Source organism: Gossypium hirsutum, chromosome D01 (assembly GCF_007990345.1).
Source record: "Gossypium hirsutum isolate 1008001.06 chromosome D01, Gossypium_hirsutum_v2.1, whole genome shotgun sequence".
NCBI classification, from domain to species: domain Eukaryota; kingdom Viridiplantae; phylum Streptophyta; class Magnoliopsida; order Malvales; family Malvaceae; genus Gossypium; species Gossypium hirsutum.
Genome location: NC_053437.1, coordinates 5398667 through 5468777, shown reverse-complemented (window position 1 = coordinate 5468777; position 70111 = coordinate 5398667). Strand labels below are relative to the sequence as shown.

General features: G+C 34.4%; 10 protein-coding genes across 14 annotated transcripts in view; 2 read left to right on the top strand and 8 right to left on the bottom strand.

Annotated features, from left to right (window-relative positions):
* Positions 1-814, bottom strand: part of LOC107955791 (cytochrome b561 and DOMON domain-containing protein At5g47530) — a 1290-nt gene extending 476 nt beyond the window's left edge. Inside the window, exon 1 of the mRNA XM_016891590.2 lies at positions 1-814. This exon is cut by the window's left edge and continues 476 nt beyond it. Within this exon, the coding sequence (XP_016747079.1) occupies positions 1-814 (814 nt within the window).
* Positions 815-1387: 573 nt separating this feature from the next.
* Positions 1388-4588, bottom strand: LOC107952853 (APO protein 1, chloroplastic). Its single transcript, XM_041086853.1, has 5 exons — positions 4400-4588; positions 3433-3488; positions 3186-3259; positions 2468-2835; positions 1388-2356 (listed from the first exon to the last, which is right to left on the bottom strand). Exons 2-5 carry the CDS (start codon positions 3482-3484, stop codon positions 1516-1518), a joined length of 1335 nt encoding a protein of 444 aa, XP_040942787.1. The 5' UTR covers positions 3485-3488; positions 4400-4588; the 3' UTR covers positions 1388-1515.
* A 5620-nt stretch (positions 4589-10208) lies between these two features.
* Positions 10209-14239, bottom strand: LOC107952851 (uncharacterized). Of its 2 annotated transcripts, none has more exons than XM_016888049.2 (7): positions 13048-14239; positions 12213-12452; positions 11932-12021; positions 11408-11557; positions 11168-11292; positions 10828-10957; positions 10209-10652 (listed from the first exon to the last, which is right to left on the bottom strand). In XM_016888049.2, exons 1-7 carry the CDS (start codon positions 13597-13599, stop codon positions 10527-10529), a joined length of 1413 nt encoding a protein of 470 aa, XP_016743538.1. In that variant the 5' UTR covers positions 13600-14239; the 3' UTR covers positions 10209-10526. The 2 variants fall into 2 exon arrangements, with proteins under 2 accessions (XP_016743538.1, XP_016743539.1); XM_016888050.2 differs by having other exon boundaries at positions 12213-12449; positions 13048-14225.
* Positions 14240-20731: 6492 nt separating this feature from the next.
* On the top strand, positions 20732-24427 carry LOC107934683 (probable 2,3-bisphosphoglycerate-independent phosphoglycerate mutase). Of its 4 annotated transcripts, none has more exons than XM_016867162.2 (6): positions 20732-20945; positions 21451-21849; positions 22371-22516; positions 22719-22995; positions 23152-23424; positions 23786-24427. In XM_016867162.2, exons 2-6 carry the CDS (start codon positions 21541-21543, stop codon positions 24266-24268), a joined length of 1488 nt encoding a protein of 495 aa, XP_016722651.1. In that variant the 5' UTR covers positions 20732-20945; positions 21451-21540; the 3' UTR covers positions 24269-24427. The 4 variants fall into 4 exon arrangements, with proteins under 4 accessions (XP_016722651.1, XP_040942785.1, XP_016722654.1 ...); XM_041086851.1 differs by having other exon boundaries at positions 20740-20945; positions 21457-21849; XM_016867165.2 differs by having other exon boundaries at positions 20740-20945; positions 21425-21849.
* Positions 24428-26531: 2104 nt separating this feature from the next.
* LOC107934664 (cytosolic sulfotransferase 12) lies at positions 26532-27485 on the top strand. Its single transcript, XM_016867145.1, has one exon. It carries the CDS (start codon positions 26532-26534, stop codon positions 27483-27485), a length of 954 nt encoding a protein of 317 aa, XP_016722634.1.
* Positions 27486-27654: 169 nt separating this feature from the next.
* On the bottom strand, positions 27655-28845 carry LOC107934665 (receptor-like protein 18). The gene is made up of 3 exons (XM_016867146.1): positions 28067-28845; positions 27768-27917; positions 27655-27673 (listed from the first exon to the last, which is right to left on the bottom strand). Exons 1-3 carry the CDS (start codon positions 28843-28845, stop codon positions 27655-27657), a joined length of 948 nt encoding a protein of 315 aa, XP_016722635.1.
* A 42-nt stretch (positions 28846-28887) lies between these two features.
* On the bottom strand, positions 28888-32705 carry LOC107934666 (receptor-like protein 6). The gene is made up of 5 exons (XM_041086307.1): positions 32693-32705; positions 30366-30998; positions 30091-30260; positions 29934-29974; positions 28888-29533 (listed from the first exon to the last, which is right to left on the bottom strand). The coding sequence occupies exons 1-5, from the start codon at positions 32703-32705 to the stop codon at positions 28888-28890; spliced, it is 1503 nt and encodes a 500-aa protein (XP_040942241.1).
* Positions 32706-41112: 8407 nt separating this feature from the next.
* LOC107934662 (receptor-like protein 6) lies at positions 41113-42681 on the bottom strand. Its single transcript, XM_016867142.2, has 2 exons — positions 41677-42681; positions 41113-41595 (listed from the first exon to the last, which is right to left on the bottom strand). The coding sequence occupies exons 1-2, from the start codon at positions 42679-42681 to the stop codon at positions 41113-41115; spliced, it is 1488 nt and encodes a 495-aa protein (XP_016722631.1).
* Positions 42682-47547: 4866 nt separating this feature from the next.
* Positions 47548-48479, bottom strand: LOC107934663 (receptor-like protein 9DC1). The gene is made up of 2 exons (XM_016867144.1): positions 47757-48479; positions 47548-47673 (listed from the first exon to the last, which is right to left on the bottom strand). The coding sequence occupies exons 1-2, from the start codon at positions 48477-48479 to the stop codon at positions 47548-47550; spliced, it is 849 nt and encodes a 282-aa protein (XP_016722633.1).
* A 15711-nt stretch (positions 48480-64190) lies between these two features.
* Positions 64191-67313, bottom strand: LOC107934661 (receptor-like protein 19). The gene has a single exon (XM_016867141.2). It carries the CDS (start codon positions 67311-67313, stop codon positions 64191-64193), a length of 3123 nt encoding a protein of 1040 aa, XP_016722630.1.
* Between the last annotated feature and the right edge of the window lie 2798 nt (positions 67314-70111).

Sequence of the window (70111 nt, the reverse complement as noted above, 5' to 3'; positions counted from 1 at the left end):
CTCCTCCAATTCTAGCTCCAAGTGCCCCAAGCCAAAGCAAAACACCAATGATCCCACCAGCCAAACCTATCAAAAAAGCCGAGCATTGAGAAAAAACATGAGCACGAAACCAAGCAGTGCCTGGCCATTGCTTCCCATGCCTTGCTATTGAAGCTCCAACAGGCATTAGAAAACCCCATCCTAATGTGCATAAAATTCCATGAACTACCTTCCATTGGTTTCTTGAACTTGTTTTGTCTACAACAAGCTTGCCTGCGAGAAAATCCAAGGTCCCCATTGAACCCATATTGGGACCAGACAAAGGGTGCATCCTAGGGACATTTCCAACTAAGGGTCCTTCTTGCCAAAGGTGGTTCACGGTTGTAGTGTTTGCAGGCAATGCCAAAGTTGCAAACATGATCATCTCGTTACCTTCAAGAATCGAGGAAACTCCATTAACGGGGAAACTAAGGTCACCCTTTTGAAGCTGAGTTGCGTAGCTTGTTATAGGTGAAGTATAAGTTACCATGGTTCCATCATCTTTTTGAAAGGCAACCAAAGCTTGTGAACCCACCATACCTTTCGAGTGAGGATTAATAGCCCATGACATCCATCTTGTTTTTTGATCAACACTGTTTTGCCTCAAGGCAACATCGACGGTTTGAGTCAATGAATGGAAGTTCCAATGAAGTGAGCAATTCAAGGAGGGTAAGTCGATGCACGAGGCAAAGGTTTTGCCTCCACGAAATCGGTGGTTGTCGCAAGGTTCAGCGGCGGCGAAGGTGCACAAGAAAAAGAGCAGAAGGAAGGCAAAGGAGAAGGATTTAGAAGCCATTGGAGATAATGTAAGAATTGAGACGAAGGGTTCGTTTATATAAGCTTTTATAGTCGGTGTAGTAATTCTCTTCTTTTTGAGAAAAGAATTAATTTATTTAAAATAATTATATTGATTATGTAATAATAATTTAAACTCTTCAATTATTTTTACTTTAAATAGGATCAAATTGAATATCGAATCTCTTTTTGGTGAATTACAATTACAGGGCAAAACCCAAACAACAAATGCAACTAGGACAAAACCCAAACAACAAACACAACTAATGTAACTCGAACCCGAACTACACCTATGGCAGTGAATATCTTTGACCATCAAGCCATCACATAGGTTCATCGAATCATTCTTTGAGTTTAATTAGGTTCCTTAAACCATTAAAATTTGCCTCTATCAATTACAACACTGACAATCTGGTGTTGAAAATGGAGTAATTCAATAACCCAAATGGGCAAATCCTTTGAATTGCAAATTTTTGGGGACCAGAGCACAAATTTTACCATTTTATTAGCTTTACAAATTTTAGGGGAGTTAAAAGACAATTTTACTAAACCAAGGAGACCAAGATCCTGCCTCTAAAAATGAAGTAATGAATATGGCTTCTTCATCTTTGGTTAGGTACATTGGAATAAGAATATGAACAAATTATACAAAGTTAAAAAAGATACAAAGCACCAAAAATGGATTATCAATAAACCTGAAGATCATGCAACTAAGCTGGCCTCCTCACTTTCAGGGACTATAATGTCAAGCCTCATCATAGGTTTATATCTGCGAGGTACTTGAGCTCCAGCTTGCATGCAAAGTTCAACCACAGCAGGAGCCTTGCCATAATATCTCTTCAATGCACTTCTCATGGGAGGTCCCTTTGGGTCTTGAACATGCCACACATAATTTGGTGGGAAAACTTCACTGACCGTGGCATCCTGCCAACCATGCTTCCCGTCCCTCCACTGGTGCTTAAATTCTCCGCAAAGTTTAGCATTGTGACCCCATGGCCCTACATGGACTTCCGAGCAATATCCACATGCCTTCACCGTGTACTTCTTCATCAACTTCGTAACACCTGTCTGAACTGTCTCATGTGCATTCATTGTTTCCTGTGCAATGATGGGTACATCTTCGGGTGAGGGAGGTGGAAATCGCTCGCAAGCTCCACATGTGTCAAGATCTATAATTGAGGAAGAGGATGGATCCACTGCACGCCATGGCTTAGGCTCCTCAACGTATCCGCCACGATCGATTATTTTCTTTCCGATCATTCTGATGGGATTGGTTCTTCGTCGTGAAGGGTACTCTGGGATGTCCACACCGGCTTGGATGCATAGCTCTACAACAGCAGGAATCCTGTCATAGTCAAACCGTGTTTCATGCTTGATGCGCCGGCCAAAAGGATCATAAAGGTGATATGATTCTATGGGGATAAGAATGTCATTGATGGAACCTTTCACCCATGAATGTAAACCACGGCGCTTTGAGCTCCTTGGACCTTTGCAATCCTGAATATTATGACCACTATGAGCCACATGAACTTCAGAGCAGTCACTGCGTAGAACTAAAATAAATGAATATTTGAAGATACCAACACCATTCAAAACATGCAGAGCTCAAAACAAGACAATAGAAACATCGGAACTAAAACTATAATACAAGTACCTGCAACCGTAAACAGGAATGACATGCAAAAGCTGTGCAAGACCTTCAATCAAAAGTTTCCATGCATCTAACACCTCATATGCGACAGGAATAAGTTCAGGAACAAGTAATCCGTTTTTAGGAGGCTGAAGTGGCTTCTCTACACCCCTCTCAGCAAGTTTCTTATCCTTCCTTGCAGCTTTCTGGATCTCTTTGAAAGGAATAGGATAAGGTTTCTTCTTTTTCTTAGGCAGTACTGGTGGAAGATCCATATTTTGGGGATATTCCCCTGGCTTCTTGCTGGCAGGGTACTGTTTAGGCCTCTGACAGGCATATGGAAAAGTTCCTGAAACAAGTGCTCTACCTTTCTGAACTGATTTGCTCCCAAACTGCATATAGAAGGGAACAAATATTGCTCTAGAATATTGCCATCAGTGAGAAAAGAAATTGAAGCATTCTCGAGAATTCTTGCCTATCATCTATGGTTAAGTATCATCAACAAAATGTTATGTCTCATGTAACATAACCACAAGATAGGGAAGCATGTCATAAACATGTAAATGTAGAGCATCTATTTGACGTATGGACTAATTTGTAAGCCACTAACTTGATTGTTTACGGAATTTGAAAGTATTCATACTAAATAAAGGAATCCACAAACAGAGGAAATCACTTTCAAGATCACATATAGAGGAAATCAAATAAGAAAGAAATAGGAATTGACAGAAAGAATGTTCACCTTCAAATAAAAAGGACACGGACTCAGAGATGATAATTGAGACCTCTGAAATTCCACGATTTCTAAACATGCACCTGCCAAGTGGAGGTCATACAAGTACATAAACTTTTCTTATATTTCCTTTCAGATATGTTTTGTGGCGTTTAATTTGCATTACATTGGTGTAATTCAGTATTAATTGTGAAGTTAAGTTTGTTCTTTCATATTGGAGTCAGAAGGAAACAAAAGGGGAAGATAAGTGACTCACTCCTCTGAGATGGATTCCATAATGATGACGCTGTTGATAGTGTCTGGAGCATTGGTCTGAGGAAAAAAGGCAAACCAAAGAAATGGGGGAAAATGTCAATGAATGGGAAAATCATGAATATTTTCTGCATGGAGAAAATCAAAGATGCAAAAAGAAAAACGCCTAAAATCAATAATTTATCAATGTTATTATGAAAATCATTTCAGAACCCATTCTCTCTTTGAGAAATAAAAACAGGGCTAGCCAATGTAATGGGAATGGATAGCTTTTGCACCATTCAGCTCCATCAAAATTTAACCCTTCAATTAACAGGAAGCCAGTGGAAAAGAAAACAATCATTGACCTTGTCAATTTATTTATGATTTTACCCTCAAAAATCTTTTCTTTTCTTCCATTTTCCATCTCTTGGACTGAAAAGAAAAAAAATCCTTCTTTTCCTTCTCTTTCCCCTCCACTCCATTATCATCCCTCCAAACATTATTTATTTACTCTACTTACCTATCCCTAACAATTGCAGTAACCAATGCAGTGATTTTACAATCAATACAAATCATCATGTTAGCTAACACCATATCTCCCATTTTTCTCCCTTAAAGAGGTAAAAATGGAAACTTTGTCAATCCAATGGTTAAATTTCATAATCACTTTCCTACTTTGTTGGTTAATCAATTGGACTAACAAATTTTCAATCTTTATTACCCTTTCACATCCTCCCAACAAAGCAGAACCTTCTCTGAAAGTATCTTACTAAACTACCACTCTAAGAAAGAAAATCAAAGTGGAAAATTCTCTGAAAGTATTAAAGCAAACCCAATTCAATAGAAATAAAAATAAATAAGTGGTTCTATAAAAAAAAGCCAGATAGATAATAAACAAAAATATGAACCCCATGATTAAACAAGAATAAAAGAAAACCCAAAGCCGAGAAAGTTAGCTGAAAAGAAAGATTAGTAACAGAAAAGCTTACCTAGAACTTTGAAGCTGCTACTGTCTATCAGTAAGGTAGCCTTACAAAATATCACCTCAAAAAAGAAGGGAAAAAAAATCAGCTCAATTTTCTGGGTTTAAGGCTTCCTGCAAAAACCCCCACTACAAATTTCCAATTTTCGAGCAACGGTAGGACGGGCGGGCTTTGAAATTGGGCTTTGAAGAGCAAAACTTGACCTTTTCCAGTTGGTAGAGCATCTTTTCGTTTGGGTTAAAAAAGGATTAATATAACTTTCACTCCCTGACCTTAGCAATTAGATTCACTTTCGTACTTGTACCTTTTTTTTTCACTTTGCCACCTGAATTTGGCAACTAAGTATATTTTGGTCCCTAAACTTGGATTCCATCAAGATTTCTGATGATGTAACACTATGAGATTGTACCCTGTCATCACATAAAATTATTTTAAAACAAAATGCCACCTTATGAAACTTTTTCATTTTTCAAGTTTAGAGTTGAAATGGACTTAGTTGCCAAGTTCACTGCTTTGGCTTTAACAGTTTTGTTAGTTTAATTCAACATTGTGAACAATTTTCTCAATGATTTTCTTTACAGCATGTAATGGAAACATCAAAGACATGAAAGCAAAGTAAGAAAACCATATAGGGAATGTGAAAAAGGTGACTAAAAGATTAAGTTGAAACCCCACCAATTTGATCATAGAACTGGAGGAAAAGTAAGAAAATTCATGAGGAATTCAGTATAGCCCCCTATAGATATATTGACATGTTCATGTTTCCATGAATCCTTACAATGGAAACTAAATTCCTCTAGTGAAGAATTAAGGCCATTGATTTTCCTTGATTTTGCATCTTTCAACACCATATCCATGCCATCTACCAACAATTTGATGAAACAACATTTTAACACATCAGATATAGTTTGTGAGTTTGGATTGTTTCTGATATCAAATTCATGTTGTTGATCACCATTGACAACATGATCCCTTTCTTGAATTCTCAGTTCTTCCATGTCTAAAAAAAGGGTTTCACCAAGGGACTTGGGGGGAAGGGGGACTATGAATCAACTGTATTATGAATTTTATGAGGGAATGATGATGCTGACTAGGTTACAACTGATATTTCCTTGGGATGCCAAAAGCTTCGATCTTATTGGACATTTATGATTGCTTCACCAGAAATTAATGTTGTAGGTGAAAAGGGTGGGGATAAAACTGTAGTATGACACATTTCAAAGCTTTTTTTCATGCAATATTTGTAAAATATACTCAGCTGTCAAGCTTGACCAAGGGCTTGGAGATGGTGAATCAGTCGTGTATGCATATTGCAAGTTAGCTATTAATATTAGGGCAAATTACAGTACAGATCACCCAACTATGGTTTCCTTTTTCTTTTTTGGTCACCCAATTATGAAAAATTACAAAATGATCATCTAACTATTCAATTGTCTTTTATGGCCAACAGTTGGCTAATGTAGAAATGGAAGCACCCAAAAATCCAGATAATTGAGCAATTAAAAAAAATAATTGAATAATTAACTGTTTTATAACTTTTCATACTTGAGTGATCAAAAAAGAAAAAAAAGATCATACTTGGGTGACTACCAATGTAGTTTACCCTTAATTTTATAGCTGCGATGGATGATTTGGCCTGGCTATGTTCTGGCAAACTTACCAAGCATTCAAGGCTCTCTCTACCCAGCATTGCTCTGCTACAGTGGATTCTTACATCGTTTTACTGAAGTTAAGGTCATCGATTATATCATTTTATTTTGATATGTATTAATGTCGTTGTAGATTGATGAACAATTTTTGTTCGGAACAATGTTAAGAAGTGGATACAAGAAACAAACAAGTGGGGAAAAAAATCTTGCATCTAGAAAGAAGGGATGGTACCAGCCAATACGAAACAAGACAAATCTATACATGCTGATATGTACGTAGGAATCATACAAAAATTGAAACGAGACTAATAATATCGTACCAATTGTCTTCAAAATTGGTAAATTGATTGATACTGGTGGTCCTAATATGGGACAAAGAAAAGGAATTATTGGCATAGGTCAATTTTTATAAAACCAGACCTAACCAGACCAAATTGTGAGCCGCAATCTTTCCTATTTTTTAATAACCAGACCTAAATCACGGGGGAAGGGTTGAGAGTATGAGCGGAAGGGAATATAGACTCTTTATTAACAAAATGAAAAGGTTACAAAAGAGAAGACTATTCTAAAAGAAAGTTTATGCGGAATTTACAATATGCTATACAATTGAGCTTTCCTCCCTATTTATAGAGGAATTCTAAAAATTCTATACAATTGTATTTTGAATCCCGAACAGTGTTTCTGATAAGGATTCAATTTCCAAATGGATGTGGCTGCTTCCACGTCTCATTGGTCTTCTTGTATCTTTAATTGCATGGACCTGGTTGTTTCCACGTTGCATGCTTCAATTAATGGCTGCTTCCATCACTTGCTTGTGTCATGGTAGCTTCCATCATTGCTTACATCATCATTGGTTTGATGATAGCTTCCACGTTGCAAAACTTGTTTGTCTGCACTTGGATTTTCTTCTTTTGTCTTCATCATGGATTTGATGATGACATTCACGTTGCCAATCTTTATTGTTGGTATGTGGATTTCCTTCCTTTTAGGTTGCTATCTTTGTTGACTTCAACCTTCTTGCATATTATTGAGATTCATTTCTTCTATTTCATCTAAATGTAAAGAATCTGATGAGAGTCTTTGTGGTGAGTTCCACATCTCCTATGTATATTTGATTTTTTCTGTGATGTGAGATGGAAAATCTTCTATCTCCATTTCAACAATCTTTTTTAACAGCTTCATAGATTCTTCATTTCTTTCCTCCTGGATGTTTCCATTTGGAAATGCCAATATTCTTTTTCCATACGTCCATAGTTTGTAGACTTCATCATGGAGAAGATAATAGGCTTGTGATAATAATTCTAATCCTGTTTGGACTTGATAATTTTCAAATTTATTATAACATTCATTAATTGTTTTTGACAAATGTTCTTTATCTTCATTAACAGCAGATAATTGGGGTGTTCTAATCATCTTTTTAATAATCCAAATTTGATATGGCTGATAAAATTTTTCTTGTTCAGCTATACCAATTAGACTACTAATATTAATATGAAAATAGTAATAAAAATCATCATTGTTTAATGATGTTTTGTAAAACAGACTTTACAATAGCTGGAAAATCTTTTAAAAGGTGAAAGGATAGATTTTGCACAACTATTTCTTTAGTAAAACTCCATTCAATATTGGTTATATCAAATGGTTCATGATCAAATCTGTATTTTAAAGTAGGAAATTCATTATCTAAATAATCGTTAAAAACATATGCCTGTAGAAAATATTCTGAAAAAGCTTTTTGAAATTGAATTTGTTGTCTGCAAATTACTTCATTTATTTTTGTGAATATTTCTACCGGAAATAATTTCCTAGCTTTATTATACATGCATATTCTAAATACTTTATTCATAATAGAATTGTTTTTTCCCTTATGAATAAAATATTGAATAATATCAAGAAGATTGTTTATCTCCTTTATATCCATGAATTCTAACTGGATTTTAATAGATTTTAATAGGAAATCTTCAGCTTCATTTTCTTTAGTTGTTTTTTCAACTAAGAATAATGAAAATTTGGTAAGAGCTCTTTGAAAATTGGCTCTTTAATTTGAAATATGGGTTTTCCATATCTCATTTATAAAATCAAAATTTTCTGGTAATAAACCAGGATTATAAAAATCTTTAAATTTTGAAAGATCTTTTAATTCTTGAATTTGTTGGTGATTCAACAAATTCTCAGCTCTCTTAATGACTTCAGCATAACTTGTTTGTGATACTGAATTCGGATTTTGGGACCATTGTAATTGACTTACCGTGTTTGGAGTCAATGAAAACGTATTTCCCATTGGTTGGTCTACCATCGGGTAATTTAAAACATTTGATCCAAGTGGTTGGTTTACCATTGGATAGGACACATAATATCATTGGTTAGGATAAAATGGTATTTGTGCAGGTACAAATCCTTTTTTGGAGTTTGATTCTGCTTTCCCTTTGTTGGGCTGTTTGTGAACAGTTGTCCATTCACCGACTATTTCTTTTAGAGGCTGTTTACCTCTATCCGTGAGGCCTGCTCAAAAAATCAGCAAATATTAGTAATAAACTACTAATTAATTTTAATAGGTGTAAATTTTTTATTACACACAATTTTATTATTTTCTTCAATTGGAATTTCTATAAAATCATCTTTTACTGATAACCAAATAGAATTTTTATCTATAGTAAAAGGTAAATATTTACATATAAAATTATTTCCTAATAATATATCTCCTTTCATGTTAGGAAAACATACAATTTTAGGAATCACAAATCTAACATTGTTTATGTAGATTGGTAAATTTTTAACTTTATAATGTATAATAGTTTTACTACCGTCTATTCCTATTATTTTTATAGGTTTTTTCATTAATTCCCATTTTTTACAGGAATTGCATTTCTTCTGCAACTACAAATTGTAGCTCCAATATCAATAAAAGCATTTAAAGAATTTTTTTTTATATTTTCTAAATTGAAACGTGATTTTGATATTTATTCCAACTTTTGACTTTTTATCAATTGTTGAAGTTTGAATTTCTTCCATTCTAGTTTTTCTAGAATTATTACTAGGATCAGTAGGAAATATAGGAATTTAAACAGTTTTAATTCCTATTGGTGTACTGTTTGTACTAATATTATCCTCTTCATCTTCTGGTTGAGAACTAGAGGGTAAAACTAAATTTTCATTTGTATGGGTTATACAGTTATTTTTAAAATACAATTTATTGCCTGATGACATATATTCTATAGTACTAACTGGTTTAGAAGTACTAGAACTATTAATTTTTTTCATCATCCAATCTCTTGGAATTGACAGATCTCTTAAATCTAATAATTTTGGCTGAATTTCAGTAGTGAACCTGTTTGGTTCAAAGAGTTCAATAATTTTATTATTAATCTCTTTTATTTCTACTTCAGCAGTATTTGTATATTCATTAATGGAAGTCCAGCTGATTGCTAGATCTTCTGCCAAATCATTAATATCAGAATTTTTTGTCTGAATTCTAAGGCAAAAACACTCTTCTATTAGAGAATCTGTAATAGAAATAAAGTAATTTGGTTTAACTTTAAATCCTATTACGTCTGTATGTAAATTAGACTGAATACCTCCAATAAGTGCTTTTATTGGATTTTCAAATATTTTATCTAAAAGGACAGCTATAATAGGAATATCATGACCTCTTCTAAATAAAGCTCTAATAGTAATCATGATTATACCTAAATGAATATATCTAACTTGAGGATATTTCTTTTTGATCCTTTTGATTTTTTCTTTAGTAAAAAGAGGGATTTCTATTAATCCTCCTCTTGTATCTTTAGCGACTGTGTTACTGCTAATTTTTTCTATATGTCTCTGAGTCCATATTTTAAACTTAGAGATCTTATATATTTCTTCTTTAGAAATATGATTTTTATTAATCTTTTCTATCATTTCATCAGAAAAGTCTTTTTCTTCTCCGATTAAATTTTCTAATTTAATATCCTGTTTTTCAGGATTCGAAATTTCTTCTAATTGATTATTAGAACTACTTCCTATATTAAACATAAATATATATTACTGAAAATATCCATGTTTCCCTTTAAAACCGGCAGTCTTTTATCACCACCGATGTCCGACACATATTAAGATATGAATATAACAGTTTAAACTTTCTAGGACCCTAAAGTGAGCATACACATATTATACACATGACCATGTCCGAAACCCGAGTCCAAGTAACATAAATACATAGACCCAAGAATTTGTTTAAGCATAGGAGAAATTATTACAAAGACTTGTTTTAACTGAAACATAAGCCAAAATTGTTGACCTGACATGTAAAAAAAAATCAGGAAAAAGAAGTAAGATAAAAAGATTAGAAACAAAAGGAAGAAAAGAAGAGCATGAATCTCCAAAGCTGGATCAGAGATTAATGTAGTTAACACAAGTAGCATTTGGGTATTCACACGTGGTATTGTTTATTTATCTGCAATTGTATCTATACAATTTAACAGCAGGTGTTGGATGCCAAAAAATCAGAACTCGATAACGTTGTTTATCTGAACAGAAAAAGATGGGCGGCCAACACTGGAAAGAGGCGTGTCTACTCTTACTACTATCCCTGACTTCCCGACATTTCCGTTCCACTTAGAGCGCCCAAACTGCATGATTGGTAGACAGGAAACAAGTATAAGACACCTCCAAAAACTTCAATAAGGATGAAGGTTCAAATCTCAAGAAAAGCTTAAGGATTCCCAGTTTTCATATTTTTACAAATCTGACAAACTTGGCATATGAAATGACCTTTGAAGAAGATGTTGCAATAGGATAACTTACTGATATTGATGCAAATGCGGAAGGATGTGCCACCACAGCACAACCACAAATCAGATTGAGATCCTCCTTCACTGTGTGAATAACTTCCGTCCGCAACCCCGGATTACTTCCACCAAATGTTGGAAACAAGCTGATCACAAATGTAGAAACTAACTAGTGAATACCATGCAGGATGCAAATGAAAAACACAAACTTAAAAGGGCATTCATGTCAATATAAACGGATTCAAAGGCAGTGTATGAAACATAAAAACATTCCTTAACATGACTTAGTGCAGGAAGAGGCTTTCATTTACAATCTCTAAACCTGTGCATATCAAGGCAAATTAGTAGAAGCTTACCTAAATTGAACGGACGGCCTCATCATGAGCCCTGATTGCTTCCAAGCCAGCTCTTGTGAAAGACCCAGCGTAAATGATTTGTCAGGCCATTGCACCATTGGGGTGACACGTGTTCCCCACTTATTCTGACAAAGTATCAAAACAATAAATTCAGCACTCGAAAAAGGCAGCAAAAAGGGAATAATAAATCCTAAAGCCGGAGTTGCTGCCTCTTAGACTAGTAAACGCTCAGGAACTGACCTTGCAAGAGAAGCTATATCTCATTTCTCCAGGATATTGGCCCTGTGCCTGAAGAAGTCCCCCACAAATAGGTAAGAAAGCACTTGTCGTCAGCCCTTCACCAGATACATATGTAAACTGTCCATTTGGAAATTGCAAATCTACAAATGACTGCATAAAAGAAGGAAGAGTCGAGAAAGAAGAGAATGGTTGTGTTAGAAAAATCACCCCAAGAATATAAATCTTTCTCGAATATTTAGTACAAAGAGCTGAAGTCCTGTTGCTTATTCCGCTAATCAGCACAGTCCACTATTTACTATGAAGATTACGTTCAGAAAGAAAATAAGACTTGAGTGCTTGATTTAAAAAAAAAGGGTCTTTAGTTTGCAGGAAGTGTACAGGGAGAACATTCCTTAGATGAAATGCAATTTAAAGCAACAATCTAAACGAGAAAAACTAGGGAAAACACAGGTATTTTGGAAATTCGGATAGTTGAAACAGAAGCACAAACACTGCATAAATGGATTCAACCACTACCAACTTACACAAGCTAAAGGATTAAGACAGAGCATTGACATTAATAGCCACCTCCTATGCTTTGACCATACTGCTGGACAAAGAGAATGCATTCCGTTCTGCAATTGAAGAACTTATCAGCAAAGAACAAAATATAACACTTGGAGAAACATAAAAACATAATTTTCAAGTCATACTATTTGCTTTCAGGTTTCAATATACTCACTACCTATCATAGAACATAAACGCTTCTATTTAGTATATGTAAAATACAGCTAGCGACAATTATTCCATGAAATTATTGCCATACCTTCCTATCATAGCCGTACCAAAGTAAATGTTGCTTTGATAGATGAACTGGTAAAAGAAGTGTTGTGTCCCTAACGAAGAGCACTGGTCCGAGCTGGAGAAGGAATAAAGAGTTGTCACTCCCTGATGTGGAACTGCCATTTGATGCCTCTACTCTCCATAGGTCTCCCCTTGCAACCAAAGAACTTTCTAAATCTCGTGTTCTACTCTCATATGTCGAGGTAATATTTATGGTCCCCTGCTGCCAACAAAAGATTAACCATAGGGAAAAAAAATCAATAACAACATATATTCAAAAGTTATTATCCCATCAATTCTATTCATATGAAAGGGAGAAATATATTCATAACTTATGGTAGCTAACATTATGCGAAATAGATGCCTTTATCGAAAGCATTTACTGCTTGCTTAGAACATGTAGAAATTCAAAAGGAACTATTGTAGATAGCCGCATACCACATGGTATGCGTGCAAAACTGATAATAGATGCCTATTAAATTTCACAAACAACAGCCAAATACTACTAAATACCAGTCTACTATCAGCTCTAAACATGTTGCAACCAAAGAACACATTAGCCTATGCATCAATATGTAATATAGATAATTTCCCATCTTGTTTCCAACTATTAAAATTGCCACTTATATAATTTCAAACACAAATAGTACTTGTTCAAGAATTTATTTAACAAAAATTAAATTCATAATTCAAGCTCCTAACTATCGTCAAAAATTCTCATTTTATTTGTTTGTTTACCTGAGGTCTCCCAAGCAATTAAATTCATAATTCAAGCTCCTAACTATCGTCAAAGATTCTCATTTTATTTGTTTGTTTACCTGAGGTCTCCCAAGCAATCCAGCAGACTTCAAATTAAAACCTGAAAGCTCTTCATCCACCAAACCCTCCGAACCACTCTCATTTTCGAGGAACCCGAAATCCTTTGACCGATCTGAAAACCCGACCAAACCCTCCATATCATTGCCACCCACCTCAGCCTTCTGCACTTTCAAGATCATATCACCTCTAACAGGCAAAACAGCACCCTCCTCAGTACGAAAGGGGATTGGCAAGCTCCTGAAGAACTGCTGCACCAACCCATTTAAGCCGGCACTGAAATCAGCCCCGACTTGACCAATCCTGTTCCCGATATCACCGATGTCGAACATGGTAGACTTGTCAATGGGAAGCCCAAAATCCTTATTGACAAAGGATTGGGAAGGGAACTCGAGGTCGAAAAGCTTGGATTTTGGAGGGTTTGGCCATGGGAACGAAGGTGGGGTGATATGGGATTGGATTAAGCCAGTAAAACCTTGAGCTAGCCGATCTGCAAGGTCCTGGCCACGGCGTTGGACCTCTTCCCAGGCTTCAAATGACCTTTCTACGGACATTAAGTAGCCAATCTAAATAAGAAAAAGACTAAGATCTGGTTCTTTTGAAGAGCTAAAAAACGGATAAGGAATTGACCCAAAAAGCTTAAAACGTCCTAAGTTAAGAAATATTGAAACTTTAAGCTTGAAGCTTAAAGAAATGGTAGCCTTTGAATGTGTTAAACTAAATCAAAGGATTCCTACGAAAATTAAACTTTCATATCAACCCAGCTGATGAAAAACATTCAAATATAAAACTTTTTAAATCCTTTTTATTTTTGTTATTAAATTCAGCTACAGTATAGCTGAAATTTCAAGGTAAAAGCTTTAAAATTATAAAATTAAGAGGAAAAAAGCAGCAGATTAACTATTCAAGCTTTAAAAAACCAATTTTTTTTCCAAAAGAAAACTTTAAAATTTGTATCTTTTGAGCTTCAAATAAGAACAAAAAGTGAAATTAGGGTTCTAAAATCAATTGGGTTTTGAGAGGAAAAAAACGGGGGGGCTTCTTTAATTTCTTTACAAATTTGAAATTTAAGAGAGGATCCAATGAAATTTAGCAAAAGCAAAGTGAAAATAGAGAGTGTAATCTGCAAAAAGAGAACAAAAAAGGAAAACAACCTAGAAAAATCTGCAACAAGCTTAAGGCTTTAAGAAGAAGAAGGTAAAGATTTTCCTTTTTTATTATTTTAAATATTTTATAGGTTAAATTCTGCTACTAGTCCCTATACTTTATAAAAATTGTGTATTTAATCCCTATGCTTTAATTTGGCTTTTTTAATCCTACACTTTTCAAAATTTAATATTTCACTCATCATAAAACAATAACTATTAAACTTATTAAATTATGTTTTTTTACTTCCAAAAATCCGATGCGTCAAACATATTATCATACCTATAATGCAATGTGAGATTGTTATTTATATATATTACTCATTAAAAATTTAGTTAATGGATTAACGAGCTCATTTATGTCAAAACTAAAATTTCAAAATTTGAAATGTATAAAGACTTAGAATGATCGAATTGGAGAATATGAATTAAATCTACAACTGTACACATAGTACAAGTCTAGTAATTAAATTTAACTTCTACTCTTTAGGTCAAAATTGAAATTTCAAATTTAGAAAAAGTATAGAGATTAAAATTGATCAATTAAAATATAAAAATTAAATTTACAACTTCTACAAAGTAGAGGGACTAATAGCAGAATTTAACCAGGGGAGAAAATGTCTACAAAGAGAGGCTGAGGGCAGATGATAGGCACGCAGATTATATTTTAGGTTTTGCCTTTGGTTAGCTTCCACGTTGATGGATACATGTGGCTACTGCTTATCGGGATAGTGTTTTTTTTTTTGTTTTGTTTTGTTCTGTTTTTTCTTTCAAGGGAAACTAAGGATATTATTCTATCGGGCTAACTTGTGACGTCACGGTCCGCGTCTGAGATCCGAGAACAAAGAACGACATTTATGGGGGCGTTGTCTTTTCTTTAATATTGAAAATAATTTTTTTAATCTACTAATAAAATTTCGACACGTGAAAATGGATCAAAAAATAGTAATATGGTCTGAAATTGGTTAAATATTGTAATTCTAAAATATGTATTCCTATATAAGTGTAACAGAAAGTGAAAAGACAAAATTGATTATAATATTTTTTAAATAATAGTAATTAAAAATATTAAATAATAACTACCAAATAAATATATAAATTAGATTTGTCTATGGGCCGGGTTGGGTCTTGTTAAAATTTTAGATTCGTTTGCTAGGCTTGGGCTTAGCTCCACCCAAAAAATAAGCTTAAAATTTTGCTTGAGCCTGTCTAGTTCAGCTGAATTAATTTTTTATATTATTTCTTAAATAAAAATTTTAAAAATATAATACATAAAAATACTTAAAAATATTAAAATAAATGTTTCTCAACAAATTAAAAATATATTTAAAAATATTTATACTTAAATAACACTAAGATGTGTGTAACTTAACAAGCAAATGTCTCTAAAGTAGTGACAAAATTAACAGTAAAACAATAGTTATATAATGTTCAAACAATAACAACAAAATAGTAGTAACATAATAGTGAAATGATAACAAAACAGTGAAAAAATTAATAAGAAAATAACAACAAAATAACATGAAAATAACAATTTTTCTTTTGTCTTTTTACTAATTCAGGCTGAGCCCAAGCCAAAAAAGCCTTACTTAAGGCTCGACTCGTTTTTTAAACAGGACTTATTTTTTGTCCAAGCCTATTTTTCGGGCTTTGACAGGTCTAATATAACAATATATTTAAATTAATTATACAATTATAAATATAAAATTTTTAAGGGTTTAGGTTTAGGATTTGAGTTTAGGATTAAAGGTTCGAGGTTTGGTTTCAGACCTGGATTCGAAGTTCAAGTTTAGAGTTTAAAGTTTAGGGTAAAAAAATAGCAAAATTATGTTTCAATGACATAAAAAATTGTTAAAATATCATTAAATAATTAAAAAAGACCATAAATAATAGGGTGGAAAGGGTCAATAAAATAATTTGTCCGAATATAGATAAAGGAACATCCAATTTAAAGAATATTATAAGAAAATGAATAGGTTGTTTTATTATTATTTTTTACCAAAAAGCTAGATGCAATAAAGCTCAATAAGTTATGAGAAAATAAATTAAAAAAAAAAGAGTTAAAACAAAAGAGGAAAAGGAACCCAACGTTTATCTTAACCTTATATTGTTGATAGAGTTTGGATGCATTAAAAAAAATGTGGAAAACGGAAATTAGACTTATAAAGTCGTGATTTATCTTTTCATCGTTTGTAGACTTGAGTTTCTAGAACTCGTTTAATGTGGTAGCACTCATAATAAATTGCTTACATAATGACCAAAATTAACAGATGCATAAACTCATTACATCAAAACGAAAGACTAGAGAAAACTAGCTACAACACATCAAAGCTCCAAACAATTTTGACCATCCAAAGCAAAACATTAAATATACTTTACAGGTTTACCTAAACCTGAAAGAACACACAATTAACACCCAAAAGGCTCCTCCTTACTTTGGTTCTACAATGAAAGAATAAAAAATCTTAAGAAAGGATGATAAAAGAAAAAAAAAGGAAAAGGGAAAGGGAAAGGGAAAGAATAAAACCTCATACTTGGGAGTCAAGCAGGAAGGAAAAAAGAGTAAGAAAAGCTCAACTTTTGATTTACAAATTAATATATATTCAAGCAATTATAAATACAAATCGATACATTGAATTGGTACCTATCGACGAGTAAAAGAACATATTTTAGATTCAAGTTAATTCGATAATCAGTGTCATAAATCACATAAAAAATTTATTTGGATTTTGGTTAGTTGATTCATGGCATTTAAAGTTGTTTCATGGAAAAAATGAATTGTAGAAGAAAAAGGGAATGGAAGTTTTCTATTGTTGTAGGCGGTGCAAATAGAGAAAGCCATACAACATCGATTTTCACAATCTAATGACTTAAATGAAAACTTTTGAATAATTCAAAGACTATTTTATAAAATTTTAAAATTAAGTGACAAAAGTTGAACTTACGGATAATTTAATAACCTTCAATAATCAATTACTTTATTTCATTCACCTATAATTAAATTACATTAATGTGAGATGAATTGTAGTTTGATTAATTCATTTCGTTTCAACTAGTACAACTAAAAATACTTGACTTTTTTTTTTTAATAATGATTTCATATATTCCACTAAAATTATAAAAAAATTGGGTAAATTGTAAGAATAGTCATCCAATTATGCATTTGGTTCTTTGGTCACTCAATTATCAATTTCTCTCAACTTAACTACTAAATTTTTTGAAATTAAATATTTTAGTCATTCTCCTATTAATTCTCATCAACTTAGTAACGAAAGTTTAACGTGGGCTTTTTTTTATAGGTTATATCACTTTTTGGAGTTTGAATTTGACAACTTTTCTCATATTGAGGCCTGAACTTGACAATTATTCCGACATTAGGGCTTAAGTTTTTTTTTTGTTCAAGCTATTCCTTAAAAACCCAAAGTTTAGACTTTGATATGAGAATAATTGCTAAGTTCAGGCCCCAATATAGGAGCAATTGCTAAGTTTAGGGACTAATCTAGACAAAAAAAGTTCAAACCCCAATATAAGAATAGTTGCCCAGTCCAGGCCCCAAACAGTGATTTAACCCCTTTTTATTAACCTAATAATAAAATTAGCCCTCCAATGTTTATACATTCTATTAATTTGATCTTATATCTAAAAATTTCAACAAATTTAACAATCAATGTTTACAAAATTTATGATTTTAGTTATTGAAAATTTAGAATGTCTATTGATGCTTTCTTCCTTTAATCTCAATTTTAAGGTACTTGAAAAATTGGGTTAGCTTTCTTTTTAGGTAATAATTCATATTTGATGTTTTTCTTATATTTCTGTATTTACAAGACTTCAGTTTTTCTGGATATGAAGTAAAATTTTCTAGATTGGTTTCTATTTTATTGTAGTTATACAACCATGTGAATCTCAGTTACTTTTACAGCAAATGGGGAGTTTTTTTCCCACTATTGTTAGTTGTAATTTTGAATTGAGATTTAGGTTGAGTTTGGATGGACGGTACGTTTATTTGCGATTAGTATAAAAATAACGATAGCAGTGAGATTAAATACTGTAACGATACTATAACTTGAGATAAAAGTAAGCTAAATGCATTGTACTGCACCTCATCACCCATCTAAACGCATCCTTAATTATAAATTTTAGGAATAAGAATAATGAAAATTGGAGTAAATTTCCATGTATTAAGTTTTTGATTTATTGCATTTTGGATTTTGGGGTTTTGGTGAGAGTTGTTGAGAATTGTTTATTTTAAAGGGGAAACCTAATTATTGGCCTAACATCCATCAACAACATCTAACGAGATTCATCGGTGAGTTTAAGGCAAACCCAGATTTGCTTGAAGGAAAAATTTAAGGTCATTTGATATATTTTTTTTTCTCTTTTTTGTGTTTTTAAAATTTTAATAATTATGTTTTGATTTTTATTTATAAATATTAGATTTTTAAGTCATTTTTATATTTTTATCAAGAAATGGTTTTTAAAAAAATATTTTTTTATAATTAGAACTAAAATGACAAATTTTGTAAATTTTGATGGTTAAATTTATTGAACTTTTTAGATTTAAGATCAAATTAATAGAATATGTAAATATTAAAGGATTAAATTTATTATTAGGCTAATAAAAAACACACTTTAGACTTCCGCTACTGAGTTAATGACAACTAACGGGAGAATAATTAAAAATTTTAATTTTAAAAATTTAAATAATTAAATTGAAAAAATAATAATTAGAGGACAAAAATAGTCACAAGTACATAGTTGAGTGGCTAATTTATCCAAATAAGTTAATTGCATACCATAAGTGATATATCTCATAAAAATTTTAAAATAAAGGTTAAAATATATTTTAAATTTCCGTACTATTTGTGCATTTAAAATTTAATTTTTTATTTTTATTTTAAGAAATTTAATTTATTTACTTTTTTATTTAAAAATGTAATTTTAATTCTTAGAATGATTAGAATTCTTTTGTTAAATCATTTATTTTGTTAAATGACTACTAGACCTAATCATAGGCCAAGTCGGGCTGGATTGATGCAAAATTTTAGACCCGTTTTCTAGGCTTGATTTTAATTGACCTGAAAAATGAGTCTAAAATTTTGTCCAAGCTCGACCTAGATTAAAAATGTTAAACTCAAGCCCGACCTGACCCGACCGTATTAATTTTTTTAGATTATTTTTTTATTTATTAAATTTAAAAATATAATACATCAAATACACTAAAACATTAAAATAAATGTTTTCTAACAAATTGAAAATATATTAAAAAAATTATTTATACTTAAATAACATAAAGATAGTAGCAACTAGAGGTGATCATGGGCCGGGCCGAGTTTGGGTTGGGCCCAGATAAAATTTTAGGCCCATTTTATAGGTCCAGGCCCGGCCCGACCCGAAATATGGGCCTAAAAATTTATCCAAACCCGGCCTGAAAGAAATTTGCTAAGCCCGAGCCCGACCCAGCTCGGCCCATATTAAATTTTACAACACCAAAATAGCATCAAAAACATGAAAGTGAAAAAATTGAAACATGAAAGTTAAAAAGTATATTTGATTAAAAAATATATATTTAATATATAATTTGGGCCGGGCCAGGGCAAAATTTTTTTTACCTGAGGCCTGGCCCGTTTAGAAAATGAGCCTCGTTTTTTTGCCCAAACCTATATTTCGGCCGGGTAGCCCAACCCATGATCACCTCTAGTAGCAACTTAACAAACAAATATCTCTAAGATAGTAGCAAAATTAACAATAAAATAAGAGTTATACAATATCCGAACAATAACAACAAAATAGTAACAATATAATAGTAAAATGACAACAAAACAACAACGAAATGGAAAAAAAAAAGGTTTAGGTTGATTCAGGTTGAGTCGGATTTAGACAAAAAATCTTACCCGAGACTCGACTTATTTAGAGAACGAGTCTTATTTTTTTGTTCAAACTCATTTTTCGGGCTTATATTTTTACCAAAACCCTCTCACTTTTCGAGTAGACCTTTGGGCCTGAATGAGTGACCCGACCCATGATCAGATCTAATGACTACCAAATTAATATATTTCAAAATATTACACTAACAAATTTAATAACATTAATAAATAAACCTAAATTTTAAAATCTACAATTAAAAAACATGGGACTAAAAGCATATTTTGATCAAAATAAAACATAACCAAACTACGATAACATTTAAATTTAATTATCAAATTCAACTTAATACAATAATTAAGAAGAAAGCAGGAAAGAAAAAGACAACCCAATTACTCAATTAATTTTGTAAGGTTATTTGAGTCGGATCAAATTGATTGATTAAAATGATTAGATCAAGAATTATTTAAAGTACGAGTCTAAAGAAAAAAATTAAACTAAGTAATTTGGTAGGAACAAAATTGAATCGAAAAAAAATTTAATTGATCAATTTTTTATATATTTTTATTTTTTATAATTTTTTTAATACTAATAAAATTGATTGGTTTCACCACGGGTCCCCAAAAACCCCACGTTGCTAAAAGAGAATATATTTAAATACCTGGCTTCTTGCTTTTTTATATTTTTCGGTTCGAATGGGTTCTTGCTTTTCCACCACCCCCTAAATAAAATTGCCGATTCTCTTGTAAATAATTTAGACAAATAATTAAAAGAAAAAAAGTAAACCCATATTTGCATAGGATTTTGGACCTTCACCTCTTCTCTTCTATCGTTATTTTCAGCTGAAAAAGGTTTTTACATTAATCACCCTTGAAGTTAATTTTCTACAGGTAATAATAAATTTTCCTTTTTTTTGTCTGCTTATTGGGTTTCTTTTAATTCAATCCTTAACTGGTTCATGTTGAATTTTTTTTTTTTTGCGTATCTTCTTAGATTTTGTTCTGAATTTTGTTTGATCTGAGTTTATAATGGGGAGATACCCATATTCTATTTAGTCTTAAATTTTATGATTTCACTTCCTATAGAAAAATTAATGCATGTTTTCGTCTTTCAATATAGGAAGCAGGTAAGCATGTGAGTTCAAACTATTTGGTAGATTTTTAATCAAACAGATTGAATTGCCAGGATTTATACTTTGCAATATATATATATACTTTGCAATATATATATATAGTTTTTTATTTGGTCAATGTTCTAACTGAAATTTATGCCAATGAAAAACTTCTATATCTTTGACCAAGTCAATTTCTTTATTTCTCTTTGGGATTTTAGTGTGCTTAAAAACTTTTTTTTTTTTATGCTATTGAAGCATTGGATCATCTTCGCATGCTGCAGGAACAGGCTGCTTTGCTAACTTTGTTACTTGATTCACCATTCTAAAGTAAGGTATTGTTCAGTAAGGCCTAAAGTTAAATATACGTAAGTATGGGCAGTCCTGCAGAGCCAAAGAGAAGAGTGGCATTTGTGCTGATTGATGGATTAGGAGATGTATCAATACCAAGGTTTGGGAATAAGACTCCTCTGCAGGCTGCTGATGTTCCAAACTTGGATGCCATAGCATCAGCTGGAGTTAATGGCCTTATGGACCCTGTGGAAGTAGGTTTGGGTTGTGGGAGTGATACGGCTCACCTCTCATTGTTGGGCTATGACCCAAGAGTCTATTACCGAGGGCGTGGTGCATTTGAGTCCATGGGGGCTGGGTTGGCAATGTCACCTGGAGATATTGCATTCAAGGTGTGTAACCTGCTCTAGCTCTGGTTTCGTTCTTTTTCCTTTGTTTATTGTCTGCAGTAGTTCTTACACTGTTTGCTGATACTATTTCTGTAGTGGACCGTCTATTGAGCATGGCTTATGTTGATATCTTGATAATATCCAAACAGATTTATGATTCTCAAATATAACATATTAGCTGTGAGTTTAATGTAGATATTAGCTTGATATGAATGAGGAAAATTTTGGTCATTAGCTGTTTTTTCATTTTAATTTAATGTTAAACTTAGGTTAACAATCGTGCCTGAGATTGTAAACTTTAATATTCTTTTATCTTTCTGAAAAATGATTAAACTTAGTGCCTTTCTCCTTACCAGATATGATCTAGCTTCTCACTTGATCACTTACTTTAGGGGAACGATTTTCTTAAAGATCTTCCTGCTGTTTTTCGCAACAAGTTAACATTTTATAGTTCCATAATTTTCTTCATAACTTGATATTTTATTGTAAATGGTTACCTAATCCAATATTTCAATTGTCTCCAGTCAAATTTTGCGACCTTGGATGAGAAAACTGGCATAGTTACAAGTAGGAGAGCTGACAGGCATTTTGAAGAAGAGGGGCCTATCCTTTGTGCTGCCTTGGATAGAATGAAGCTCCCATCTCTTCCTGAGTATGAAGTAAGAGTCAGGTACTGATGTTTTTAATTGCTGTAGTTGTCAGTTTATGTAGTTATATTTGCTCACTTAGTTCTGCAGGATATAGAAAATTCCAGCTTAATCAACAAGGTTTTTACTTTAACATTGTCATTTTGGTTATGCACTCTCTTGAGAATTGATTTGGAGCATTAAGTTTCTGTTGTAACATATCTAAGGTGCTGAGATCTCTCACAGGTATGCAACAGAGCACCGATGTGGAGTTGTTGTTAAAGGACCTAGACTGAGTGGAAACATATCAGGAACTGACCCATTGAAGGACAACCGCTTGCTTCTGGAAGCCAAGGCTTTAGATGATACTGATGAAGCAAGACACACAGCTGCAGTTGTTAATGAGTTATCCAGGGAGATATCAAAGATTCTGGTTTCTCACCCTTTGAATGCAAAAAGGCTAGCAGAAGGGAAAAGCGTTGCTAACATCGTCCTTCTAAGAGGCTGTGGTATCCGAATTGAGGTGTGTTGTCCTGAAATTTCCCAATTATATATGCATTTTACTTATTTGAATGGGGAGAAAAAAATGTTTTTATTTTCTGTTCTTCTATTTGATGTACTTCTTGCATTTCTATTGTAAGATACCAATAAATGCTACTACCTCCTCTATGCTTTATAGGTTCCACAATTCGAGAAGAAACATGGCTTGTGGCCTTGCATGGTGGCTCCCACAAAAATTATTGCAGGATTGGGCCTATCACTTGATATTGATATCCTAGAAGCTCCTGGAGCAACTGGAGACTATCGAACACTTTTGACTTCAAAGGCAACTGCCATAGCTAAGGCACTCTCTACCCCTCTACAAACATCTCCTAGTGTCTTTGTACCAGGGGAGGATGAGCACAAGCCTGGGAGATCAGATGGTTATGATTTTGGATTTCTCCACATTAAGGTAATGACCTTATCAATCCGTTAGTTTTTTGCCTTTGTTAATATTTCCTGTATTTAGCAAATGCTTGTTGATGACCACCTTTTGGGGCCAGAATCAGCATGTATCAATTTCCCCATTTTCTTTCCTAGAGTTTGCATACTCTTATGTTTAATCCTACCTTAAGACAGTCTTGTTTGTGAAAAAGCTGATTAAGGATCTTTTATGCAATATTGCCTGGGAAAAAATCTTTTAACTTTGTGAATATTTTATCTTGGGTACTGATTTAAATATTTTACGTTGTTTTTATATTTGCCTTCTGCACAATGTATAATATTCTCCATATCATTAAGTGATGCAACTTCATTCTGTTACAAAATTTCAGGCAATAGATGATGCAGGGCACGATAAGGCGAGTGTTTTCAAAGTAAAAGGTTTGGAAGCTGTAGATCGAGCTATAGCACAGCTGGCTAAGCTCCTGTGGCAGGCAGAATCAACTGGGGACTTCCAATATTTTATTTGTGTCACTGGTGACCATTCTACACCCGTTGAATATGGAGATCACAGTTACGAACCAGTTCCATTTACAATTTGCCGGTTGAAAGATTTTGTGGGTGCAGTTGGTGGGGAGTCTAGTGTTTTGGAAACTTCCCTTGATCCATTCCCTCTTCCTACTGTTAAGACAGGTGAAGACCTAAATGAAGCCATTGGTTTAGAAAAAGGGAGAAAATGCAAGCAAGTTCAAGCATTTTGTGGTGATTCAGTTTTTGAGTTTAACGAGATTGCAGCTGCAAGGGGCTGTCTTGGGCGGTTTCCAGGTGGAGAGATGATGGGAATCATTAGGAAATTTCTTAAATTAAATGCATAGCTTTCATGGTCAGATGTTAAGAGCTCTTTCCCAGACAACCTCTAAGTTTCTGAATAAGGTGTTTCTGATCTAAAAAAAAAACCATGACAGTATGTCTTTGAATCATCAAAATTTTGAATGCTTCTTATGAGTTATAACATCAAGGAGATTTGTTGTTTATACGTGCAACCCTCTTACATAACTTAGTCATGTGTTCGAGTGGAGGCTAATCCACTGCTGACTCAGTCATGTGGTGGAGTGGAAGCTAATTCTCTGCTGCCATAACTCAGTCATGATTGTCCTATTAATAAAAACAATAGTTTGAGTGAGGATGTTCAATTCCTTGTTGCACACTACAAGGGTAAAATGCAATGTACTATGATAATTTCTAACCTTAATCTGACATTTCGTTTTTCATTCATAACTTTCTATATGTCCCAATTTAATTCCTAGCCAAATATTAGCTGAACTTTTAGTCTTTCTGTGAAATGGCTCTTCCATGATAGGATCCATGCTAGCACTTATGAGTCGTGTGAATAGCATTTCAGTTCCTTTTATACTTGTAGGTCCTTTATCTGTCTCTGCTTGCTGCTTCCCTTTCTAATTGGCGTCCTCTCCCCTTTAGTCAATACTTCACTAAGATTTTCCAAGGAAAAATGCTCTGAGATTGGACCTTTTTATTTTGCAAGAAGAGCAGCTATTACAGATGATGCATCCATCAGTGCTATTTCAGCCTGAGGTTCCGCCATGCCATATGGACCTCCAGATAATGCACCTAACGGAGGCTCATACTCGGAGATGGACACCTGCTAAAGGCATCAGCTAGAGGTAGAAACCCAGTTTACTGATAGGCATGGGAGACTGCTTTGTAATATGATGATTTTTTGAGATAGCAGCTATTCATGATTTGTAAGATACTTTTCTTTTCCTTGATTACAATTTGTAATTTTCATATGCTGAGCAAAATAAGACAATATTTATGTTCATTTTACTGTTATATGCTGAAGCAGAGTGCATCCATCCGCTGACATGTTTATTGAACCTCACAGTCTCTTGAAGAACAATGATCTTGTTTCATCCGGTACCATGGATCCATAAGAATTTCCCAATTCTTATAGTGTCTACTATTTATGTATCAAGTTCGTCATGTAAACAGTCATGATAAAAGCATATAATAATGCTAGCATTATGTGTAATATATTAGCAAAAGCAAGTCATTAGAAAGAGTGGATAACAAAGCAATTTTAAAGCTAATTCTGTTTTGACATCTCTTGCAACATTTTAATTTTCTCTCTACTCTACTTTTAAAGTTGGGTTCACCATTTGTCAAACTTTTCGAGCTACTTTTTTGAACTTAAAATGAAAAGTAAATCCTAAAAATTAATTTTGAATCATTCCAGAAATGTGCCTGAAACTAGATTAGGAATCAAACTTTAGGGCATGCAATATATATGTTTTATCCTAGTTATTTGCAACGCTTAGGATTCACCATTTGTTGAACTTCTCCAGCTACTTTTTTGAACTTCAAATGAAAAGTTACCCTAAAGATGTGGTAATTTTTTCACCTAAACTTCTGCAACTATTTGTATTTGGCTTAAGTAACTTCTGTACTTTAACCTAATGTTCATAGTGTGAGCCACATATTTTCCATGATATGTTTACTCTAGTGAATATTAGTTCTACTGTAATTGGCTTCCAATATGTTCTATTTATTTTGTAAATTTGCAGGCTGGCATGTACAACAAGTTCAACAGACAGACAATAATTTTTGTTGCTTCTTCAGTGATTTATAAGCTATGTGTCTCTGACTCTTCCTTTTTCTTTCAGTATACGAGTCTAACGCGTATGTTTGGTGCATATTCGGACATGGGTATGGGATTTGACCTTCAAAAGAATCTTACGAACACATGGAAAACTTAGAAAAAGAACTGAACATATACATGTCCGACATATTCGTCTTTAGAGATTTGAGGTTTGGCCATAGGTTTGCAACTGAGATATAGTAATGGACGAATCTATTCTTAAAGTGCCTTTTTTTTTGTGTAGCTGGGACTACCATTGTCATGTCACAATTGCTATATTCATAATTTATTCAAACAAATATAGTGCTAACTTGTTTTATTGACTTTCTCTGATCTTAGGGCTGCCTACCTTTATCCTTTTTTTCTCATTATAAATTTTGCTTGGGATCAGCTCTTAGTTTCAAGCAAAGTGCTGTTATATTTCTTGTACTTGGTTAGTTTTCCTATATCTACCAGGTGTTATATTTTGGGAAGATCTTTCCATGGAGTACTCTAGCTTTCCATCTGCATTTTCTACTTTGTTCGGCGAACTCCCAAAAGAAACGTGGTGTTGTTCAGATCTTTACAACTGGGAAGGCTTCTGGTATGCCAGTTCTCATCTTCCTGCTGCCATGGCTGCCAGGTTGAACTTCCAAGCAAAAGACACTGATGTATTTTTGACTTCTTCTATGAAGACAGGCACCACATGGCTCAAGGCTATCATCCCAACAATAATGAATCCCATCGGTTGCATGAATGATGATAACAATGATCCTTTGCTCAAACGTCATCCTAATGAGCTAATGCCATCTCTGGAATTTCAGCTTTTCAAGGAAAATCCCAACCCTGATCTCTCATATATGCCTTCTCCAAGACTATTCCGAACCCATGTCCCTTACCCTATGTTACCCGAATCTGTTAAAAACTCAACTTGCAAGATCGTGTATATCACTCGACACCCTAAGGACACGTTTGTGTCATTGTGGCACTTTTTGAACTCTTTGGTTACTACCCATGGAAATGATCCATGGCCAATGAATGAAGCTTTTGACAGCTTTTGCAGAGGGGTTCATGCCTTTGGACCATTCCATGACCATGTTTTAAGTTATTGGAAAGAAAGTATAAAGAGGCCTGAGAAGATACTTTTCTTGAGATATGAAGACATGAAGAAGGACCCAAAGGTGGAATCGAGGAGGATGGCTTGTTTCCTTGGAAGGCCTTTTGAGAAGGAAGAAGAGGTAGACAAAGTGTTGTGGAGATGCAGCCTGGAAAGGCTTAAAAACCTGGAAGTGAATAAACATGGAGCTGATCCTTGGTTAGGCTTTGAGTACAAGTTTTATTTCAGGCGTGGCAGTGTTGGGGATTGGAAGAACAACATGAATAATGAGATGAAAGAAAAGTTGGACCACATTACTGCTATGAAATTTGAGGGTTCTGGTCTGGGTTTTGGAAATTGATTAAGTTCACTAGTTTTGGAATTGGTGGTTCTGTTTTCAGTTTCTGAATATGATATACTCTTAGATACCATTTGCTTTATGTTTACGTTTACGAGGAATGCTTACCATACCATGTAGTGGTGATAATTCCTGTTTTTAATATAGAGAACATCATTCCATTCAATTCCATTTAACACATGGACAAAAACCTAAACAAAACAAGATAATACAAATATAAAATAAACTCTTAAATCTAAAATAATGGGAGCAAGCGAGAGATATTCTATAAAAAAAGTGTTCAACCAGCCAGCCATCGATGAGCAAACATCTGACATCTCAAATGCCATCTTCCTCAATGATTTTTCTTGATTCTCCTCAGAACTCTGTTCCCTGCTAGTTGAACCATCCCAACAAGCCATTTTGGTCTCCGAATTGTCATCATGATGTATCCAGCTGAAAATCCAAAAACCAATCCACATCCATAACCCATCATTACAAATTTCCAATCCAATCCAAATGCAGAATTAACTTCCTCTTCTTCCAAAATTGCTGGTGGTGGATCACCACGGCCACAGCTTTTTGACACGGGAAACCCACACTACCCTGTATTGCCAACGTAGGAATCGTTGAGAAAGGTGTTGAATTGTTTTCCCTGAGGTATGAGCCCAACGAGCTGGTTCTCTGACAGGTTTATCACTTCGAGAAAATTCAGATCAGTCAACTCTGAAGGAATCTCCCCAACAAGCTTGTTGCAAGAGAGATCTAGTGACTCCAGTGCTGCCAGATTCCCTAATGATGAAGGAATATGACCAGTTAAGTGATTATGAGAGAAGTTGAGCACATCGAGAGAAATAAGGTTTCCAACTGTTTCTGGAATTGTTCCTTCGAATCTGTTGCTCGACATATCCATGAGAATTCCCTCAAGCATGATGTCCACACCTTTCATTGTGACAACCAAGGATTCAGTGTAATAGTGTTGGTCAGCTGAAGCTCCTATATAAACCATTGGAACATTGGCCAAATACATCGTACCTTTGAAATTTGTGAAGTATGTTGTTGGCAGAAAACCAGAGAACTTATTATGCGAGAGGTCTAAAATTTGCAGAGTCGAGAAATATGACTCATTTGCAGAATGGGCTATCTGGCCATGAAAATAGTTGGATTGCAACACAAGAACTCGTAGCCAAGGAAGATCTCCCAACCAGTGTGGAAATGTGTCATTTATCATGTTGTTTCCAAGATTCAACACTTCTAAACGAAGACAATTGGCCAAGGATTTAGGTAATGGCCCATCAAAATCATTGTTGTTGAGGTTAAGTATTCGTAACTTGGGATCTCTCTCAACACAAAAATCAGGGATGTTTCCATGAAAATTATTCATCTGCAACTCCGAAATTGAAAGTTGTCTGAAGCCCAGGCATTTTCAGATTGCTCCACTCAAGTTGTTATAGGACAAGTCGAGATAAACAATGAAATTCGAACTCTCTGGATTGCATATCGAAGATGGAATTTCTCCATTTAATCTGTTGTTTGAGATTATGAAAACCATCGTGGAAGGTGGTGGTGCTAGAAGTGGCCCTTCTAGCAGGTTAGAGCCAAGCACAAGAACTCGAATACTCTTCCATGGATAATATTCTAGAGCTGTCAACAAATTGTTAGAGAGATCAAGAGTCAGTAGGTTGCTTCCCCAATTGTTTTCTTGTTCTGTAATTTGGCCTTGAATGTTGTTGTTTGAAAGGTCTAAAACTTCCAAACTCTCTTGCGTTGTTAAGAAATTTGATAATTCTGTTATATTACAAGATAACAACAAACTATTAAGAATGGGCAAAACAAGATCAACCTCGCTATTGTCGCGCACAGACAGCGGAATGTTGTGTGAAAGATCCAAGACTTTAAGGCCTTTAAGCTTTAGAAACATATCTGCCTCGATAACATGAATTCTATTGTAAGAAAGGTCTAGATCGGTCAAACCTTCTAGATTCCTTACAAAATTTGGAAATTCGCTGATGTTGCAAGAAGAGAGTTCTAATCTCGCAAGATTAGACAAAGAGTAATTGGCATTGCTTGCACTGGTGAATGATAACAAAGCATTATCTGAGAGAGAGAGAGCACCTCAAGTTTGTTGGAACATTTGGCAGCAGCAAAAGAAGAGAACAGAGAGCATAACAATGAAGCAAGGTGCAAGAAGTATTTTTACTTGCTCACAAATGTGCAGCAAGGGAGCTTATGGCTGATAGCCTATTCAGCTCATTCATTCAACTAGGAAAAACATACATTTATAGTCAAATACATCATCAAATAGTCAACTAACCCCACTAATCAGCATTGGGACTATTAAAACATTGCTTGTACACATAAACAAGCCACCTAAACTAGTCATTCAACACCTAATGCATCAAGTTGTCATCAACTTGTTCATTTTCAACTAGTTTAATCAACAAAGAAACTAAAGAGAAACCTTGCTGTTACAGCAACCATATGTGCTGCAGCATGTCATCAAGCTGCATGCACTTCAACCGCAAAATGTAACAGCAGCATGGTTGGCCAATTTCCAATAAAGTTTGCTGCCGTCTGAAAGTTTGTCCAATTCAAAATTGCCGTTCAGCTTGTTACTATTGAGCCTTACCTGAACTAAAGATGGAAGAGTGAACAACCAGGATAGTACCCTGTAACTGAGAAAGTTGTGATGAAGGCGTAGAATTCTAAGTTGTGAAAGCCCACTCACTTTTGATGGAAGGGAACCCACCAACTTGTTTCCAGAAAAATCTAGAAACTGAACTTGAGTGAGGTTGAAAACTGAACATGGAATAGGGCCACCAAAGTTATTAGAGGAAAGATCTAGATGTTCAAGTTATGTGAGGTTTCCGAGAGATGCTGGAATTCGCCCTTTTAAATTACTACGGTGAAGATCCAATATCTCCAAAGATCTAAGATCGCCAATTGAATCAGGTAGTTCCTGCAAATATGCACGTCGGACTTGCAATGACTTCAGGGGACCACTCCAATTTGTCTTTGAGAACTTGAGTTCTAGTTCCTGTTCCTGCCCGGATTCTCGAAGAAATATTGCAAAGTGGAACTTCTGCAGGTATGGAAAGTGGAAAACATCTTCGGGGAACTTTCCTTGAAGTCCATTCTCCTCAAGGATACGAGTTGTTATGTCAGAAGACATGTTACGGAAAGAGGTAGGCACAACTGAAGACATATCGATATTTGAGAGATGAAGGTGTCTTAGTTGCGTCAAGGTTTTCTCGACATTTTCAAAGACATGCGCTTCAAAGATCAAACCATAATTACCGGACAACAGTTCAGAAAGGTGTGAGATTGCAAGGGGGATTTTACCACTAAATCCTGAACCAGAGATGTTTAGATGGGTCAAACTAGTCAACTGGCCAAACTGGGATGCCATCGGGGACATGTTGAAAGTATTCCCAGCAAGATTAAGCTGACGGAGATGGGATAGAAGGAAGAGGGTGCTGTTAGATTGGAGAGGACCAACAAGGCAGCTGAAGCTAAGATCAAGGGCAATCACATTCCCTGTTTCGGATCACAATTAACCCCATCCCACAGACAACAATTTGTCCCTTCCATCCAGGAGGTTGCCTTAGTCATGTGTGCTTCCCATGGGTCGAAATAGGAGCAATCAACGGAGAAGGAGTTGCTGAATTGGTTTAAGGCAGCACTTTGGTCATGAGGGCACGACGATAGTGGTAGTGCACAAGAATTAGAGGAAAAGAAGAGGGAAAATAACAGAAAATACAAGGGAATTAACCACCCTTTCATGTTTCTCTCAGGGCACGTTTGGTTCGCTGTATTGGATTAGAGGCGTATTGGATTAGAGGTGTATTGGGATTAAAGGTGTATTGGATTAGAGGTGTAATAGCTAATCCACTGTTTGGTTGAATGTAATGGAATAGAGGCGTAATAGTAATCTTGTGTTTGGTTGAATGGAATAGAGGTGTAATAGCATAATAGAAAAAACTAAAATGACTAGAATACCCTTAGCATAAATTTATTTTGGTAAATGATTATTGTTATTGTTATTTAAATTATAATAAGATTTTTATTATCAATAATAAATAATTTAATCATATTTAAACATAATTATTATTAAATATATTTTAATTAAAATATATAATTTAATAAAATTCTTAATAATTAATATTCTTATATTAATTTACTGAAATCATAATATATGATACTGTAAATATAAATTAACATAATTATTATTAAATATATTTTAATTAAAATATATAATTTAATGAAATTCTTAATTGGATAATATTCTTATATTAATTTACTGAAATCATAATATATGATACTGTAAAATATAAATTAACATAATTATTATTAAATATATTTTAATTAAAATATATAATTTAATAAAATTCTTAATAATTAATATTCTTATATTAATTTACTCAAATCATAATATATGATACTATAAAATATAAATTAACATAATTATTATTAAATATATTTTAATTAAACTATATAATTTAAAAAATTCTTAATAATTAATATTCTTATATTAATTTACTCAAATCATAATATATGATACTGTAAAATATAAATTAACATAATTATTATTAAATATATTTTAATTAAACTATATAATTTAAAAAATTCTTAATAATTAATATTCTTATATTAATTTACTCAAATCATAATATATGATACTGTAAAATATAAATTAACATAATTATTATTAAATATATAACTTGAAAATTATATTCTGCATAAACATAATTAACTTATACTAAGAAAAAGTTAGATGAAAATGAAATTGTACATCATAATCAATATGTTCAAAAGTTTTACAACATCAAAAAGTTTGAACATTGATATTTAATGGTGAGAAAGAAATCTTCTGACCCATTCCAATCGGGCAACAGAAGGTAAACTGAAGAAAACGATCATTTGAGTTGGATGATCGGGAATTTTACTCAAAGCATCATATCGCTGATCGTCGGTTAAACCTTCAATTGACCATAAGGCTGAATATAAATTTGAAGCTTTCTCTTCCATCTTTTCTTCAGACTTCTGCTGAACTACCACCTCGGAGGCCATAGTCCTACTGATTTGATCGCCAACGGCCTGGATTTTTCCCCCCAACAAGGTGGCAGCCTCCTCAAATGAAGCATACACATTATCACGAGCATCATATTTCTTTTTTCTCTTGTTTGAAGATGAGGAACCCCCGTGATCTCTATCTCCTCGCGGATCTATACCGGAAACATCCATGTCATCTAAAGAGACGTCAGCTTCGCAGTCATAGAATGTGTTTCTCTCTTCATTCATATCTGTAGTACGATCATCCTCAGCATGTATTTCTTCAAGAACATCAGCAGCTGTTTGAGCGTCTTTCCCAGTCGCCCGATCTCTTGCGTATATGGCAGTAAGCTGGTTGTAGTAAGGGAAAGAACGATGTCTGAACTGAGAGGCTTCTTTGTGACTCTAAAAAAAATGAGGAAATCATATTAGTTATAAGTTTTGTAAAAAAACAAATAAATACTTGAAATACATTTTACCTTTACATAGGATTCCCAAACTCCATCTTTAGCAACAACGAGCTGCCTATGCTCGTCCCAACCAAAACCACTGTTGTTTTGGCCATTAAGCATGTCGTAGACGACTGACCATTCCCTTTTTAGGCACCTAATCCGAGATTCAATATTTGGTTTCGCCTTCAACATTGCTCTTGGTAAAGCCTTTTCTAGCATTTTCTCTAGCTCGTTCAAATAACCGGCTTTGAACCCGGTATCAGCATTAAATGTTCCTACATTGTGCAAATCCACCATGCAAGAAACCAAGGCTGCATCCTCCACTGGAACCCATTTTCTTTTGCTTCCTCGAGAAGCTTGAGAAGAAGCACCCGTTGGTGGAACACCTGACATATTGTTCTTAAAAAAAAAAACAAATTAACATTATTTACTATTTTGAATATCATTTAATTGTTGGGTGAACATTTTATAATATTATATCGGTAGTTCAATACTAAATTTAAATTTATAACACATGCTTAATGAAAAGATAATTACATTATAATTCAACAAAGTTTCATAAAGTTTCATAAAGACCACCAAAGTTTCACAAAGTTTATACATAAAAAAACATCAACAAATCAATTCAAACTGAATTTGTCCCTAAACCTAACTAATTTCTAGATGCTTGCCATTCATCGAACATTTGGTTGGCTAGTTCCATCCTCCAAGTTGCCCAAGCATCCGATGGATGAATATTTGTGATATTCGGTTCATCGTCATCCACCACATTAGTAGGTAATCCTTCTCCCACCTCCGCTTCAATGGGATCAATACTCATATGGGTTCGAATAAAATTATGGAGCAAACAACATGCAATAATAATTCTATTGTGCACCCTTACAGGATAAAATGATGGACTCCTAAGTATTCCCCATCTAAGTTTTAATAAGCCAAAGCATCTTTCAATGACATTACGTGCTGAGGCATGTTTCATATTAAAAAACTCTTGCGGAGAACTTGGCTGATAACCCTGACGCCACTCGTTCAGATGATATCGCTGTCCTCTAAATGGTGCAAGAAATCCCTCACAATTTGTGTATCCAGCATCAACTAGATAATAACAACCTATAAAATAAATTGGCTAAAAAATGATTAATTCAGCAAACAAAGTTTGATCTTAATGAGTAATTCAAATTCCTCTAAGTATACACTATACCATGAGGAACTTTAAGTCCATGTCTTCTACTGATGGCATCTTGGAGCACCCGTCCATCGGCAACTGAACCTTCCCAACCAGGAAGAACATAAACAAATTGCATATCAGGTGTACAAACACCTAGCATATTTGTTGCTATGTCACCTTTTCGAGTTCGATATCTAGGTTTATCAGCTGTTGGCACCCTAATCTTTATGTGGGTTCCATCAAGAGCACCTAAGCAATTCTATATCACATGATATAAAACCTTGTGTTAGAATACTAATTTAAATCTAAGTCAACTAAAAATGTTGTACAAGCTATATCTAAAACTCAGTCTACTACCTTAAACCATTTCCACCTTGTGTCAGAAGAGTCGGCTGTAATTGGCTCTAGCTTTTTAAATAAGACATCTTGTAAGCGTATGACAGCATCTAAAACACTATGAAATGCTCTGCTTACAGTTTCCTCGGACCTTCTAAAGTGATGCTTGATAACTCGATTTTTCAGGTGATGGGAGATGATATGTAAAAACATTGCTACTTGCTCATCAACAAGCATGAACCTTGACGACTTCAATCCCCCTATCGATTCTAACATCTCACATAGTTTACAAAAGGCAGTTCTATTCATCCTAACTTGTTCAATACAAGTCTCGTCACTAGCATATACAAGCCTCTTCACATAATCCCGTTTTGCATAAAAATCTAAGGTGTAGGACCTAATCCTTGGTTGATAAGTCTGTAGGCTAAGGCTGGCACCCATTCTAAACAAGAACCAAATCGCAATTCTACAGATTTTCAACCATAATGTCAAAGCAAGACCAATTCTTTTACGCCTCACACTTTGTGCAATTAAAGGCAGACGAGCCATTACTGCAACATATTAAAATTATAACACACACTATCAATGAATTGAAGTTGCAATTACACATTATAAAATAAAAATAAACAATACAAATTTAGAACACACGAAGCAAAATAGTTGATACTAAATGATATCGTTGCAACTTTAATTTCATTTCTTTATGAATCACCCAAACAATAAAGAAATTATAAAGCATGTATAATTGACCTAAAATTAATTGTTGGTGTATGTATAATTGACCTAAAATTACTTGTTGGTTTAATGTTATTGTCCCTAAAAAACATTGTTGGTGTATGTATAATTGTTGGTTTAATGTTATTTACCCTAAAAAACATTGTTGGTGTATGTATAATTGTTGGTTTAATTGTTGGTTTAATGTTATTTACCCTAAAAAACATTGTTGGTGTATGTATAATTGTTGGTTTAATGTTATTTACCCTAAAAAACATTGTTGGTGTATGATAATTTTTACGTATATTTTAGATATATATGATAATTTTTATTAATTAATATAAAAATATAATTCTCTCCACATAAAATTATATCAACATTAATACTTAACAAACAGGTTTCATGTTTATTATTAATTTCAAATTATTAATATTAAAGATAAAAATTATAATAATTACAATTATATTTATGTTATTAATAATGTTCTCATTATTAGTATCATAATATTTATAATTTAATTAAACATCAAATTTATAATAAATTACCTGTACTATTTTAAATAATAACAACCTTTGCCGCATGAAGAATTTTTTTTTTGATAGATTAGGTCACAAGCCCCATTTTTGGTTTAATTATTCTTTCGTCTCTATATTTTTTACACATTTAAAATTTAATTTATTTATTTATAATTTTAAAAATTTAATCCTTTTACTTTGTTAAATTGGATTAAGTGACAATTTTAACTTAAAATTGCTCTCATGACAAATATTATACAAGTAATAAACTAGGTAAGCAAATCTTAAGATTGTTAAATATGAATAAAAATAATAATCGGATGGAGTATTTATTTTTTAAACTCGTTAAATTATTTGACTAAAAACAGTAATCGATAAATAATTTAAATACCAATGTAAAAAAAAATTAGAGACAAAAGTAAACGAAATTAATATGGTTTGAGCGATAGTGACGTAAACCATAATAAAAAGAGAGCAATTAATCACATTAAATTAGCTTACTTTGGTCGGTGAAATATCATATAAAGAAAGATATAATTATAATTTAGCTTTGGTAAATAGATTACAAACTTTCACCCTAAAACATCATGAAGGGCATGAAAAGTGATGCTTGAAAGGTAAGGTATTTTAATGAAATTAATTACTTGCTTTTACAAGTTTTTTCAAGAACATCAGCATTTTTTTGAAAGCAAATGAGGAAAGCCTATTTTGAATGCTATTTGAAACTGAAAGTAATTACTTGCTTGTTTTAATGGCTGACTTTTTCCTTTGTATTATCATGGCCTATGTTCAAAACACATGCTCTTCAAATCCTATACTCGTCCCAATCAAGAACAAATCAAAATTTTCCAACAGACAAGGTCCAAAAGAACTAAAATAACAAATTCTATTGACTAACAAATCAAGAACAAGGTCCAGCAGACTAAAATAACATTTCATCTTCCACAACAGTTTCATCTTATACTCACTAACAAACTAAAATAACATTTTCCAACAGACTATCAAAACAATGTCCAGAACAAACCAACAAAATCTTGTGATATTACTAGCAGAAAATACATAATTATGTTTAATAAATGATCCAAACACAATGTACTTTGATAAGTTCAAAAACCAACAATAGAACTTAATGACTGTAACAAGTTGATAAAAGGTAGTTGTAGGGAATTTTGCAAAAATATTATTGCTTTTTAAAAAGTTCCGATGAAACATTAGAAGTTTGACTATAGAATTCAGAACTTTGGACCTACAATTAAACATAAACATATAGATAGCTTGGTTAGAAGAAAAAAATCATATTACACTGATTGGAAAATCCAACTCATCATTGCTTTTCTGTTTATCAAAGGCTGAAAATATCAAATTTTATTCGTAATTTACAACAAAGTAGTTATATACATATGACTCAAATTCATATCTTGCCCAAATTCATAGATTAAAACACAAAAAGAAAATAGAAATTCTTACTCATATCAAACATCCTATTCAATCAATAACAAGCTGTCAAATTCCAAAATGTTTAATATCTTAAAAAATCATATTTCTGTTCATCCTAATTAACTATTTAGAAAAAATGGAATACATGAAAGACCTCTAAGTACCAGTATCAGTATCTTCACCCCTAAACCCCAAAGCCAGACTACACAAATTGCATCTAACAGCTTCTAGTTTCTCTGATCTGCACTCAGCATGAAATTCAATATTCTTAACATTATAAATTGTTTTGAACATTCGTTATCATCTAACATTTTCATCTTACCTATTTTTGCTACTTTCAGAGGACCAAATTACAACAGAACAAACAAACAAAAGAACTCGAACTGCAGAAATCTTACTTATTTTTGCTACTTTCAGAGGACCAAAAGAACTCAATGATCTTACCTATTTTTGCTACTCAGTTCAGGCACTTAAACAAACAAACATTGGAAGAAATCTCATTCGCGGTTTTGGAGATTAGAAAAGGACTCGAAAATTACAACAGAACAAACAGAAATCGAAGATTAGCAGAGAAGAGAGAAAAACTTCGAACGGCATGCATTTCTTAAGCCTAACCAACAACAGAAAACACATTTCAATTCAACATGCAATACAAACAGAATAAAATTGGCTAAAACTAACCTATTAGCAAATCGGGGCACAATGAAGAAGAACCTGAAAAAAGCAAAAGGGGAAACCGATTAGATAAAAACAATAGATCATATTTACCTCGAAAGTATTGGTTTTCATCTACAATAGCAAAGGATATTAATCTATCGGGAAACATAGACTAACCGATGACGCAAATCAGCAGAAACTGTGAGCAAATCGGCCGAAATAGAAAAGAAAATAATCGGGGGAGCAAATCGGCAGAAAAGGGAAGAAAATAATACTGGGAAAAAGCAATGAAACAAGGAAGCAATTCGGATGAAGGTGGGAAACGGAAGAGAAACAGAGGGGATCGATTAGGGGTAAAAGAGGGAAGGTTTAGGGTAGGGTCATCTAATCTGGGAAGAAGGGGGGTATAGAAATCGTTGCTTTTCACCGATTAGGGAAGTAAGGGGATACACGCGTATTAGCAATACGCTCAACCAAACGGCGTCTTAGATTGGTATTAGGTGGGCCCCACCGATTAGGGGTGTATTGGCTTAGCCAATACACCAAACCAAACAAGCTCTCAGAGATGTCGAGCAAAAGGAGAATGTAAAATGGAGCGGTGAGCATGCATTTATATTAAATTCTAAGCAAACAACTCCAATCATCTTCACATTTCATTGGGGAAATTCTTAATCCAACGGTTGTAGTTTTTTTATTTATTTATCAAAACTATTATTAAGTCTTCTTTGGAATTATTTTAATTTAAATTTCAAAAAATATACTATTAAAACTAAAATTAATTTAATATAAAACACAAAAGGCTAGAAATCAAAATATACTCGGACTTAGATCAAAATAAATTTAAAAAAAAATCTACAAAATATAAGATTTAAATCAAAATAATCTGAAAAATACCCTAAACCAACTTTGCTAGTTTAAAAACTTGTTTTCATGTGTATTACAGATACGTAACAAAAACTTCAAATCTACTCTCTATTTACACTAAAAAACATCAAAGTCAAGTTAATAAAAAATATTTCGTTAATTGCATCCTTTTCTATTAACCCGACAATAACTAAGTTTGCCTTCCAACTTTCCATGAGAACTGGTTGAGAGATAGATCAATGCTTGTGGAAAGGGTTGAAATTTTCATTTGTCACACTCGCGCGCGCAATTTTCATATCCTATTATGGATTAAATTCAGGGCTACATTTAGTCTTTGCAAGAAAGTACACCGAAACTAATTGCAATTTAAGTCAAGGAAGCTCGAATCATATTAGACTTACTTACATTTGATTTTTTCTCCAAATTAAACTTAATTAGAATTGTAACTGTTGTTAATTGCAACATTTAAAAAGTATTTTGATTCTTTTTAAATATCTTTGTAAAATCAAAATTAAAATAAATGATTTCTATCTTCTTTTTATAGAAAATGAAAATGTTGTCATAATTGAACTAAACCGATCTAAGATGAATTTTGAATATTTATTGAGATTTGAACTTTTTTCATTTCATTAGTATTGAGTGAAAATGCATTGGGAAGAATAAAATTTAGATCTACATTTATGACCCTAAATATTGGGTCAAAAACTATACTTTAATCTGATGTAGTTATGTAAAAGCATAGAAAATGAATCTTGCAAATGAATCTCCATAGTTGATTTTTTTAGATTCATGGTGAAGTTTATTTTCTTTTTTGAGATTTATTTTGGACTTTGGACATGAAAGTAAAAATGGGAGAATGGAGGGTATTAGATATCTTGGCACCCCTATTAGATTTGAGAGCATGTGGCAAAAGGGAGTAATTTTTGAGTAAGTATGGTCAGATGTGTTATTCCACACATATCTCATTCCCAATTATTAGTTGTGAAAAACGTTGCCCATCTTTGCATTTTTTGTTTTGGAGGTTTTAACTCAGCAAGCTCTTACAAACCTTTATTCACTAAACATTACAATTAGAGAGTTTGACTATTCAATCATCCATTTGTGCCCAAATCAACTAAAAAAGTCCCAAAACTCTGATTACCAAACACCCCGACGACTAACAATAAGAGGAAGCTAAAACAAACATATCCTCAATGACTAGTTATTAAAAAGATGTAGGAGAAAGGCATGGTTGCAACACCAAACCATAGTTAAAAGAGATAAAGTTTAAATGAGTGAAAATAATCATATAATAAATGAATTGATTTGAATTTTAGCAGTTAAATAATTAATTTTCAAACTTAATTCAGCGTTTGCTGAGCTTATTATTTAATTTTTTGTTTTCTGGAGCAAGAATAAATCAAAATTGAATTTATTAAGAAGGTAGTAAGTTTTGATAGTTTTGTCCATTTCACTCAACTTATTGGAGGAAAGATGAAGATGAAAAAGGTTGAGTGGGGCAATTGGACCCTCTATCTCTTTCTTCTGCAAATAAATAACATAATTACTTGATTTGTAACACTAATTTATGCCTGCAAGCATTTGTTCTGTTTCATCTTTTTCACCTTGGAACCTCTTTGCCTTCATTTAAATTCGCGGCTAAATTTACCCCTTTTTTTCAACAAATAATTTTAAATATCAAACCTTATACCAACTCAATTTTCTCAAAAAAAAAAGTAATTTCGAAAAGAGCTAGAGACTTAAGGCATAATAATTTGGGAAAAATCTAGACATTAAATTTGCCTATGATAAAATTCCGCTATTAAAATTTCAAATCAAAGTGATCCAAATTAAAAGAAAATTATGGTTCCTTTGATTGGATTGAGGAAATGATAGAAACTAGCTGAGAGACAGACCATGGAACCGTAAGAATTTCCCATTTACTATTTAATTATAAATTTTGTCATATATGTTAAATTAATTTTAAAATATATAGCGTTTTAATAGTTATAAATGAAAAGTTATTAATTAAAAGTTGCCATTATTCATAATAATGTATTATGTCTCTTTAATTCAAAGATAATGTCATTTGATTATTAACAAATAATTATAATTATTTAAAAAGATATCCATTGATTAATTATGTTTATTGATAAATATATCACTATCTATTTTTATGACACCCAAACATATAGAAACAAAATTTCTTTCTATTCTTATATTATTAGCTTGTTTTATAAAAAAATTACTGAAGAAATTTGTTATAAAAGTTAATATAATTGTTATGTTCCGCTTAATGCTTAATCAACTATTTTCATTAGTACAAAATATAGATAATTATTAAATTTCATTGTATCTTTTAGATTTATTTTCCGGTAACTTATTTTACATCTTAAAATTAAAATAAGAGAAACTCCTAATAAAAGGTGTTCAAGCAGCCACTGATGAGCAAACATCTGTCTTCACAAATTCCGTCTTCCTCAACGATATTTCTTGAATCTCTTCAGAATTTTGTTGCCGACTCGTTGAACCATCCCAACAAGCCATTTTGGTTTACGAATTGTCATCATGATGTAGCCAGCTGAAAAAGCCATTCCACATCCATAACCCATCATTACAAATTTCCAATCCAATCCAAATGCAGAATCAACTTCCTCTTCATCAAAAATTGCTGGTGGTGGTTCACTACGGCCGCAGCTTTTTGAAACGGGAAACCCACACAGTCCTATATTTCCAGCGTAGGAATCGTTGAGAAAGGTGTTGAATTGTTTTCCCTGAGGTATGAGCCCAACGAGCTGGTTCTCTGACAGGTTTAACACTTCAAGAAAATTCAAACCAGTCAACTCCGAAGGAATCTCCCCAACAAGCTCGTTGCAAGAAAGATCTAGCGACTCAAGTGCTACCAAATTCCCCAATGAGGAAGGAATATGACCGGTTAAGTGGTTGTGAGAAAAGTTGAGCACCTAGAGAGAAATAAGGTTTCCAACTGTTTCTGGAATTGTTCCTTCGAATTTGTTGCTTGACATATCGATGGCTGCAAAAACAGTTGGAATTTTCTCAAGCTCAATGTCCACACCTTTCATTGTGACAGCCACGGAAACGCGGTAATAAGTATCTTCAGCTCCTATATATCCCATTTGAACATCAGCCAAACTCATCATACCTTGGAAACTTGTGAAGTATGTTGTTGGCATTAAACCAGAGAACTTATTATGCGAGAGGTCTAAGATTCGCAAAGTCGAGAAATGCGACTCATTTTCAAAATGTGTTATTTGACCATGGAAATAGTTGGAGCGCAACGCAAGAACTTGTAGCCGAGGAAGATTTCCTAACCAGTGGGGAAATATGTCATTTATCTTGTTGTTTCCAAGATTCAGCACTTCTAGATCAACACAATTCGCCAAGGATTTAGGTAATGACCCATCAAAATCATTGTTGTTGAGGTTAAGTGTTTGTAACCTGTGGTTTTCCTCAACACAAAAACCAGGGATGTTCCCATGAAACCTATTCATCTGTAAATCCAAAATGAAAATATTTCTCAAGCCCAGACATTTTGGGATTGCTCCACTCAAGTTGTTATGGGCCAAGTCTAGAAGTACACCGAACTCCGAATCAACCAAATTGCATATCGAAGATGGAATTTCTCCATTCAATCTGTTCTTTGAAATTGAGAAAACAGTCGTTGAAATTGGTGGTACTAGAAGTGGCCCTTCTAGCAGGTTGGACCCAAGCTTAAGAAATCTTATATTCTTCCATGGATAATATTTTAAAGCTGTCAAAAAATTGTTAGAAAGATCAAGATATTGTAAGTAGCTTTTCCAATTGTTTTCTTTTTGGGTAATTTGACCTTGAATGCTGTTGTTTGAAATATCTAAATAAGTCAAACTCTCTTGCATTGTCAAGAAATTTGAAAACTCAGTTATATTACAAGAAGACAACCACAACGTATCAAGATGGGGTAACACAACACTCAGGTTGCTATTGTCACTCACAGACAGCGGACTATTGTGTAGATCCAAAGTTTTAAGGCTTTTGAGCTTTAGAAACATATCTTCCTCGAGGACATGAATTCTATTGTTAGAAAGGTCTAGATAGGTGTTGGATAAATGGCAGTAGCAAAGAAAGCAAAAACGAATGAAAGAAAAAAAACAAAAGAAAAGAACTCAGCAAGAAAATTTGTAACTGAAAAGTCATCATAATTTCATTCAAATTTTGAATATATGATGGTTACAAAAGTATTTGACAGTTACCTACTAATTTAACTGCTCTTACTTAATACTTACTAAAAATATAGCAACTTGTATACAAAAGAAAGCTGGCATACCAGCTATTACATCAGTCAATCTTTCCTACTAACTTAGCTAACTCATTACAAAGATTTAGGCTAAGTTCCATAGGAACAAATATTCAAAAAATAATTTTATAACTGAACCAACTCCATTTCTTTGCTACAAAACAGTATAGCAGCTAAAATTGTACAATTTGCTGCTGCTGGTCTTTTGACCAATTTGTTGCTGTTGGTTCTTTGTTGCAATGCAGGCCACGGCTTCAACACTCCTCCTTGGTCTGTATGCAACAAACACCAATCCTTTCCTTCAAAGCATTAAATCGGTTGGCTCCCAATGGTTTAGTTAAAATGTCAGCTAGCTGAATTTCTGAGCTGCAATGAACTAAGCTAACCTCCCTAGATTGCTCAGCTTCTCTAACAAAATGGAATTTGATTTTGAAGTGTTTAGTCTTACCATGGAAGACTGGATTCTTGGCTATGGCCACAGCTGATTGATTATCCACTCTAATCTCAGTAGGCTGAACTTGACTTTCATTCAAATCATCCAAAATCTTCCTAAGCCAAATGGCTTGGTTCACAGCTGTTGCAGCTGAGATATACTCAGCCTCTGCTGTAGATTGTGCAACAGTTTGTTGCTTCTTCGAACTCCAGCTGAAAACACTCGAGCCTAAGGTGAAAAAATAACCTGAAGTGCTCCTCATGTCATCAACTGACCCTGCCCAATTGCTATCAGAATAGCCTACGAGTTTCAGCTCCTTTGCCCTCCAAAACTTCACACCAGTATCGATGGTTCCTTTGACATACCTTAACACTCTTTTTGCTGCCTTCAGATGTGCCACATTACTGCAGTGCATAAACCTTGAAAGTAGACTAACAGCATAGACAATGTCTGGTCTAGTTGCTGTTAAATAAAGCAAACAACCAATTAAGCTTCTATATGCCTTCTCATCTACTCGATCATGTTCACTGGCACTTGACAATTTTTCTCCCAATGCAACTGGTGTAGTGACTGATTTGCATTTCAACATGCAAAATTTTTCAAGCACCTTGGAAGCAAATGTTTGCTGACTTATGAAAATGCCATCACTTCCTTGTTTTATCTCCATGCCAAGAAAGTAGGTCATCAGACCAAGGTCAGTCATCTCAAAGACATGTTGCATCTGTTTCTTGAAGTCTTCAATAAGTTCATCTTTGCAGCCAATAACCAACAGATCATCAACATACAAGGAAACAATTAACAAGGTTTCCTCCTGATCCTTCTTAACATAGAGTGTAGGCTCACTGATACTCTTTGTGAACCCGAGCCTTGCTAAGTAGCCATCAATCCTCTCATACCAGGCCCTTGGAGCCTGTTTTAGACCATACAAAGCCTTTTTCAGCTTGTAGACCTTCTGTTCTTCACCAGTGACCTTAAAACCCTCAGGTTGCTCAATGAATATTTCTTCATTAAGAAAGCCATTTAGAAAGGCTGACTTAACATACAGATGATGCACTTTCAAATGCTTTTGAGCTGCCAAAGCTAGCAGCAATCTGATAGTATCCAACCTTGCAACAGGTGCAAAGGTTTCAGAAAAATCAACCCCTTGCTGCTGACTATAACCTTTAACAACCAGTCTGGCCTTATGTCTATTAAGAGAGCCATCTGCATTGTTCTTAATTCTATAGACCCACTTTACACCTATAATTTTTCTGTTTTCAGGTCTGTTTACAAGCTCCCATGTATCATTTTTCTGAATCATTTTAAATTCAGCTTCCATAGCATCCTGCCAGCATTTTTCTTTTGCAGCTTCTTCAAAACATGAAGGCTCTACTATAGTTACTGCGCATCTCTCATAGATGTCAGTTAATGTCCTGGTGCCTCGAACAGGTTGATCATCATAGCCATTTTCAGTTACTTCTTCATTTTCAGCTTGCTGCAGATCAACATCAATCTCTTCTCCATCAGGAAAATTTGCTTCAATTCCATCCCATTTCCAGCTACTTGCTTCACTGAATTTCACATCTCTGCTCACTACAACCTTCTTGGTCAGTGGATCAAAGACTCTGTATCCTTTCTTCACATTGCTGTAGCCAACAAACACCCCAGGCATGGACCTCCTGTCCAACTTAGTTCTTCTCTCCTCAGGTACCAACACATAACATAGACAGCCAAATACCTTCAAATGAGAGACAGATGGTTTCTGTGCAAACCAGGCTTCAAAGGGAGTTTTTCCTTTGACTGCATTAGTTGGCAACCTATTCAACAGGTAAATAGCTGTATTCACAGCTTCAGCCCAAAAAACATTAGGCATTTTAGCCTCAAATAACAAACACCTAGCCATATCAAGGACTGTTCTGTTTTTCCTTTCACAAACACCATTTTGCTGTGGTGTGTACACAGTAGTCAATTGGTGTTGAATTCCAGCATCATCACACAATTTTTGAAACTTCTGAGATACATACTTAGAACCATTGTCAGACCTCAAACATTTTAGTTTGCAATTTGCTTGGTTTTCAACCAAGGCTTTAAATTTGCAGAAGGAGTCATAAACATCTGACTTATGCTTCAAAAAATTTACCCAACAGAACCTTGAATAATCATCAATGAAGAGTACAAAGTACCTGCTGCCATTTAAGGAGGTAGTCTTCATTGGTCCACAGATGTCTGTATGAATAAGCTGAAGCTTCCCTTGTGCTCTCCATGCCTTGTTGACTGGAAAGGGTAATCTGGTCTGTTTGCCTAGCTGACAGACCTCACATACAGCATCCTTTGGCTCAATTTTGGACATATCACTGACCAAATCCATTTTGTGCAGCATGTTCAGTGAATTGTAGTTCACATGCCCCATCCTCCTGTGCCACAAGTCTGTCTCATCAGACTAAGATGCATATGCCTTGGCTTGCAGTTGATTCACATCCACAATGAAGGTTCTGTCTTGCATAGCCACTGTAGTCAACACTTCACCAGCAGCATTTTTGATCAAACAGTTTTTGCCTTCAAAAATCAGAGAGTAACCCTTCTCCAATAGCTGGCCAACACTTAGCAAATTTTGGTCAATGTTAGGTACATAGAGAACCTCTGAAATGGTTTTAATACCTGACTTGGTGCTTATCAAGGCCTTGCCTTTCCCTTTTGCCTCCAGCAGCTCACCATTGCCAATTTTAACTTTGGACTTGAAGGTGGTGTCAAGCTCCTTAAATATACTCTTCTCAGAAGCCATATGATGGGTACATCCACTGTCAATCAACCATATTTTACTAACTTTGCTCGAGCTTGCAAAGCATGATGCTGAAAAGACATGCTCTTCTGGTGATTCAACCTCTTCTGCAGCTTGAGCTTGGCTTTGAAATTGTGGTTGTGGTTTTGGCTTGCTCTTACAGACCTTTTCAATGTGGCCAAATTGCTTGCAGGCTCTACATTGAATGTCTGGTCTGTACCAGCAGTATTTTTCAAGATTAGTAGTCTTCTTGCAATGGACACAATGTGGGAACTTCCTTTTGACAGGTTCTTTCTTCTTCTTCTCAGTCCAGGGCTTCTTGCCTTTGGCATTTAAGTTTGCACTTGAGCTTTCTCTGCTTCTAGCCTGAAAAGCTCCTTCATAGTGGTCCTCCTGCCTATTTGCCCTTCTCTGCTCTTGAGCATAAAGAGCATTTATAAGCTCTGTCAAAGGGATTGTTGACAAGTCCCTTGAATCTTCCAGAGAAGAAATTTTTGCTTCATACTTCTCTGGCAAGGTTGTTATGACCTTCTCAACCACTCTTTGGTCACTGAATTCCTCCCCAAGCAGCCTTATATTGTTGACAGTAGTCATGATTCTGTCAGCATACTGCTTGATGGTTCCTGAGCCCTTCATTTTGAGATTTTCAAAATCTCTTCTCATGTTGATCAGTTGCTGTTGTCTGGTCTTGTCAGACCCCTGAAACTTCTCCTTGAGTTTGTCCCAAGCCTGCTTTGGAGTGTCACAAGCCATTATTCTTGTGAAAATAACATCAGAAACTCCACTTTGAAGGCACGACATAGCCTTATACTTCTTGGCACAGTCTTCATTGTGCTGCCTAATCTGGGCTATGGTCGGGTTGGCTCTTAATGGTGGTGGCTCAGTGTCATTGAGAACAACATTCCACAGGTCGTGTGCTTGCAGGTATGTTCTCATTTTCACTGCCCAGATGTTGTAATTTTCTCCAGCAAAGACAGGTGGATGAGGTGGTGTAAAACTCATTTTTCAGCAAGCAAAACAACCTCTTCTTATTTTGTTTCAAACACAATTTGCTTAGTGACAGTGTACAACCAAGGCCCTCAAAGACTGAAAGCTCTTGATACCATTTGTTGGATAAATGGCAGTAGCAAAGAAAGCAAAAACGAATGAAAGAAAAAAACAAAAGAAAAGAACTCAGCAAGAAAATTTGTAACTGAAAAGTCATCATAATTTCATTCAAATTTTGAATATATGATGGTTACAAAAGTATTTGACAGTTACCTACTAATTTAACTGCTCTTACTTAATACTTACTAAAAATATAGCAACTTGTATACAAAAGAAAGCTGGCATACCAGCTATTACATCAGTCAATCTTTCCTACTAACTTAGCTAACTCATTACAAAGATTTAGGCTAAGTTCCATAGGAACAAATATTCAAAAAATAATTTTATAACTGAACCAACTCCATTTCTTTGCTACAAAACAGTATAGCAGCTAAAATTGTACAATTTGCTGCTGCTGGTCTTTTGACCAATTTGTTGCTGTTGGTTCTTTGTTGCAATGCAGGCCACGGCTTCAACAATAGGTTAAACCTTTTAGATTTCTAACAAAATTTGGAAATTCACTTATGCTGCAAGAAGAGACTTCTAAACTTACAAGATTAGGCAACGAGTAATTGGCATTACTTGCACTGGTAAATGATGACAAAGCATTATCTGAGAGAGAGAGCTGCTCAAGTTTGCTGCGCTCTGATAGTTTGTCCAATTCAAAGTTGCCATTCAGCTTGTTGTTATTGAGCCTTAACTTAACTAAAGAAGGAAGAGAGAACAACCAGGTCGGTACCCTGCCACTGAGAAAGTTGTGATCAAAGAGTAGAATACTAAGCTGTGGAAGCCCACTCACTTGAGAAGGAAGGGAACCCTCCAACTTGTTTTTTGAAAAATCTAGAAACTGAACTTGAGTGAGGTTGAAAACTGACCATGGAATAGGACCACTAAGGTTATTATGGGAAAGATCTAGATACTCAAGTTGAGTGAGGTTGCCGAGAGATACTGGAGTTGGCCATCTTAAATTGCTATGGGAAAGATCCAATATCTCCAAAGATCTAAGATTGCCAATTGAATCAGGCAGTTCCTGCAAATATGGAGATGAGACTTGCAATGACTTGAGGGGACCACTCCAATTTGTCTTTGGGAACTTGAGTTCTAGTTCCTGTTCCTGCCCGGATTCTAGAAGAAATATTGCAAAGTGGAACTTCTGCAGGTATGGAAAGCGGAAAACATCTTCGGGGAACTTTCCTTGAAGTCCATTCTCCTCAATGATAAGAGTTGTTATGTAAGAAGACATGTTACGGAAAGAGGTAAGTACAACTGAAGACATATTGACACCTGTGAGAAGAAGGTGTCTTAGTTGTGTCAAGTTTTTCACGACACTTTCGAAGACATGTCCTTCAAAGATCAACTCATAATTTTTGGAAAGATTGAGGGACAACAGTTTGGAAAGGTGTGAGATTTCTAGGGGGATATTACCTTGAAAAAGTGACCCATAGATGTTTAGATGGGTCAAATTAGTCAATTGACCAAACTGGGATGCCATTGGGGAGAATCTGAAATCATTCCTGGCGAGGTTAAGCTGACGGAGATGGCGGAGGAGGAAGAGGGTGCTATTAGAAGGGAAAGGGCCAACAAGGCAGTTGCAACTAAGATCAAGGGCAATCACATTCCTTGTTTCAGTATCACACTTAACCCCATCCCACAAACAACAGTTTGTTCCTTCCTTCCAGGAGATTGTCTTAGCCCTGGATACAGTACACCATGGGTTAAAAAAGGGGCAATCAATGGAAAAGGAGTTGCTGAACTGGGTCAAGGCAAAACTTTGGTCATGAGGGCACGACGATAATGGTAGAGTAGAAGAATTACATGTAATGAAGAGGAAAAATAGCAGAAAATACAACAGTAGTAACCACCCTTTCATGTTTCTCTCAGATATAGACAATAAAATCAAGCAAATGGATATTGTAAAATGAGAAGGCTGAGTGAAAATAGGTGGAGTGGGGAGCTTATATTTATATAAGATTCCAAGAAAATTGCGCCAATCATGTTTACATTTCATTGTGGAAATTATTATTAAGTCTTAATCTGAGGGCTGTAGTATTGTGAAAATTTATTATAAAGTCTTCATGTGAATGGTGTCGAAAATTCAGCTATGAAGACTATGGTCCGAGTTTATGGAAATATTATAGCTGTCAAGAAAACAAGTTTTCTTCTTGCGTCCCCCCCTTTCATGTTTTGTATTGCAAGTAAAATAGGATAATTAATGTCAAATGTTCATTGGCTAATTGACATTTAATGCTAGATTCAAATGTGAGATTTATTTTACTCCCCTCTTTGAAAAAAAAGTGCAAAATAACCTTATAAAACAATAATAAATTGATGAGACACCACAAATTTACGCCGAACAGCAGACAGCATAAAGTTTCTTCTCGGGTCTAAATTAATTGCATCAATTGTTACATGCTTGTTCTCCTTTGTAAACGAGACTCAATTTTTTATTTTTGTTTTTTACTTTTAAATTGACTAATACTCGTTATCATGTGTATTACATAAAACGTAGCAATAACTTTAATTTGTAACATCAGACCTGGTCCGTATTTAGACTAATAAAAAAAAAGTTGAAAGTCAAGTTAATTAAAATTCATTTCAACATCAATTGCCTCCTATTTTTTCTATAAATCAAGCAGATGATGTTACCCGCAAAGAAAGGACTGACTGAAATTGATGAAGAATTACAATTTTTCACCCTAGCGTGTACGTCAGATTCTAAACATTAATTAACGGCGAGGCACAAATAAAATAATTGTGTATTGATTTGCGGAAACCAAGCTAATGAGACTATAATTGTGAGGGGTGAGTTCAATCGTATCATATGTGTAAATCATGTCTTAGTTTTTTTCGATTCTTTTAAGTTTATCATATATTTATGATATAGATTTTGCTTCAGTAACCTCAATGAAAGCAAATGATTTTACCTTTAATAATTTTTTACTTGTAATCTTTCTTTGTGAAAATAAATGAAAAATTACATTAATTCAAATGCTTAAAAGTACTACTCAGTTTATCCTGTTGTAAGACCGCAAGGACTTCTTTTAGGGCCACATTAAAAACTTGTAAACTCAATTTCCACTTCAGGTTAAGTTTGGCCAGCCGGTTCACGACAATGTTGTGTTCTCTAGGCACATATCTAATTTGCCATGCCTTTCAGATCTCATAGTTTTATGGAGCCTTCTAAACAAGGTGATGCATGATTCCTCTAGTTCAATATTGGATAAAGCTTGGACCACATCAAGATTATCGGTCTGAATTATTACTCGTTTATCTATATCCTTTATTAAGCATAACAAGGAGCCCATCCAAGATGCCCCAAAGTTCCTCCTTAAAAGGTGAACATTTTCCCAAGTATCGATTGAAGCCGAGAATCCAATTTCCAAATTGATCCCGCAGTATACCTCCAGCAACAATGTTTCCTGTCTCCCTTGCAATTGCGCCATTAATGAATAAGTGAACCCACATCTTATTGGTATGAAGATTATGGCTTCGCATCAAAGTATTGCTCTTGTATCCATTTTGATGAAATTCGAATTGAGCCCAAGTAATGGAGGCTTTAACAACTTCAGTTGCTGACTATGTAATGTTTTGGAATATGAAAAGGTTTCTATTCTTCCAAATGCGCCAAGCAATTAATCCAAAAAGGGATGACCAAGTAACTCCACGACCCTGCAAACTCAAATTACAACACAGATTAGAAGAAAACCAAACCTGAAAGTCATAAAAAAGAACCTTTATTGAAGCTCTATTGGAATCACATGCATCTACACATCCTTAGCTGTCGGACAATCCCGAAGAACATGAATAATATCCTCTAAACCATGCCCACATATAGGACAAGAGTTGATAAAACCAATTCCTTACTGGGTACACTCCGAATTCAGTAGAAGTCTCTGCTTAGATGCCAACCAAAGGAAAAATCTCACTATTTGAGGTCCCTAATACTTCCAAGTGCTCTTCAAGAATTTCTCTATGGGGTTCCAAGTTTCTTCTTTAAACGACCAATATGCATTCAGAACAGAGAAGGAGCTTGAGGCCGAACAAGCCCAAATCACTCTATTCGAACCCGAATCAAGATGAACGGGGGAATACTGATAATACGGTTAATCACTTCATCAGACAACCAAATACAAAACATATCCAAATTCCAAGTACCATCTGGCGTGACCAAATCCTTGAGAGAACAGTCCATGTCAAGGTTAGCATAAAAGGGAATATAGGAACTTAAGGGACCAATACTAGGAATCCATGAAGCTTTCCAGCATCAAATATTAGTACCACCACCAATAGACCAAACTAAGTTCTCACAGAAGAGAGTCCAAACCTTATAGAAGGCTTGCCATAACTGTGAACATGGACTCCTAGCAATTGATTTTGGTATTTGCTCTTTCCAACCATATTTCGAACAAAGGACACAAACCTACAAGGCATTATCTTTGGAGACTAGATTAAACACAATCTTCATAATAAACGATATATTTTGATCTTGCAAGTGACAGAAACCAAGGGCACCTCGAGAATTAGGCTGACAGATGGAATCCCACCCTACTAAAGACATTTTTGGATGACCGTTAGAGCTCCCCCAAATAAATTGCCTTGCCAATACCAATCTCATCATAAATTCCTTCCAGTCTCAATATAGACTGCATGAAATAATTCGAAATGGAGAGTAAAACAGATTGGGCTAGAGTTATTCTTCCAGCTATGAATAACTTCCTTGCATCCCAATTTTGCAACTTGCGCCTTACTTTATCAACCATATAGCTTAGGGTACCTTTAGTAACCCTATCATGTAAGAGAGGTACCCCTAAGTAGGTACCAAGGTTCTGAATTTCTTGAAAATCGAGCATAGAGCTAATTTGATTGCTCATATTATTTTTGAACTCTATGGAAAACAAAATACTGCTTTTCCTGTCACTGACCTTGTGCCTAGAAAGCTTATAGAAATGATTCAGAACTCTCTCCAATAAACAAACTTGATCAAGATCTACTTTACAAAAGATGACCAAGTCGTCAGCAAAAAACAATTGGCAAAGAATCAGCCCCGATCTCGAAAGTTGAATTGGCTTCCACCTACCCTCGTTAAATTTTGAACAAATAATATGCCCTAGCCATTTCATGCACAGAACAAACAGGTATAGAGAAAGTGGACAACCCTGACGAATCCCCCTTACCGGTTTAAACTTTCGAGTAGGAACTCCATTCCAAAGAATCTGCATGGTCAAAGAAGAAATGGCTGACATGATCACTTTTAGAAGTAAATCAAGTATCCCGACAACTTGTAAAGATGCATCAATAAATTCCCAATTTACTCTGTCATACGTCTTTTCTAAATCGAACTTAATAGCCATCCAATTCTTCCCATTACGTTTCCTTCTCATGGTGTGAATGACTTCTTGCTCTATAATAATATTATTTGAGATATTGTGCCCAACAATGAAACCACCTTGTTCCTATGAAATAAAGTTGGGAAAAACCAACTTAAATCGATTTGCAATCACTTTCATCACCAGTTATACAAGATAGAGCAAAGACTGATTGGATGAAATTGATTAAAGTTCTCAAGAAAATCTATTTTTTTGGGATAAGAACGATCAATGTGTTATTCAAGTTTGAATCAATAGGATTCCCTGCAAAAATACCTTGTACCCACTCACAAACAACACTGCCAACAATATCCCACTAGCTCTGGAAAAGAAGTTGATGGAAATTATCACTTCCTGAGGTTTTCATTAGATCCATTTCAAATAAAGCCCTTTAATCTCATCATTAGTTATTGGCTCTTCCATGTAAGCAATATAAGATAAATTAAGACGTGGAAAGATATCCATCAGAAGATCCCTCATCAACTCCGGAGTTTTACCATATAATCTTTCAAAGAATCCCGCAACCTCAATGTGAAGTCTACTTTGATCAGAACATCACTCACCATTATCAAGACGCAAGGCCATGATACGATTAAACTTTCTTCTCTAAAGTGAACGACTATGAAAGAATTTCATATTTCTGTCACCTAAATGCAACCAATCACACATCACCTTTTGTCTCTACAATAACTCCTTATGATTAAACATGTTTTCCAACTTGTTTCGAATCTCCAATTCTTGATGAACTAGATGAATAGAATCAGAGCGCTTTAACTTCACTTGGACCTTGGAAAGCTTCCTCATGAGATACCTCTTACAAAAACTTAAGAATCCATAAACATTTCTATTCCAATCTTTAATAAAAAAGGTAAAGGTATTAAGAAAAGGGCAAGGCGATAATCGTGCTGGAATAATCAGTGGAAATCCCATGGACAAATAGGGAGTTTGAATTTTTCTTTGCTTCTGTTGGAGCTGAGAGCAACTAACAACAAGTTTCAGCTAAAAACTTGAGCAGAAAGTGTCGTGACATGCAGCAGAAACAAGCAGAAAGCTAAACAGAATTTTAAAGTAAAAGCAAGAAGAATGGAGAGAGTTTGAATGAAAATTTGATTCAATTCATTCATTCATTGAAAAAATGGCTTGAAGCCAATACATAAATCAAGCTTCTAGCTTGTCAAGGCAGTAGGTTAACCAAAACTATACCTACCACCATTAAGTTTCCTAGTAAATTGGAATAATAACTTGTGCAAATGAATAAAGCTGGTAAACAGCTCAATCACTATCAGGATTACATCAAATATCATCATATCATGGTTCAAAATAAACTAAATTACATTACCTAAACTAGAAGATTCAAAATGAAGCTAAACATTCTTGCTTTCTCGTCCAAAATGCTGTTTCTGCATGGTGGCCTTCACTGCTGCATGCTAACCAGTCTTCAACAGCTTCTACTGATACGAGCTAAGGAGGTGACACTCAAAGGGTTGTCTTTCCTAGTGGTCCAATCACTCGAAGCAAGGCACGACAATTAAAATCAAAGATGAATGCTTTTGTCCAAGACTTTGTTGCGACAAATTTAATTCATCATGTTCGTGACATTGATAAATACGGGAATGCAATTCACTGGACCAATCTTGGAATAGTAAAAGCCCATAAATTGGTGGATTAATTTTTTATGTATCTTATTATTATTATTATTTACTTAATTCTCATTGGTTGGGACACATCATTTATGAGTTAAGTAATTTTATTGGTTAGGTTATTATTTATTTATTTTCTTAGATAATTTTAAAGAGTTTTATTAGGATTCAATTACTCTTTAAAGAGTTTTTATTATGATTCAATTACTCTTGAAAGAGTTTTATTAGGATTCAATTACTCTTGTAATTTGCCTATAAATAGGCTTGTTTTCTACACATTGAAGGAGGAATAAAAAGAAGAGTATTTGTTTTCTTTCAAATTTGTGTGAGGCAAATTTTTTAGAGTAGAGTGATTCTTCTCTTGCTATTTAGTTTGGAGTTTGTTACTTTTCGAGGGTATTTCGGAGTTGCAAATATTCAAATTTCTTTCCCGTTCATCGGTGTTTCTAGAGGTTCTTCTTCTAGGGGTTTCGTAGGGAGCCGCTCAATCATTGGCGTTTTTGGTTACAAGTTAACCAAGGGTTCCATAGGGCAAATTTATCCTTTTTATTTATTTATTTATTTATTATTTAACTAATTTTATTTATTCTCGTTTTATTTCTAATTTGTGTTTCTCTTGTGTCTAGATCCGGGTTTCTGCATCAGTTGGTATCAGATTCAGGCCATTCGGTGTTATTTTCGAAGCTAAAATCAAATCCGAAACGAGTCAAAATACCTAAAACACTTTTCATCGGTTTCTTCGATTCTCTTTTTTGTGAAGTTTGTGTTTATTCTCCTCTTATTCTTTAAAAAAAACAAAAAAAGCAAAAAAGCGCAAAAAAGAGAGAGTAAAAATCGTAAAAAAAAAGCAAAAAGTAAAAAAGCGCAAAAAAAAAGTTACCTACCTTTCATACGTAGGTTTCTTCTTTCCTATTATTGTTATTATTTTTATTTTATTTTTCCCAAAATTGATTTTTTTCCCTTCTTTCTTGACTCAAGTATAATTAAAGCTTCAATTTTTGAAAATCTTAAGACACCAAACGTTTCCGATTTTTTGTTTTCCTTTAAATTGGGTAGAGTTTTCTTAAGTTTTCTTCTTATTAAAGCTTTTCTTTGACTCTAGAGTTAGGGATCGTTGCAGGTCTACGTTTTTTTTTGTTTCTCTTACGTTTTCTAACACTTTGTTTCTTCTTGTGTTAGCAGATATTAAAGGCACGCACAATTCCTTCATCCATGTAGCCTCCATTACAAATTTCTTCGTCAATTTTATTGGCCTCTTAAAGCAATTAGGATCTTCATTGTTTCTTTGAAGTTTGCACCTCCATTATTTGATCTTGATTAGTAACCCTCTCCAAACATATTTACAAGTTTTGAATCATTCAGAGAGTTATTCTTTTGAGAGCTAACGAGTGAGATTATTATTATTTTTTCTTGTTCCTGTTTGTGTGATTTTTTCACAGATACCATGCCGATCACTAGATCCCAAACTAGTAAAAATGAAGAGGATGAGCAAAAAAGAGATAACGATCCTTTGGTCGAGTTGTTACAAAAAGAGATGAAAAAGTTGCAAACTCAAGTCGAACATCGCATGACCCAGATGATACAAGAGCAAAAGGAGTATCTTGATGCAAAACTTACAACTCAAGAGAGATACATTGCCGATAATTACAAGAAGTTGAACGAAGCCTTTATAAGCCGATCAAATTCGCGCGATCGAACTTTTAAACGAAGGGAGGACCATGTTTTTGATGATGACTTTGAGTCCGAGTATGTACCTAGAGAAAGGGTGGAACGAAACAATGACACCCCCAAACCAAAATTTCCTTCTTTCTCAGGGAAGAATGATCCTGATGCTTACCTTGATTGGGAGGAAAAGATGGAAGCAATCTTTGCTTGTTACAATTACTCTGATGAGAAAAAGGTAACATACGCTGTCGCTGAGTTCATTAATTATGCACTAACATGGTGGAATCAATTATGTAAAAGCAGGATTCTTTATAGAGAGCAACCTATTACTACTTGGGTTGAAATGAAGCGCATCTTACGAAAAACGGTTTGTTCCACCATACTATTATCGAGAACTCCATCAAAGACTCCAACATCTTGTTCAAGGAGATAGATCTGTGGATGACTACTACAAAGAGATGGAGACTATTCAGATTAGAGCCAATCTTGTTGAAGAAGCTGAGGTGACTATGGCTAGATTCCTTGCTGGTCTAAAGCCTGAGATTGCAAATCGAGTTGAGTTACAACACTACATGGATGTTGAAGAGATGCTTCAAACCGCACTCACCATTGAAAAGTAATTACGAAAGCATGGGACATCGAGGGGTGCTAGTTCAGTTTCTAATCCTGCTTGGAAAGGAAATTGGCAAAAACAAGATGATAGATTGTGGAATGGGAGAGATGCACGGTTCAAGCCAAATGAGCCTAAAACTTACTCCAAAGATAGAGGTATGCCTAATTCATTTAAAGGTTCTACTTCTACTAATCGAGCTCCATCTTCTTCTTCTACTTCTCCTAGTGCCATTAAGCAGCCAAAAGATATTACCTGCTTCAAATGCCAAGGAAGGGGTCACTATGCTCGAGAATGCCCTAATAAAAAGTCTTTGGTGATTCGAGAAGATGGCGAGGTTGATTTTGAGTCTGATAACGAAGATGAGATGCCTCTTTTGGAAGATGCTGATGATGTGCATACTCATGATGAATATGAAGAATACTTGGAGTATGGTGAGAAAGCACTTGTTGCTCGAAGGGCTTTAAATGTCCAGTTTAAAGAGGAAGGGCGCGAACAAAGAGATAACATTTTCCACACGAGATGTCTGATTGGTGGTCAACCTAGTTCATTAATCATTGATAGTGGAAGTTGCACCAATGTGGTGAGTTCTTCCCTTGTTGAGAAACCTGGCCTACCTTGTGTGAAGCATCCAAGGCCATACCGCTTGCAATGGCTAAATGATAGTGGGGAGGTAAAAGTATCTAAACAATGCTTAGTTTCATTTTCCATTGGTAGATACTCTGATAAAGTTTTGTGTGATGTTGTTCCAATGCAAGCTGGGCACATATTACTTGGACGGCCATGGCAGTTTGATCGACGAGTAAATCATGATGGGTTCCTTAACCAATATACCTTTGTGTTCCTTGGAAAGAAGTTTACTTTGGCACCACTTCCTCCTCAAGAAGTCTACAATGATCAACTCAAACTTGCTAGTGAGATGGGTAAGGGAAGTGAGGTAAAATCATTGAAACAGACTGAGAGTAAAGAGGCCATTAGTGTTAAAAGCCAACTTAAAGGCCCAACATTGGTGAGTGATTGCACACACAAGTCACGAGATGAGAAAGTGAGTTTATTCGCTAGGTTTCGAGATATCAAATTTGCTCTTTGTACAAAACAAACATTTGTAATAATTAGGTTTAGGGAAAAATTTGTTTTGACTAACCCTAATACACATTTGCCTAGTTGTTTTGTTGATCTTTTGCAGGATTTTGAGGATGTATTTCCTTCTGAAATGCCTAAAGGATTACCTCCTTTACGAGGGATTGAACATCAAATAGATTTTGTGCCTGGTTCGAGTATTCCGAATAGACCAGTCTATCGAAGCAATCCTGAAGAAACTAAGGAGTTGCAAAGACAAGTTGAAGATCTCTTAGAGAAAGGGTTGATTCATGAGAGTCTAAGCCCTTGTGCGGTTCCTGTACTTCTCGTCCCAAAAAAAGATGGTTCTTGGAGAATGTGTGTTGATTGTCGTGCTATCAACAAGATTACGGTAAAGTATCGATATCCAATTCCTCGATTAGATGATATGTTGGATGAGCTTAATGGTGCATGCATTTTCTGTAAAATTGACTTAAAAAGTGGTTACCATCAAATAAGAATGAAACAAGGTGATGAATGGAAAACTGCTTTTAAGACTAAGTATGGCCTGTATGAGTGGTTAGTCATGCCATTTGCCTTAACTAATGCTCCTAGCACATTCATGAGATTAATGAACCACATGCTTAGACCTTTTTTAGGAAAATTTGTCGTTGTGTATTTTGATGATATACTGATTTATAGCAAAACTTTGAATGATCATGTTAGGCATTTTAAATTAGTATTGGATGTGTTAAGGCATGAACGACTCTTTTCTAATCTTGAAAAATGCACATTTTGTATGGATAAGCTTGTTTTTTTGGGTTTTGTAATAAGTTCTACAGGAATCCATGTGGATGAGGAGAAAGTAAAGGCAATTAAAGAATGGCCTATCCCTAAAACTGTTTCTGAGGTAAGGTCTTTCCTTGGGTTAGTCGGTTTCTACCGCAGGTTTGTTCGTAACTTTTCCACAATTGCTTCGCCTTTGACTGCACTTATTAAAACGAATGTATCTTTTCATTGGACAGATAAGCAAGAATTAGCATTTAATGAACTTAAAGATAAATTGTGTAATGCTCCTATTCTTGTTTTACCTAATTTTGAAAAGTCCTTTGAGATTGAATGTGATGCTTCTGGTGTAGGTATAGGTGCCGTCCTCATGCAAGATAGTAAACCACTAGCCTACTTTAGTGAGAAACTTGGTGGAGCACATTTGAACTATTCGACCTATGATAAAGAGTTGTATGCCTTGGTAAGGGCATTAGAAGTTTGGCAACATTACCTTTTACCAAAGGAGTTTGTGATTCACACTGACCATGAATCACTTAAGCACTTAAAGGGACAAGGTAAGTTGAACAAGCGACATGCGAGGTGGGTTGAATTCATTGAATCTTTTCCTTATGTTATAAGGTATAAGAAAGGTAAAGATAATATTGTGGCTGATGCTCTATCAATGAGGTACACTTTACTTAGTACTTTGCATACTAAGTTATTAGGTTTTGAGTATCTTAAAGATTTATATGCCACTGATTCTGATTTTGCAAGCATTTATGACGCATGTGAACATGGTGCATTTCATAAATTTTATAAGCATGATGGCTATCTTTTTCGAAATAATAGACTATGCTTACCAAAGTGTTCAATGCGAGAATTGTTGGTTCGAGAGGCTCATAGTGGTGGTCTTATGGGTCATTTTGGAGTCACTAAGACTTATGATGTTTTACATGAGCATTTTTATTGGCCTAACATGCGAAAACTTGTTGAGAAAATTTGCTCTACTTGCATTACTTGTAAACAAGCTAAATCCACTGTGATGCCTCATGGTCTATATACTCCTCTTCCTGTTCCTAGTTCACCTTGGACTGACATTTCAATGGATTTTACAATAGGTTTACCAAGGACAAAGCGTGGACGAGATAGCATCTTTGTGGTTGTGGATCGATTTTCTAAAATGGCTCATTTCATTCCATGCCATAAGACTGATGATGCAACCCATGTTGCCGATCTATTTTTCCGTGAAGTTGTGAGATTACATGGAATCCCAAGGACTATCGTTTCCGATAGAGATGCAAAATTTCTTAGTCACTTTTGGAAGGTGTTATGGGGTAAGTTAGGTACTAAATTACTTTACTCTACTACATGCCACCCTCAAACTGATGGTCAACCGAGGTGGTAAATCGAGTTTTGGGATCTTTGCTTAGAGCCATAATAGGTAAGAATGTTAAATCTTGGGAAGAATGGATACCCTATGTTGAGTTTACTTATAATCGTTCTGTTCATTCTTCCACAAGTTTTACTCCTTTTGAGATTGTATATGGCTTTAATCCACTTACTGTTTTAGATTTGCTTCCTTTACCTTTGAATGAGATTGCTAATTTAGATGGTGAAAGGAAAGCTGATTTAGTGAAAGAGATCCATGAGAAGGCTCGTAAAGCCATTGAGAAAAAGAATGAGTCCAATGCACATCGAGTTAATAAAGGGCGAAAGCAAGTCTTGTTTGAACCTGGAGATTGGGTCTGGGTGCATATGAGGAAGGAACGATTTCCTTCTAAGAGAAAGAATAAACTTGAAGCACGAGGAGATGGACCATTCCAAGTACTCGAGAAAATAAATGACAATGCTTATCGCATTGATCTTCCTGGTGAGTATAGTGTTAGTGCTACTTTCAATGTTTCTGATCTTTCTCCTTTTGAATTTGATGTAGGTTCAGATTCGAGGACGAATCTTCTTGAAGAGGGGGAGAATGATACGAGCCAAGGAGGTGACACTCAAAGGGTTGTCTTTCCTAGTGGTCCAATCACTCGAAGCAAGGCACGACAATTAAAATCAAAGATGAATGCTTTTGTCCAAGACTTTGTTGCGACAAATTTAATTCATCATGTTCGTGACATTGATAAATACGGGAATGCAATTCACTGGACCAATCTTGGAATAGTAAAAGCCCATAAATTGGTGGATTAATTTTTTATGTATCTTATTATTATTATTTACTTAATTCTCATTGGTTGGGACACATCATTTATGAGTTAAGTAATTTTATTGGTTAGGTTATTATTTATTTATTTTCTTAGATAATTTTAAAGAGTTTTATTAGGATTCAATTACTCTTTAAAGAGTTTTTATTAGGATTCAATTACTCTTGAAAGAGTTTTATTAGGATTCAATTACTCTTGTAATTTGCCTATAAATAGGCTTGTTTTCTACACATTGAAGGAGGAATAAAAAGAAGAGTATTTGTTTTCTTTCAAATTTGTGTGAGGCAATTTTTTTTAGAGTAGAGTGATTCTTCTCTTGTTATTTAGTTTGGAGTTTGTTACTTTTCGAGGGTATTTCGGAGTTGCAAATATTCAAATTTCTTTCCCGTTCATCGGTGTTTCTAGAGGTTCTTCTTCTAGGGGTTTCGTAGGGAGCCGCTCAATCATTGGCGTTTTTGGTTACAAGTTAACCAAGGATTCCATAGGGAAAATCTATCATTTTTATTTATTTATTTATTTATTATTTAAATAATTTTATTTATTCTCGTTTTATTTCTAATTTGTGTTTCTCTTGTGTCTAGATCCGGGTTTCCGCATCATCTACCTCATTTCAAAAATAATAATAAGATATCTTGTTGTACATAATCATGGAACCTCACTAAGTTCTTTTGGACTTATGAATTTGTTGCCTTGGGTGTAGGATAATGATTTGACTCTGGGCTAAAGTGGAGGGAACAAGCTAGACACCACCAGAATTGAGAGTTGGACGCGTAAACCGTTTCATGTATATAGAGGAACTCCTTTAGAGATCACACCTTGGAGACTTAGATGATGTGTTTGTTTTAAAGCACCAAATTTTAGAATGTGAAAATGTGGGTTGGTCTCTCTTAAGGTGACAAGTTTGTAATATTGTCATACTTATAGGATATAGTAAACGTTAGATTTTAAAAATTTCATATCTTCAAATTAAATAAACGCTTTAGGTTAGGAATGTTAGTAGTTAACATGGGTCATTGTGACATTTGGTACCTACACTCGGTGATTGGATCGGGTATAGGGTGTTACAGGATACTTCTTCCTTTCAACATCTCTTTTTGGCTTTTCTTTCTTTTCATTCCAGCTCTTCTTTCCCTTATAGCTTGAGGAACTCAAGCCTTCCTTGCTTTTGGCCTAGAATGCTTCTTCTGTCTACTTGCTCTTCTATGCTCTTAAGCATAGAGAACATTTATCAACTCAAACAAGTAAATTCTTGACAAGTCCCTTGAGTCTTTCATAGAGGAAAATTTGGACTCATGCCTTTCAAGAAGTGTTGTGATAACCTTATCAACAATCTTGCTATCATTGAGTTGGTCTCCAAATAACCTGATGCTATTAACCATTGCCATAATCCTATTTGAGTATTGCTTAACTGTCTCAGCCTCTTTCATCTTCAATTTTTCAAAATCCTTCTTCAGATTGATGAGGTGTTGTTGTCTTGTCTTTTGAGCCTTGGAACTCCCCCTTCAGCTTGTCCCACGCTTGTTTGGGAATTTCATAAGTCAAGATCCTGATGAAAATAACATTTGAAACACCATTCTATAGACAAGACATTGCTTTGTATTTCTTGGCACAATCATCATTGTGTTTCCTTATCTAAGAAACGGTAGGATTTGCTCTCAAGGGTGGTGGCTCCTAAATCTGGAGGTAGGTCTTCATCTTCACTACCCAAATGTAGTAGTTCTCTCAAGCAAAAATAGGTAGTGAAGGTGGTCAGAAGTTTGTTGAAGACATGTTTTACAACAACAAGAAACAAAACAACTTTTATCTTTTTCAGCAAGAAACGAAAAACAAAAAACAAAAAAATGGCCCTTAAAGACAACATACTCTTGATACAAGTTATTGGTGTTTTCGCAAAGAAGACCAAAATGAGTAGCAAAGAAATGAAAAACAAAATTTTCATTACAATCAACAAAGCATTACAAGGTTTCAAGTCAAACAACTTACCAAACACTAACTACTACCACTAACTAAACTTGAAACTTGTAAAACATGAGCTGCACACTTGGATAAGCTGACCAATCAGCTTAATCAACACCTAAACATCAATACATTCAAAGCTTAACAAAAAATAAGTTACAAAGGAACCAAGTAAGAAACCAGCTATCAACTGGTCAAAATCATGCATCAAAGTTTTAGCTACTGCATAGCTGGCCATCGTGCAGCATCAGGTCAGCTTTTTAACTTCAGCAAGTCGAGTATCTTTTTTAGTGCAAATGTGCCACAATAACAAAGAGTGAATACGAGTCAAGAGCTACAGATTGCAGTAGCTGATAATGTAGGATCATACCTAGGAATTCCTACTTTTGAGGGCAAAACAAAGAGGCAAGTTATGGGCTTTGTCAAAGAAGGAATTTTGCAAAAAATAAAATAAAATAAAAAATAAAGGATGGAAACTGAAGATGTTAAGCCAAGGGGTAAGGAAATTATGCTAAAAGCTATTGCTTGCACTATTATGACTTACACAATGTCGTGTTTTAAATTTCCCAAGAAGATTTGTGATGAGATTACTACTAAAATGACAACTTTTTGGTGGAGAAACTAAGAGGAGAGAGGTTCACTGGATGAGTTGGTTTAAAATGACATAGTAAGAGTGCAGGGGGTTTGGGATCTAGAGATTTAAACATGTTTAATGTTGCACTTTTAGCAAAGCAAAGGTGGAGGATGATCAATCATCAACAAGCTCTGTGGGTGAGGGTTTTGAAGGGAAAATATTTTCCGAATGATGATGTGTGGCATGCAAGGAAAGGGGCAACTAGGGGTGAGCGTTCGATCAAATTGAGTGAAAATTTTTTGAGTTAATTGAGTTGACAATTCCTATTTTTTATCCTAACTTGATTTTAATTTTTCTAGAATCGAGTCAAGTGAAAAGAAATTTGTGTCGAGTCGAATTGAATCGAGTGAAATTATTAGAGTTAAATTAAAAAATTAAATATGTCAAAGTAAAATATTGTTACAGTATAATTAATTCCATATTATAGCACATAAATTTTAAACCATATATATTTGAAAACTTTTTCAAAAACAAAATAATAAAAAATACTTTAATTTGTCAAACTTAAATAATTAATTAACTTATTTAAGTCCAAAATTATTATTCTAATTTTTTTAAAATATTTAACTTTCTTTATATTTTTTTAGAATTTTTAAAAATATAAAATTTTGAATTCTAAATTTTTTTAATCTTTTTTATAATTTTTGTTGAGAGAGATCAATTTGCTCATTTTCAAATTTGATAGGGACCAAAATGATATTTACACCAATTTATTATTCGAATCATTCGAGTTACTCGAATTGTAAAATTCAACTCGAATCTCGAATTACTTATTCGAATTGACTCAAATAATTCAATTCGATTAACTAAAAATTCAATTTAATTTTTATTTATTCAAAATTCAAGTAAGTATTCAGCAAAAAAAATTCAATGCTGTTTTTAATTTAGATAAAGAATTATTTCATCAAATTTATTAAAACTCAGAAGTACATAAGACATGGACAAAACTACAAATGACTCTATAACTAAAATCATGGGAGCAATAACAGTAACAAAAAGAAAATCATGGCGAGAGAGATTCCACAGAAAAGGTGTTCAAGCAGCCACCGATGAGCAAACATCTGTCTTCACAAATTCTATCTTCCTCAACGATATTTCTTGAATCTCCTAAGAACTCTGTTGCCTGCGCGTTGAATCATCCCAACAAGCCATTTTGGTTTCCGAATTGTCATCATGATGTAACCAGCTGAAAATCCAAAAACCAATCCACACCCATAACCCATCATTACAAATTTCCAATCCAATCCAAATGCAGAATCAACTTCCTCTTCATCAAAAATTGCTGGTGGTGGTTCACTACGGCCGCAGCTTTTTGAAACGGGAAACCCACACAGTCCTATATTGCCTGCGTAGGAATCGTTGAGAAAGGTGTTGAATTGTTTTCCCTGAGGTATGAGCCCAACGAGCTGGTTCTCTGACAGGTTTAACACTTCAAGAAAATTCAAACCAGTCAACTCCGAAGGAATCTCCCCAACAAGCTCGTTGCAAGAAAGATCTAGCGACTCAAGTGCTACCAAATTCCCCAATGAGGAAGGAATATGACCGGTTAAGTGGTTGTGAGAAAAGTTGAGCACCTGGAGAGAAATAAGGTTTCCAACTGTTTCTGGAATTGTTCCTTCGAATTTGTTGCTTGACATATCGATGGCTGCAAAAATAGTTAGAATTCTCTCTAGCACAATGTCCTCACCTTTCATTGTGAGAACCATGGAATCTGTGTAATATTGAAAACGATCTCCCATATAAGCCATATCAACATCGGCCAAACCCATCATACCTTCAAGACTCTTGAAGAAATTTGTTGGCAGATAACCAGAGAAATTATTATGGGAGAGGTCTAAGATTCGCAGATTTGAGAAATAAGATTGGTTGTCTGGATTGATTACTTGACCATGGAAATTGTTGGAGCGCAAGACAAGCACTTGAAGCGAAGGAAGATTTCCCAACGAATAGGGAAATGTGTCATTTATCTTGTTGTTTCCAAGAATCAACACTTCCAAAAGAAGACAGTTGGCCAAGGATTTAGGTAATGGCCCATCAAAATCATTGTCGTTGAGATTAAGTGTACTTAACATATTGTTTTCATTAACACAAAAATCAGGGATGTTTCCATGAAAATTATTCGCATGCAAATCCAGGTAAGCAATATTTGCCAAGCCTGCACATTTTGGAATTACTCCACTCAAGTTGTTATGAGACAAGTCGAGAGCTGCATCAATTTCTGTGCCGAATTCGCAAATCGAATATGGAACTTCTCCCGTTAATTTGTTGTTTGAGATGGAGAAAACAGATGTGGAAGGCGGTGGTACTAGAAGTGGCCCTTCTAGCAGGTTGGAGTCAAGCCTAAGAACTTTTATATTCCTCCATGGATAATATTCTACAACTGTCAACAAATTGTTAGAAAGATCAAGAATCACTAGGTTGCTTCCCCAAGTTCTTTCTTGTTTGGTAATTTGGCCTTGAATGCTGTTGTTCGAAAGGTATAACTCTCGCAAACTCTCTTGTATTGTCAAGAAATTTGCAAATGAAGTTAGATTACATGATGACAATGACAAGTAACCAAGATTTGGCAAGAAAAGACTAAGGTTGCCACTGTTGCTCAGGGATAGCAGGCTGTTGTGTGACAGATCCAGTCTTTGAAGTTCTTTAAGCTTCACAAACATATTTGCTTCAATGACATGGATTCGATTGTTCGAAAGGTCTAACTCTCTCAAACCTTCTAGATTCCTTACAAAATCTGGAAAATCAATGATGTCACAAGAAGAGAGGTTTAGTGACAAAAGATTAGGCAAGGAGTAATTGGCCTTGCTTTCACTGGTAAATGATAGCAAAGCGTTATTTGAGAGAGTAAGAGACTCAAGTTTTTTGAGCTTTGATAGTTTGTCCAAGTCAAAATTCCCACTCAACTTATTGGAGGAAAGATCAAGATAAATAAGGTTCACAAGTAGGGCAATAGAACCAGGAACTGGACCCTCTATCTCATTGTTCTGCAAATAAGCCTCCTCCAATGGAGTAACCTTGTCAAATTGGTCAATTGGACCAGTAAGCTTGTTATTACTGAGCCTCAACAAAACTAAAGATGGAAGAGAAAACAACCAGGACGGTACCCTGCCACTGAGAAAGTTGCGATCAAGGTCTAGAATACTAAGTTGTGAAAGTTCACTTACTTGAGAAGGAAAGGAACCAGCCAACTTGTTTCCTGAAAAATCTACAAATTGAACTTGTCTAAGGTTAAAAGCTGAAACTGGCAAAACACCACTAAGGTTATTATCGGAAAGATCTAAATACTTTAGTTGGGTGAGGTTGCCAAGAGATGCTGGAATTGGCCCTCCTAAATGATTAACAGGAAGATCCAATATCTCCAGAGATGTAAGGTCACCAATTGAATCAGGCAGTTCCTCCAAATATGACAACGTTACTTGCAGTGACTTGAGGGGAGCACTCCAATTAGTCTTTGGGAACTTGAGTTCAAGAAAATTACTAGAAACACGGAACTTTTGTAAGTAAGGAAAGCGGAAAACATCTTCAGGGAACTTTCCGTGCAGTTCGTAATTATTCTCGAGGACAAGAGTTTGTATGTAAGAAGACATGTTAAGGAAAGAAGTAGGAACAACTTGAGACATATTGACTTCTGAGAGGAGAAGGTGTCTTAGTTGTGTCAAGTTTGCGACCATATTTTCAAAGACATGCCCTTCAAACATCAAACCAGACATGGATAAATCAAGGGATAATAGTTTAGAAAGGCGAGAGATTTCAGGTGGAACTTTACCAATAAAGCTGGACCAGGAGATGTTTAGATGGGTCAAACTAGTCAATTGACCAAACTGGGATGCCATTGGGGAGAATCTGAAATCATTCCCGGCAAGGTTAAGCTGACGGAGATGGCGGAGTAGGAAGAGGGTGTTGTTAGAGGGGAAAGGGCCAAAAAGGCAGCTGAAACTAAGATCAAGGGCAATCACATTCCCTGTTTCAGTATCACACTTAACCCCATCCCACAAGCAACAGTTTGTTCCTTCCTCCCAGGAGATTGTCTTAGCCCTGGATATAGATGGTTGCCTAAAACCGGAACAATCAATGGAAAAGGAGCTGTTGAATTGGATTAAGGCAGCACTTTGGTCATGAGGGCAAAACGGTAATGTTAGAGCAGAAGAATTATAGGTAAAGAAGAGGGAAAAGATCACAAAATACGATGGTATTAACCACCTTTTCATGGTTTCTCTTAGAGATGATAATGGGAAGGTTGATAAAGAACAAGAGTGGAGTGGATAGCGTATGTTTATATAAGATTTCAAGCAAACAACGCAATCATGTTCACATTTCAAACCATTGCATTTATATGTTAAATTAAGAAAAAAAACAAATTTTATATGTCAACATAATGCACTATAATACACGTTATTCTAAATCATAAAAAATTGAAACTTTTATTAATACAACATTTGGATCATAAAATATTGTTAGTATATGTAAATTGAACACGAAATTATCGATTAAAGAGTTTTACATAGCTATATATAATAAGTAGCAATCAATGCGTTATTAGGTATGCGTAAAGATTGGTGTGGAAATTTTTATTAGATCATGTTATATGGGGCCTAGCATTGTGAAGTTTTATTCTTGGTCTCTGGGGTTTGGCCTTGTAGAAAATATTTTTAGGTCTAAATGTGTGGGGACGGGGGCCTAGAATTAGGGAAAAGAAAATCTTAGTCCGACATGACAAGAAACCTAACATTGTAGAAATTTTGTTAAGGTATTTATTTAAGGGTCAAGCAATGTTGAAATTTTGATTAGGACTTTGCTTTATGGGGACTAGCATGGTGTCAATGATTTTATTTTTAAAATTTTGATACTGAGTAAATTTTTATTTTTATTACATTAGTCTAATTCCTGTTAATTTAGAAAATGAGCAAGATAATTAATCATCAATTATATATTTTTATTGATATTATAATAATTTTAGTTTTTAAAGTTTACACATTATGTTAATTTGGTCTTGATTTAATAATTTAGCAAATATTATTTATATATATTATCAATTCAGTCTTGATTTAATAATTTAGCTCGAATATTTACATATTTTGTCAACATTTATATAACACGTATAAACATCAAGGGCTAAATTTATTATTATACTAATCAAAATAATGTATAATTGACGAAAAACATTAACATCATTATTAATTATTCTTAGTTGCTCATTTTAAAAATTAATAGAGATTCAGTTAATCCAATTTTATTTGAGAGAAATAATTTACTTTTGAAATAAAAAGGTATTTTTTTAAATCTGAAATATATAGCTAAGCTATCAAGAAAAGTAGTTTTTCCAATTTTTCCCCTCCTATTTTGAGCCATATATTGCTAGCAGAATAGGATGGAAAATGGACAAAGTCTCCTGCTCAAACAGTAATATAAAAACTCATAATTTTAATTTTATCAGACACCACCATTTAAGGTTTGTTTACTTCAATTTTCGAGAAAGGAAAAAAAAAAGTGCTCGCATCTTGGGTTGGGTCTATAGTTAAAAATTAAGCTATATCGTTTCATTTTTCTTTTCAATGTTTGAGGTTTTTCTGGATTTATTTATTTATTTTTCTTCATTTGAACTCATATGTTGAAAATATAACAAGAACAGTATTCAAAAGTTCAATTTACGGCATCCCATAATGTAACATTTTTTATAATTAAAAATTGACGTTTGAGATTAAATCTAATATTCACCATCAAGCTTTAAACATGTCTCCATGATTTATACCTGCTATCGCCAAGGTTGAGGCCATTTCATTTCCTTTATCTTTTGCCATCGAAAATACAACACTACCTACCTTCTCAATTTTCCTCTCAATATCTGTAAATGTTGACGGTAGTGACCATGGTCTCATCGACTTGTTTGTACACCAGTTGAACACCAATTGAACACCACTTTAGAACCAATTTCTACATACAGTGAGTTATCTATCTTTCATTCCAAATATATAAATACTTCCAATGCTAAAAGCACTGCTCTTGCCTTTGCAGAATCAGCATCATTTGCTACAATAGGACCTGAAAATAAAGCTCTTGCAACACCCTCCATATCTCTCAAAACACCTACACGACTTGCACTATTCTCATTTGCTATTCTACATACATTGAACTTTAAACATCCTTGCTGAGGAGGGTGTCATATCGATGAGGATGATTAGGATTTAATTGTGCTTATTTTGCACCTGTTTAAATAAATCCACCAAAAGCTCTCCTGCATCAATAAATCATCATAGACAAACCTTATCCACAGCAATGCCCTCATCTTTGATTGAAAACTCGAATTTTACATGATCATTATCTTTCTTTCAAAGACAAATCCATTTCTTACTAACAAATCACATAATTAACAACAAAATTATTATTTTTATATAATATTAAGAGTGGAGATATATGAAATGCATTATTCCAAATTTGTGGATGGCTATAATATTGCAATCCAATGACATTATTACATCAACACATTAACACATTAAGTAGTTTGGTCTATTAATCAATTATGGATCAAAGAACGAATACACGAATTAATTTTCTAACATTCCATATAGATGCACACAAGGAACTCTCATAATTATTCTTCTCCCATAACACTACAAAATCTAGAAACTTTGGGTACGATTAAAACGTTTCTAAAAGTTTGAAAAATGTGTTCAATAATTTTAGAGATGACTTAAATCGTCCTCAATATGCGTTTTTTAAAACCATGTCTCTAAAAAATTTTAGGGACGATTATTGAAAATCATCTCATAATTAAGGATGAATTTCATCCCAAAAATTTTAAGGACGAGTATTATCCTCAAACTTATCAAAACAGGATTAAAGTTCAATGTATGTGGGATAGCAAATGAGGATAGTGCAAGTTGTCTAGGTGTTTTAAGGACGAGTATTATCCTCAAACTCATCAAAACAGGATTAAAGTTCAATGTATGTGGGATAGCAAATGAGGATAGTGCAAGTTGTCTAGGTGTTTTGAGAGATATGGAGGGTG

Coding starts and splice junctions, on each gene's coding strand:
- LOC107952853 (XM_041086853.1), bottom strand. CDS start 3,484: ATGCTCCAGACACTATCAACAGCGTCATCATTATGGAATCCATCTCAG. Junction 2,836..3,185: donor CGTGTCCTTTTTATTTGAAG/GTGAACATTCTT, acceptor TTCTATATGCAG/TTTGGGAGCAAATCAGTTCA. Junction 2,357..2,467: donor ATTCCTGTTTACGGTTGCAG/GTACTTGTATTA, acceptor AGTTCTACGCAG/TGACTGCTCTGAAGTTCATG.
- LOC107952851 (XM_016888049.2), bottom strand. CDS start 13,599: ATGTCCGTAGAAAGGTCATTTGAAGCCTGGGAAGAGGTCCAACGCCGT. Junction 12,022..12,212: donor GGTACGGCTATGATAGGAAG/GTATGGCAATAA, acceptor CTTCAATTGCAG/AACGGAATGCATTCTCTTTG. Junction 11,293..11,407: donor GATATAGCTTCTCTTGCAAG/GTCAGTTCCTGA, acceptor ATACTTTGTCAG/AATAAGTGGGGAACACGTGT.
- LOC107934683 (XM_016867162.2), top strand. CDS start 21,541: ATGGGCAGTCCTGCAGAGCCAAAGAGAAGAGTGGCATTTGTGCTGATT. Junction 21,850..22,370: donor CTGGAGATATTGCATTCAAG/GTGTGTAACCTG, acceptor AATTGTCTCCAG/TCAAATTTTGCGACCTTGGA. Junction 23,425..23,785: donor TTGGATTTCTCCACATTAAG/GTAATGACCTTA, acceptor ACAAAATTTCAG/GCAATAGATGATGCAGGGCA.
- LOC107934664 (XM_016867145.1), top strand. CDS start 26,532: ATGGAGTACTCTAGCTTTCCATCTGCATTTTCTACTTTGTTCGGCGAA.
- LOC107934665 (XM_016867146.1), bottom strand. CDS start 28,845: ATGAATAATTTTCATGGAAACATCCCTGATTTTTGTGTTGAGAGAGAT. Junction 27,918..28,066: donor TCCTACGTTGGCAATACAGG/GTAGTGTGGGTT, acceptor TTGGATTTTCAG/CTGGATACATCATGATGACA.
- LOC107934666 (XM_041086307.1), bottom strand. Junction 29,975..30,090: donor CTCTTCCATCTTTAGTTCAG/GTAAGGCTCAAT, acceptor TTGCGGTTGAAG/TGCATGCAGCTTGATGACAT. Junction 29,534..29,933: donor CTGCAGCACATATGGTTGCT/GTAACAGCAAGG, acceptor ATCATTCACCAG/TGCAAGCAATGCCAATTACT.
- LOC107934662 (XM_016867142.2), bottom strand. CDS start 42,681: ATGTTTCTAAAGCTCAAAAGCCTTAAAACTTTGGATCTACACAATAGT. Junction 41,596..41,676: donor AGCTTGAGAAAATTCCAACT/GTTTTTGCAGCC, acceptor ATTTCTCTCTAG/GTGCTCAACTTTTCTCACAA.
- LOC107934663 (XM_016867144.1), bottom strand. CDS start 48,479: ATGTCTTCAGTTGTACTTACCTCTTTCCGTAACATGTCTTCTTACATA. Junction 47,674..47,756: donor ATTACTCGTTGCCTAATCTT/GTAAGTTTAGAA, acceptor CTATTGTTGAAG/CCGTGGCCTGCATTGCAACA.
- LOC107934661 (XM_016867141.2), bottom strand. CDS start 67,313: ATGAAAAGGTGGTTAATACCATCGTATTTTGTGATCTTTTCCCTCTTC.